Source organism: Typopeltis vanoorti, chromosome 18 (assembly GCF_054136105.1).
Source record: "Typopeltis vanoorti isolate ZY-2024b chromosome 18, IOZ_Tvanoo_1.0, whole genome shotgun sequence".
Lineage (NCBI taxonomy): Eukaryota > Metazoa > Arthropoda > Arachnida > Uropygi > Thelyphonidae > Typopeltis > Typopeltis vanoorti.
The window spans coordinates 75675156-75747244 of record NC_143566.1 but is presented as its reverse complement, the minus strand read 5'-3'; the positions used below and the strand labels follow the sequence as shown (position 1 = coordinate 75747244).

At 33.1% G+C, this 72089-nt stretch overlaps 1 non-coding gene across 1 annotated transcript; it reads right to left on the bottom strand.

The window, feature by feature from the left end:
- Positions 1 to 50647: 50647 nt before the first annotated feature.
- Positions 50648 to 50731, bottom strand: TRNAL-UAA (transfer RNA leucine (anticodon UAA)). The gene has a single exon. It is a non-coding gene; the product is annotated as a tRNA-Leu (tRNA).
- Positions 50732 to 72089: the final 21358 nt, after the last annotated feature.

Here is a 72089-nt window from a genome sequence, read left to right as displayed (position 1 = left end):
AATCTGGTGAGTCTTCCGGCCAAGGAATTATATTGATTTGCCTTTCTTTGAGCCATCTAGTAGTGGTCTTGGAAGTGTGACAAGAAGCTGAATCTTGCTGAAAAAAGAAATCATCATCACATAAATCTTCCGATGCCGGCAACATAAAGTGCTCCAGAAGTACTTGGTACACTTTGGAATTGACTCTTTCGTACACAATACACAGCCTACCTGGACCTTCTGAGGTCACACAAGCCCGTACCATGACAGAGGTTGCAATCACCGAACGTTTCATGGATTCTTTATCAAATGCTTTTTACTTAAGACGAGAAACACGTATCCCTTGATGACCATGGGACACAAACCATACTGTCATCGCTAAAAAGCACCTTTTTCCGGTCCGCTTGATCCCACAACAGTCTTTGCTTACACCACTGCACTCTAGCTGCCTTTGTCTTGGAAGTCATAAGCAGCTTCTTCTTTGGCACACGTGATTTAAAACCCAATTTGCGAAGTCGTCTCAACGTCGTAGATTTAAACACATTCACACCCAGTTCTTTCCACCTCCTTTGAAAATACCTTACATTTCGGAAGCGGTTTTTCTTCACGATATTCTTCAATCTCCTCTCATCTCTTAATGTAGTAATTACCTTTCGACCGCTATTTCAGTGATTATTTTGATACTTCCTCAATACTCTACTTACGCTTACTGGACAACATTTCAATCTCTTAGCTATAAACTGTTGAGTTTGGCCTTCTTTGTGTAGAGACACCATATGAAATTTCTTAGTTTCCGATATGTCACTCGTTCGACCCATGTTTAGCAAATGATTAACTGAAATCCACGCGAAAAAATTCCTCACGCACGAGTCAACTCTGCAGCTACTGAAATATATGCTATTTTTATCGGAATCAATCGGTAAAATTTGCAATACTCTAATATTTTGAACCACGTTAAAAATAATTCTAATTTTGTGAATATTTTATAATTCCAGTTTCTTTTTAATTTATATTACATTTTTATGTGTTTATTGGTTATATAATCTACCAAGTATGTAGATTTATATTATTCTAATTCCTATTTGGTAATAATTCTTTTCTATGCAATAAATTAGAATTGCAAATCATTCAACACATTTTCTTTGATTATTCTAATTTTTTGATTCAGAGGTGAATGCTCGTCTCGTCGGGATTCCACACAACCCAGTTTTCAGACTGCATGTTAATTACACATTGAATTAAACATGCTAATAGAGTTTTATACAGTAGCGGATAGTAGAAAATAGTAAGATAAAATGAGTATTTCTATGCAATTCTGCTCTTCCTTCTCCAAACACTTGTTAAAACTCGATCAGCAAATTTGTGATTCTGGATCATGAATTAATCGTACACTTTAGTTTTCTTTAATATTTTATTACTCCAGAAAAACTATTAATAGGTAAGCTTTTCTGAGTAATTTTGATAGGAAACACAGTGAAAAAATAACAACAAAACTGGTACTTACCATATTAATTCCTTGAAAGGCATGTTTGGAAGGCTTGAAAGGCTTTGATGTGTAAAAGTATGTTGGATATTTTACTGAAAAAAAAAACAAAAAAAAACACCAATGTAGCATAGAATGGAAATCTCCGGGATCCTTCAAGCAATGACTAAGATAGTTTTAAAGGAACACGCATGAGACTACACACACAAATTTGTCAGACATAAAATACATAATATACTCATGCTTCAAAAGTCAACAATTTAAATGCTATTCTAAATAAGCTTTTCTTATCTCAGAAGAGAGTGAAGTTCACTTATCTCGCTCTCAGCGTTTGTTTAATTATTTAGCTGGTATCTTTACTAATCATGCTAATTAACAGTTCGTGTATAACTAGGTCACGGTTTAAGGGTTAAACAGTGTCAATGTTAACAGTTCTAGTTCGTAAACTGGGTCAGCGGTTTACAATTAATCAGGTTGTCAATTATCTCTTTTTTTGTGCTGTGTAATTATAGTTTTAAAGTTAATAGGCGTACTTCTCAAACCTTCACTAGGTAATTAAGTTGGAAATGAAGGTTAATACCATGCACACATGGTACTTATTCTTAATAAAATTACATTGTCATAGGTTAATAATACAGTCAGTAAACAGCCCTGTTTTATTTAATCATGAAAAAGATCGAGAATAAATTGGGTAACTTGAAATTTCTTGTATTCTAGTTTTAGTCGTTTTTCCCTGGTTATTTAAATACGCTATTACTTTCGAGTGTTTAAATATTAATAATAATATCGAGACATTTCTTAGAATCCGAAATGGTATCTTATCCTCTCATCATCATCATCATCATAATGCATATCAAGGATTTAGGCTTAGTGTGGTCTGTTCTGGCCTTAGAAGTCATCGTTGAATCTTTTAAGAAGACGTCCTGGTTTTCTTTTCCCTAATGGCTTGTACTTTAAGGCTTGTTTTGGTAATCTTTCTGTTTTCATTCATTGAACGTGTTCTATCCATTTATGTTTATATTTTTTAATTTTTTCTGTTACTGGTTCTCGGTTTAATTCTTTCATAATTTCTTCGTTTCTTTTGTGGTCAAATAGAGTATACTTTGCAGCTTTTCTCATAAACTTCATTTCTGCTATTGTTAATCTTTGTTTGTCTTTTTGTTTTATTGTCCAGATTTCGCTTCCATACATTAAAACTGATAGGGCTAATGTATTGTATACTTTTAGTCTGGTTTGTTTTTGAACTAGGTTTGGTTTAAATATAGAGTTAATTACACCTGTTATTTTTAAATATTTTGCAATTTTTAGGTTTATATCTTTTTCATTTTCATATATGATCACACAAACTAGGTAGTTAAATGAATTCACCTGTTCTAAGATCTTGTTATCTATTACTATCTTAGTTCTTGCTGGATCTTGTCCTTTAAAGGCCTTTGATATTATCATACCATAATCTTTGGCTAGCTCATTTAGATCTAAAATAGCTTTCTGTAAGTTATCTTCAGAATTTGTAATTATTATTTGGTCGTCGGCAAAAAGAAGAGTGTTTAAGTTCAGAGTAGGAGAAAGTTTAATACCTTGATGGAAATTTTTATTCCATTTTATTATTATTTCATTTATGTAAATATTAAAAAGAGTTGCCGAGAGGGAAGATCCCTGTCGGACCCCTTGGTTTATCTCTCTCGTACATGATAGCTTATGATTTAATCTTATTTGTATTTGATTATTTTCATATATATACTTATGATAACGTTTAGGATATTTTTGGTATTTGTCTTTCTTTTAATATGTTAAATAAAATGCTTCTTTTAACTTTGTCAAATGCTTTTTCAAAGTCAATAAATGCAATATGTGTTTCTAAATTGTATTCTCTTCTTTTCTCTATTATTAATTTTAGGCAAAAGGCCGGGTCTATACATGATCGTCCTTTTCTAAATCTAATCTTATCCTCTCATGTGTTGTTTAATTTAGGGAAACTACCTGTTTCTGAACATTCATTGCATCTGTTAACAGATTCTATACATAAATAAATCATTTCATCCCCGATTAACTTTGTTTAAGGTTTCAATGTTTAAGGGTTGGTCTAGGATTCAAACAGTGATAAGCCTTTTTGAAAGTAATTTTGATTTTCTAAAGGACTCAGTCTTATGTTTCTTACTACTCATCCATTTTTATTCATCTTTCGTTTATTGTTTTAAATCAGGTTTCACATGCAAGTGGACAACGTATAGTATTAGACAAAAGAGAAATAATCAAAACTCGATCATATATGTAAATGAATATACTAACGGAGAAAATATTTCCCTGGCTATTTAAAACTGTATTTATAGTCGAAATACTTTGACTTTCGATGTCTATTGCTGTATTGGATGTATTGAATGTGCTTTCATGCTTCATTGGCATGCATTTTGGATATTAACCTTTGTTTTATACTTTGACAAAGTTTTGCTAAAGCCAGCATGTTCTGTACATAATTTGCATATGTTCTTCTGTCTAGTTTGCCATATTTGCAGGATTAAAAACCCGACTTTCCGAAAGGAAACTGTCCCACCTCCGTGAGAGACCCTCTAACCTTTAGATTAAAAAACCTTTATTAAAGAAAAGTTCTTCCAATCCTATACGGCACCTCAGGGAAAGAGAGAGGGAAGTATTTACCAAACCCACAAATTAGCATAACTACAACAGTATCAAATCTTTTATTCCAAGAAGATTTGGTATCGGGGCTCATTTTTAACCTCTTCTTTCCCATGGTTGAACTTACCTCTAAGCTATGCCTTTATTTATTTCTATATTAAGAAGTTTAGAAAGAACTTATTTGATTTGATCAGTTATCGAATTATCAGTTATTTGATCAGTTATTCAGAATTTAAAAAGCATGTTTGAAAAGATGCTAAGTAAGCTAGCACCTGTGACTGTAAGTCGCTTCATTTGCGGCTAGAAACGACAGTAAAAATAAGACAGGGAAGCAGAGGACAGAAGGCTTTGCTTTGTGTCTTAGACCACCTAACGCTTTAATTTCATGGATTTAAAAAAAAAAAAATTGAAGTATCTTAACAAATATTCTTTTCTTTATTGTCTTATTATTGTTGATTCAGTACCGCGTATGATATCACGAAGTTAATTAGAACTGAGTGTGTTTAAAGTGTAGTAAATAAATGAGCAGGGAGGAGTGGATTAAAACGCTGGTGCGTGGGAGTAATGGAAGAGGCCGTAGACCTCCCACATTTCTTCACTCAGATGGTTCATTGATCCCTTGGTAGTTGGAGTGATCATAATAATTCTCATAATTGGTAAACAAAGAAGAGCAATAACCCTTTTAATGAGCACTTACCTCTTTTAATTAGGTCAATGCTTTCGATTAATAATTAACACTGTTATTAACACATCCCATTTCGCATTTGTCTCACCCCAGTAAATCAATAATGGTATTAAGCCTTCCATCTAATTACTGCAACAGAGTTTTATGTTTGCACTATCGTTAAAGCGGCCAACTCATTTGGTAGTATGGACACATATTTAACTGTTTCATCCTATAACGAAATTCATGTTGTGTTTCTTCTAATTATTATTATAGTTCTCCTTTCTGTTCGATTTTTTAATTCTTTTTGCAATAATAGAAATTCTAATGTCTATTAGAATTTCTTCAGGTGCTTGGAAGCTGCTTGGTTAAGCTGTCATGCTGGATATGAACGCCTACATAAAATTCCGGAGATTTGGTACAGTTGATTGTATAAAATATCAATAGACAACAGAGCATTCACAGGATGTGGCAATGTGACTGGTTGGTTGGTTCTTCAAAAGGTAGTGAGACGAGTGAGTATGTTATGTGTATAAATTTCTGTGTGTGTGTGTTCTCTCCGGTTTCTCTATTTTGCTTTAGAAACTAACCCTAATTTCTGCGAAGTAACTCGCTTTTCAGCCAAAGGCTCTTCCTCCTTTTTGAATGGGACAATTCGGTCGTAGTACCACAGCATCACCGTATAAAAGTCGAAAGCAATAATAACCCTTTTCCCTTCAGGAGGAAGGACCTGTCCATTGCTGGAAATGCATACCGTAATTGGCACAAGCAAGAAAGCATTTTGCTCTCTGAGCATCTTCTCAACAATTAGATCCAAGTGTTGTGTTGTACAACTGTATACTATAAAGTCTATTTCCATATCCAGAGTTCATAGTGACGGATCAAACATCACTTCAAAATTTGTCATGTGCAAGCTGTTGTTCTATCAGCAGTTTCTATTCTCATGTTTTCAATAATGTCTTCAAGATGGTGCAACGATTCTCTAGAGAGTTCAACAACTATAATGCTACATACGTACAAATCCAGAAATAATGGGTGAACTGCATTCAGTTCTCAGATGAATACTTGTGCGAATACTTGTTTTTAAGAAGTATTCGCTGCAGCATTTTCTAGTAATAAACTATTTTAGTAATGCAACTAATATATGGAATGCTTCTTAATAAATACATGACTAAATTTTCTTTTCTGTAAATATGATAAAAATTTGTAAAAAAATTGCTCTGGTATCTTGAATTTCTTGCCAGGTGGAAAAACTTCTCCGATTAATTAAAACATTTAATTCTACTTAATTTTTTTTTTATTTCAACTAAGTGCTGCTAACTAAATAGACGGCTTATTCGAAAGTTGGAATAGTTTGCTCTGTTACAAAATCCTTAATTTTTCTCTCTCTCCTAGTGAGATAACATCGGATAACCAGTTTTAAAGTGAACAGTTAAATGCAATTATTTTTCATGATTGATCTATTTATTATTAATCTTGAATGTATATTATTAACGAATATTAATGTTGAAGGGATATTTAAGTTGCAACGATAGTGAAATTTACCCATCTGACATATGTGAGATCCTTATGGCATATACTGTATAAGGATCGTTATGGGTCCTTATGTATATCGTTATGGCAGACATTGTTGTTTATAAACGTGTGAAAATTACTATCGTACGGATTATTTTTCCACTTAATAATTTACTTGTTAATTATACGAATAAACACAATATACAGACATAATACACTGGCCTCAGAAACTTATTTTTCTCTCACGTGAAAAAGTAGCATACGGAACTGAGAGGAAGATCACATTTCTGTTTCTAGTAATCACTTAGCGCTTAGTCATATATTGCTCTAGTTAACGTAGATAAATAAGTACTTTTGTTTATTTTTTACACCATTCCAGTCTCTTTCTTTTTTAGAAATAATATTTATATATTTCAGTATTTTGAGAGAGAGAGAGAGATTGGCATCCAGTAAAAAGCAAAACCATGGGATAGAAGCTCGCTAAGAAGTTCTTTGTGAGAAACAGGAGCTGGGTTGATTTGAACTGCAGCCAAAACAGTTAAGGATATGAAGCCAGCTTATTATGTCTGTTAACTGCATGTGCTCTTCTAGATGTTCTTCTTTCAACATTTATCTGAATAAATGTTGAAAGTAAATTTGTGAATGTAAAAGTGCCGAAGCAGGAATGTATACTAGTAATGAACAACTACTGATCACTTGAGGTTTTTCTGATCTTATGTAGTCCACATATTAACGGGGTAAAAATATTATTTTATATATTTTATTTTTTTATTAGGTAATCCGCATTCATTCAAGGTTACAAACTTTCCTAAACCGTCTGAAATGAATGTAATTATAATTTGCTAGTGGGGATTCGTATTAAACTCAGTTGCATCATTTCCAGATTTTATTTCATTGTAACCATTTGTAGTGACAGAATTAGAGAAAAGAAACATACGTCCATCCTGCAAGTCTAAAATGGGGTCCGAATTTAATAAAACACATTATGACCTTTGACACTTTCGTCAGTTTTTTACAAAAGTATCACACACACACTTGTCAGACAGATGTTTGACGAGTGTGTGATGTTTGTTTGATTTAAGATATTTGTTCAATATGAATCTTTCACATAAAAACAACGAAAATATTGATAATTGAAAATTGCTGTTACACGCGTGGTATTTTTTATATTTATCTACAGTTTCTCAAGTGTTTTTATTTTTAGAAACTATAAATAGCGTAACACTTCGAATGCATGATTTAATAATTTCTCAACTAGTTAAAATGAAAAACCGATGAAAAAAAGATGACTTCCGATATATACTTTTGCTAGAGTCTCTGTTTTTTTTCCAAACTTTATACAAAGAATAATTAATTACACCCGTCCATCATTACTATTTAAATAAGGTCCTAAGATGATACCGCAGTATAATTATCGGACTAAATTAACATTCCTAGGTTAATACTCTTCTGATCCACCCGAATTACATGCTTAGAATGTTCGTAAATTGTATTTCTCTTTGTTTTGCTAAATAATATTTACAATTGATCATAAATATATTTTATTCAGGCTCATCCATGCCGGTTTTGCTTATTTTATTGCCTATTTCCATATTTAATTTTCCATGCTCACTAAAAACTGTGCCTAAATAGCTGAAAGGTTTTACTCGTTCTAGGGGTTATTTCTCAACAGTTGCATTATTTCAGTTGCATTATCCATTGATAATGTAACTGAAGTTTCCCATGCTCCTGACTATTTTCATGGTTTTCATAATTTTTATTGTTAATTTTCTTTCCAAGTTCGTTACGACTGTTATTCAGTTTAATTAAAGAATTCTGAAGAATTGCAGTGAATTTTGTTTAGGAGTATACATCGCATGCACAAAGGAAAGAACGAAGTATGATATCTTCAGTGTTGGCTTATACTTAAATATAGACAGTTATGCTATGTATAATGTTCCATTTAGCAATATAATTTTGGCGTTCTAAACAGCTTTTCCTTTTGACATCTTATCGTAAGCTTTTCCAGATGTTCAAAATTAAGACAGTTACTTTTTGTATTCCCATGATTTCTCATTTCTTTGTTGTTAAGTGAATATCGGATCCTGACAACCTCTATTTAACCTGAATCAGCTTGTTATTCTTTAATCTTTTCCTGTTTATCACAATTTTTCTTAGCCTCTTCTCAATAGATAAATCTTACCTGGAACACATAGCAGAGAAATTCCTCTTTAATTCTAACATTCAATTCTTATTTCCCTTTTCATACATGAGAACTATTAGAGCTCTTCTGCATTCAGAATTCGACTTTTTCTTCACGCTTTCTGTAGTATTGTAGTAACTGTAAAACGTTTATACTTCATCGTTTTGATTATTTCTGGTCGAATATCACTACTCCAGCTGCATTTTAATATTTCACGCTTTTGATGTATTTTCTACCTAAAGTATTGACACATAATCCTGACTGCATTCTACCTGAATATTTTCCACCAATATTCTCACTGCTTGTTTCATTTAGCAATTTTCCAAAGTAATTACTTACATATCCAGAATATCTTTGGTATCAGTTTTCAAGTCACCTTAATCATCTCTGATTCCTTTTACCGTATACTGGAACATTTTGCAAACCTACGTGCTATTTATTTTCTGTGTTCTTACTGGAGTCTTCAAATACTTTAGTTTGCATAGTTTGATGCTTTCCTGCATTTTTCTCTATATTTTATTCTCTAAGAGCACATGCTTGCCAGAAGCTTTCGATATGGTTTCTTCTTTTCCTCGACTGTCTCTTTAACTTCCAGTGTCTACGATGGTGTTCTGATTTTTCTAATCTTGCGGACAACTTTACCACATGCCCTCCTGGTCAATCAGTGTTCTCTTCAGGATTTCCCACTGAGACGGCAAAGTTCTGCTCTTGCTTTTCATTTTTTCTTGAATAACGTTTTTACAGTTGAGTTTACAGTTCACCTGTAAAATCTGCTCAACTTTCTTTTTAAAACTTTTTTTTATCCTCCTTAACACTAAGTGATCATCATTTTCAATTTCAAATACTCTGTCTACTCTCTTCTTGCATCCTCTATGTGAAGATATCATTATCGATGATAATATAATCAATATGACACTTTCCTTTTTTCTTGTATCTTTTAACCACGTGAATTTGTGCACATCTTGCATATCCTTATGTTGAGACATCGTACTGTTGATGAGTAGTCCAGGTTCTGTAAAATCCAGCAAGCACTTACCATTATTAATTTTGTCATTTTCTCGAAATTTTCCCAAAGCATTTCTGCATGCCTGGAACTCATTTCCTACTCTGCTGGTTAGATCTCCAATGGGAACCAGCTTTTCCGTTTTCTTTAAGTCAGTTGCCTTCTCTAGTGCCTAAAACATTGCCCTGTTTCTTCCTTAGGAGAACCTTCTGTGAGCCATTGGCAAAAATAAGTTTCATTACCTAATTCTTCCCTTTCGCCGCAATCTTAAAATTGCCTGCCAACGAAGCAATTTATATTCATGTTGAGTGTTGAATGCCATCGCTACTCTTTCCATTCCTAGATCAAAATTGCCTGAATATAATATTCTATATTTTTCTTTAGTAGAATTTCATTTATTTTAATCTTCGTCCCAGTAACCTCGATTAGTTCAGCAAACTATTGCAGACCCAGTGAATCTGGGATAAATATTATATATTATGATTAATGTATTATTAATCATAATAACGTTCGTATTAGCGGAAGTAAAAGCAGTAGGAATAGTTTATTTCATGAGATGAAAAATCAATTTCCAAACCTGCTATCTTCTTCGAGAGCTTACCAGTTTAATTGCTCTTGAAAACATCTACAGTACTAAATTCCTTTTGTCCATCACGAGATGTGAACCACGCAACAGAAGTAGTAGTAGTAAATGTATGGTATTAATAAGAACTTCATTCTTATGTGGAATTGAGGATGTCAGCGGTTATTATTTTTATGGCAGTTTCATCCTTGAAAGATTGTCAACCCATACACATCAGTATATTGGGGATTCCGAAACCTGGATTACCTACCTGCTAGAGACTAAACTTAGTATTTCTGCATGCTGTCAGGTCTCTGGTAAACAGTGGTCTCAAAAATAAACACCGGGCGACGAAAATTGGCTACTATCCCAATGATTTTTGCATGCATCCATGTCACAACGAGAATTGAACCTACATCATATTTATTTAAGCCTAGATTGGTGAGCTAAAATGCAATTCACTGGCGATAAAGTGCCTATCTTTGATGATAATAAGAAAAGTGATCTCTATAAAGGCAATTTGAATTCCACTTTGAGCAGTAATGTGTATATGACTGTCCATTAATGCTGTGCCTCTTATGTTTGTGTTTACCTTCCTGCCTGTTGTTTCTTTAACTATTCCCCAGAGGAATATTATTACATGAACGTCTTGATCTATTATTGCAGCAACGATAAAGGTAATGACTTACTATTTTTAACTGCAAAATTCGTCTAGCGTCCAGTCCATTTCTTTGTAGTGGTTGGTGTACAGATTTCTTCCTTTGGTAACTTATAAACTTCAAAAATTAAAACCAACCATCAATATATAAACCTTTTTCCTTTCAGGAAGGAGATGATTTCAAATGCTTCCATTGATTTAACGAAGTTCCCCTTCCGCTTTCCCCTACACCACCACAGGGGACTATCGAGAAGTAAAAAAGAGCATATGAAGAAAATGCATTAACTGATGCTTGTATTTCCCTTTGTATATCGAAGAGTAGCAGATGATTCTGTAGGGATAACATTCGTAATTATGAACATACTAATTAGAAAGATAAATAAACTCCTTTGAAAGGAAACGGAAGGCAAATAGTAAACAGCTAAATGCGTAATTTCTGCACATGGCTAGTCGGAAGCTCTCTATGGCTGTTTGGATAAGTATGGCGTCTACAAATATTCCTAAACAAGAAATTCTTGCTGTACAACCACCATTACCGTAACAGTAATGAAAACGTTTGATTTAAACGAGAATTTATCTTTCACGGTAAATTTTTAAAACGATACACAGAAATCCTGGAAGTAACGAACATGCAATATATTTCATTCAATATTAACACAAATATTTGCTAATAATCTGCAATCGACACCTGTGCCATTTCTAATTAACTTGTAAAATGGTATGTTTTTATTAAAGCAGTTGTTTGAAATTGTCATCATTGAAAATGTAATCTGTATATTCAAATAGTAATCTAAATTATTTGAAAATCTATAAATTGACGAAAAAAAATTATGACGCAGAGATAAAGTAACGTATCTAGGAATGAATAAAAATGGAGTATCACCAATTCAGTGAGTTGAATTTAAAGCGTGAATAGACGATTTGACGTGTGAAGTGACTGCATGTGCTTCTATTGGTTGGGAAGAAAGTTACGAATTAAACACCAAACTAGATAAATTAGCTGAAAGATTACTAAATGATGAGTTTATGAGAACAAGAAGAAAGATGGTTCACCAAAATGCAGAGCTTATTTCAGGGTTTACCGAACATCACTCTTTTGTTTACTAATTTGATTTTAAAGTCGACATTTATGTTGAGCTGTAATCTTGTTATACCACTTACCATTTATTATAATTAAAACCTTTGGCAAGAAAATCCACTCTGTATATATTCTTTCATTCTTGGTATGACGCTAATAAAAGGATTATATGAAAGATTATCCCTTTATATGAAGCAATGTATCATAATGCACATTTCGTTTTTTTTATGTAATTAAATATTAAAGGTAAAATTTAGCATGCGATTTAATAAAAAAAAAGTAAAATATATTTAAAAATTCGACTGATGATCTCTAAAACTTTTGATCTAAAGAAAAGGAAGATAATGTTCTATTGGGATTAGGTAGATGTAGAAAAAATATTTCAAAAGAGTGAAAAATGTATAAACGCTATAAATAATAGAGCGGTTTTGACTTCGAAATCGGATGGCCTTCTTTGATGTTCAGTGTATTTACAAGGCACTGTAACTCTTAGTGCAGTCCAAGCTTAGGACCACTTGTTTTAGGTAACTCTTAGAGCGATTTCCTCCACGCTCAAATATTATGGAAGAAAACTATACATACAATAATACGTTCTGTTCTATCTTTCAGCTATATAATTGACTAATTTTTCACCTAAAATTTTTACTTGAAAATTTAATTGCTATAATTTTATCACTGTAAAAAATAGGTGTATTTTTTTTTACTTAACTGAAAATTTATTTATTTTTTTTAACTTTCATTTCCTGGAGTATTAGATCGCACCTTTTCTTCTCTTGGATACTTGTCCTTACTGTTTGTTTTAGACCATTTTAATTAAGCACACAGTTAACTCGAGTTAGGATTGTGAACATATCGTATTATTAAAATATTTTTATCGTAAATTATCGCTCTAAATAACCAATTTAATAAATTGAATTAATCAGGTGGTTGGTTAACGCATGCATAATCCGTACGTTCTGTTAATTGCGCTAAATATGGAGAAGCGACTCCGCCCGCCTTTTTAACCATGCTTTCCAAATATTCAGCTTTGTGCTCCAAGTAAATGGGGGATAGAAAGACAACACCATTGTTATGCTGCCACTGACGACCAACTGCCAACGGGTTTTCTCACACCGCAAAGTAGGGGCGGAGCTTTTGTAATAGGCTGCTCTTATTGGGTGCGCTTCTTACATGTTTTGCATAGCGAAAGTACGGTGCTTATCGCTGGCTGATGCAGCCTGCAGTAAGCACTGTATTGTATTGTTCGACACGAAGATTGGGCGATCGACCCATGCACATTCGCAACCCAACAGAAAGAAGAATAAATTAAGAATGCCTTTTTTCTATTTTTATAATTCGAGTAGGTTTTTTCCCCCCTTATTTTTCTGTCCTTTATATTTTGAATCTGAAGTATAATTATATTAAGAAACGAATGAAATACTACAAGTACTGAAATATTTTAAGAAATAATTTTTCAACCCATTTCTTAATTTTTTATTCGCTTCTTTTTTTTAGTGTTTTGTTAAAATGCTTCTTAAAATATTTTTAACGATTTCAAATAGTTTTAAGAAATATGTTTTAATATTTCGACGATTATTTTATTTTTATTTATTTTATTTTATGCAATTTGTTTCCAAATTGCATAAAATAAATGTTTCCACCGAGACATCGAATAGCTGCCTTTTATAGACGTTCAGTGGAATACATTATCATTTGACATTGTTCATTTATACGTATTTGAATGTAAATTTCTAATATACATACCATTGAAGATGATCTTTAGCATGCTGTTAATTTCGCAATTATTTTCATTGAATGATTAATTTTGTCTTTTCCACCGGGTTAATCGTTGAATGATTAAAGTGGTGGAAAATATTTTGAATTACAATTTACAATTATAAAATTTCCCTCAAAAATTTTATAACTTTACTTTTCGTAATTGTAGTTCACAGCCACATTTTAGGTGTAATAATAATAATAATAATAATAATAATAATAATAATAATAATAATAATAATAATAATGCAATGATCATCTATACAATGATCATCTATTCAGTATATTATTTTACAAGGTTCAGCACTTTGTGCTACATATAATGAGATTTCAATAATAATGATGATAACATAGTTTTTTGCTATTTTTTTAAATAACAATCACTATAATAATTTACAATAGTATAGTTCAGATTTACATAAGTTATATAATATTACATCTTGTAGTTTACTATTTTTTATTTTTATTTTTTTCAAAGTTTGAAAAAAAGTGTGATTATACGTCAGTATTTATATATGCAATTAAAATATTACATTTCCTAATTCTCACAAACATATAGTGTAAACTTATTATTTACATTTTTTTAAATTACATTACATACATTTGTTACAGTTATTACATACATACATTTGAATACGTATGATACAACATTTGTTTACATATGATACTTACATTACGTACATTTGTTTACATATGATACTTACATTACGTACATTTGTTTACATATATTACACACATTGCTTTACATGTGATACGTACATTACATGCATTTGGTTACATACGATATATACTTTTTTTTTTTTTTTTAATATTTATCTTGGCTGAGATATAATTTCTCAGCTTTCATCCTCGAAGCGTACTTGTAAGCTTATCTGAGGATGACACCAGTTGGTTATTATTTATTGGTTTGTTTGCTGTGTTGGGAAGCTACGAAATGTATGATTGAGAAATTCGCGGGCGCGCGCACACACACACACACACATACGATAACTTAGAATGTATTGATGCGTCACTGAACTGGAAGCCTGAACGAATATGCTGTGTTTCGTTAAGTTTGTATGGTATTTTGGGTGGGTGTTTCTTGTTTATAGTATATCCTTAGAGCTCTTTTCAGGCTATTGTAGTTTGTAAGGTTTCTGTATTCAAAAGGTAATTTGTTTTTCATGTCTGGGATGTAGAAGTAGAAGTTTCGTCTGGCCTTTCCGTAGTGATTATTGTATTTATATGCGATATAATTAGTTGTTTGAGGTCTTGTTATACGGTATGTATTTCTGACTGTCCTGTAGTTGGCATCGAAATGATGTTTTAGCAAAGCCGCATAGTGACATAAATGTTTTGCTGTCAGTATTTTGTGTACTGACATTGCAGTGTATATAAAGTCATTATTGTCTCTTTGTTCCCAAAAGATCAGTTTTATCATTTTTTACTGTAACGACATTAATCTATTGAGTTTGTAGGGTGCACAGAAAGCATACGTTGTTATAGCGTATCTTAGTATATTTTGGCATAGTGCTTTGTATATTAGTGTTTTTAGGCGTGTCTTTTAACCTGTAGAGTTTGCCGTGTTCGGAGTTTGTTGTGTAGATGATTTATGTGGCTATTCCAGTTCATGTTTGCATCGAAGTAAATTCCAAGGTATCGTATTGTTTCCATCTGAGTCATTGTAGTGGTTTTGCTATTCTGTGTGTTTTTTATGTTGGAGAGTGGATGTTGGATAGTTATATATTTGTTATCAACTGGTCGAGTCAGTGAATTTCTGAATATTATTAAGTTTGTCTTTTCTGAGTTTAGGTGTATGGAGTTTTTCGTGAGCCAGTCTGTGATCAGATTTATGTCATGTTGCAAATTTGATTGGGCTATTTTTGCGTTATTATGGATGGATATTATAGCTGTATCGTCTGCGTATTGGAATATCTTACCTTTGAGGGGTAGCTGATTAATATCGTGCGTGTAAATATTGTATAGAGTGGGGGAGAGTACAGCTCCCTGTGGCACTCAATAGGTTACTGGTAGCTCTCTACTTCGGTTTGACCTGATACGTGTGATATGCTTTCTATTTTGGAGGTAGTTTGTAAACCACCTGTGCAGAGGCCTCGTCTATTCCAACATGCCTTAGCTTTTCTAACAAGGTGAGGCATGTTGAAATAGACGGGCCTCTGCACAGGTGGTTTACAAAACAAAATTGCCATGGTAGTCTTTATTGACCTAACTAAAGCATACCATAGCAATTTTGTTTTTGTCTAAGGCGGTATTAATTACGTCTGTAAAGTCTTCCAAGGGAGATGTTGTTCCCTTATTTTTCTGAAAACCATATTGTGTTTTGGGGATAATATGAAAGGTCTCTGTATATGCTGTGAGTTTCTTCAGTACGATCCGCTCCATAATTTGATTGATAATTGGTAATGTTGCTATGGGTCTGTAATTGCTAATTAAATTTCTTTTTCCATGTTTGTATATGGGTGTGATTATGGCAGTCTTTAGCATACTTGGTATCTGTCCTGTTTTAAATATTTTATTTATTTATTTTAGTAGGATAGGACCTAAGCTAGTTTCATGTTGTTTGATATCCTTAGGTCTTATACCATCAATTCCTGGGCCTTTGTTTGGTTTGATTTGATGTATTACAGAGAGAAGTTCTGTTTCTTTTATGGTTGGAAACCATAATGTCTGTTTTGATTGTGGTCCAAGTGGAGGATCACGTTTTGTGATTGGGGGAATATTTCTGTGCAGTTCTTGGATGGAGTCTGCAAAGTATTGGTCTAGCATCTAGCATCTCGTTGATCAGATGCCAGGTTTGTTTCATGTTGTTTTGTGCAGAGGTTAATTTGTCTCTGTAGTGGTTTCTTTTTGCATTTCTTGTTTGTGTTGTAAGGCGATTCCTTGTTATCTTATATTCAGTTTTCAAAGCTGTGTTATTTAGATATTGCTTTAATTCTTTTGATTTTAATTCTTTAGAGTGTGCTTTCTGTGTATTTCTAGGATTAAATTTTGTGTTATCCAAGGATTTTGGGTTGTTTTTGAGCGAATTCTGACTTTCTTTGCAGCTTTCTTATATATTTTCTCCAGTGTGTGAGTTTAATGTTGTTGTATAAGATATTTGCTGAATCTGATGCCATGTGTTCCCAGTTGGTTTTTCTTATTTCATGGTTGACTATTTCTTCGTCTATTATTATTTTGTTTTGCTTTTCATCTGTGGGGAACTGCATGGATATTGTGTTAGTGTGCAGTAATAATAATAATAATAAAGACAGAATTAATATTCATATAAATAAATCAATGAAGATAAAATATACTAGAATTATGAACGCTATATTTTTAATGAAAAAAAAATTATGAAACATTTTTTTAATGAAAATCTTGTTTTTTTTCTTCAAAGTATCGTATGGGAGATATAATTCAGAAATTATGAGAACGGCAGTCTGTACTCGAGGAACTGTTGAATGTTAACCTTTCCCTCTTTCAAAGTAGTTGTCTTCACTGTCGATGCAATGAAGTCACCAATCCTACCATCTCTGAAAAAAAGATTGAAAGAGATCTTTCAGTAAAGGAAGCGATTTCCGTTCAATCTTTTCTATTCTGTTAAAGCAACAGCTTTTCATTTTTTTTTCTTTTTATAATTGAGAGTACTATATTGGGCGAGTGAAGATTTTTTTTTTTTTTTAACCTGAAAGCCTACTGTAGAGATGGAGCTTTTTCAAGACACTTCACGTGTTCATTAAGGAGAGACGGATCTCACACCGAAAGATAAAATCATCTTCCATCTGAAAAGAGTCACTTACAGACTTAATGTAAGAAATTAGAGAATTGTCATCGTTAGAGAAACCAGTCTGGGGTCTCTTTGCTCTTCATACTCGCCTTAACATTTTACAATTTTCTAAGGATTTTATTTCATTTTATTTTTATTTTGTTATTATTATTATTTATTTTTATTTTATTATTATTATTATTCATTTTTACTGCTACTCTCTATCCACGAAAGGTTGCATACCAACAATACTTATATTAGTATTAGTATCATAGGTGTTAAAATATTCGGGAGACCTTTCTCTACAGACTTTATGGAACTTTTTGAAAACCCCTGAAACTTCCAATAACCAGAGTGGCCTTCTCACATGCTGAACAATAAAATTCATTCATCGGCTATTTTAAAACCTAATAAGAAAGATAACTACAGCTTCATAGAGTAATCCTGACCTGTTGATATTAATGTTTTTTCCGATTATCATTCTCTGTGGGAATGTATTGGTTTAGTTTAAAGATAGTTTCCACATTTACGTACATATGGGAAGAAAGAGCCCAAAATTTACTTGGCTTAGAAAGTAGATGAAAACGGCAACTGCAGCCAGAAAACGTCCCATCAAAAAGGTTTACATGGCTGACAACATATGGTGTGCACTGTTGTAACTTACTGGCATGCTAGGATAGCAACGATCAAATTACTGAGAAACTCCAACCGGACGTTAGCTGTCCATTTCTCTCAAAATTATCTATCCAGAAGTACATAGGCATGGAATTTAATTAGTAATCATTCTCCTACACTGGTATTCCAACCAGAAATACTTGACCATCTGAAGAACAATTGTCTGTCTGATTTTTACATGTTTCCTATAGAAAAAAAAAAAAAAAGCTGCAAAAATCACTACTCGGCTGTCTTTAATCAGAGGAGTGGTAGAAGATGAATATCTTCTATGGTTGTCTTTAATCAGAGGAACGATTCTCTGAATATCTTCTACTACAAAAATAATATGTTAATATTTACCTTTAAAGGTCAATTATCATTAGACCGGTCTTATTTGATCATTGACATACCATGACAGTGACAATACATAGTGTATATTCAGCGAATATGGAAATGTTTAGAATAAAAATAATACAGCTTTCATTGGGTAGTATTAGAATTGTTCAAGGATACCATGATAACCTCGAAAAAAAAAAAAAAACTTTCATAATCTGGAGATTATAATCCTGTAATTAAGCGAAGCGGATGTGCCGGACAATTGGTCTCATCTCTTTGCTCAACTTTATATAACATATTAGTCATGAAATGCCTCTTTAGAAATTGAACCCCTCTCACTGACTCAATATCATGCTGAGTTTCAACAAGTCCTTTCAAATTTTCCCACAGCTAGCGATCAGATGTTTCTACAAGCATAGAAAAGATTCTCAGCTAATTCACGAAATTTTTGAATGCTGATTTGTCAAGTTTAGCTGCAGCCATTTTGACTTAACTGATTTATATATTACCCTCCCTCAAACAAGTATTAAGACAGTCAGAGACCTTGGTACAAATAAATATCATAAAATAAATAAATAAATATACAATTTAAAATTAAAACAATATTCTTACCATATTATACAAAACCATCTATATCATAATTACTCTGAATGCTTCTCTATAGCATAGCTCGCTTCACCGAAAATTTTCATCCCTATAAGGAATGAAAGAATCTCTTATTCTTTTCATCGTAAAATTCATTAAGTGAAGTTGATAGGAAAATAGCTTTTGAGTAGCTCCATAGCCATAATGCTCTATTTTTGGAAGCAATTTAAATTATTTCGATACTAGTTAGTGTAATATCCTCTCTGCAAGAATGTGTGATCTTATGTTCCAACACACATTTCTCAATCTAGAGGTTATTAAGTCTGACCTATTGCATTTGATAACATTATCTTCTCTTCTGATACCATTCTTCACTTTCAGTAGATGTTCTGTTTTAACTCCAGTCTGGAAGACAAATCCTAATGCGAAATACTACTATAAGACCTTAATGGAATCAAGAAACAGTCTACATTGATAAATTGTTTCTGTTTTAGCATTGTGCTGCTACCTAGATGCTACGTGATTGATGCTGGATTTGCCAAACTGGCCACTGGTTGAAATTTTCCAATATATTTTAGAGGATACCTTGAATTTTATTACCTAAAAAGACTCACAAACATCTGTGCCACAGTAAAGAATTCGAACTCACAAAGAGTCTGCAGGTGGTCCATGTTGGAGATCTAAACTACAGCGTTGGAAATGAATACTAAATATATATAATATTTTGGAAAAATTTGGACAAAAGAGTGAAGGTAATAATAATAATAATAATGGTAAATATTTGCTGGACTTCTATTCAAAACATGGAGTAGTTTTTACTAACAACGTGTTCCAGCATAAAGATGTGCAAAAAATTCACATGGAAATTAGACACAAGACATAAAAAAAGTGTCATTGACGATGTTATTACCACTTCCCGTTTCATGGCTTCATGTTGGTTCAGCATGAAATAGGGAGCGATCACTTTTCAATAGGATAAAATTGAATATCATTCTGAAAAGAAACTGTGTGTATGAAATGAAACAAAATCAAACATTTGGACACTCGTGGAAGACTAAAGAAAACAATGACTGATTCATCTAGAGAGGCATGTGATGAAGTTGTATGTAAGGATAGAAATTTCAGGACTCCGTGATGAATTCAGGACTTAAATAGACAATTGTGAGAAAGCCTGTCAAAAGTTCCTAGCAAGTCAATCAGCATGTGCAGACAGAGAGAATACAAAGAGAAAATGTAACAAAGCAAAGTGATGAGTAAAATTAGCTAAATAAGAATCATGGTAAGACTTGTAAGAATATACAAGATGAACAACAGAAAGATGAAAAAATGTTCAGGAGGTTATTAATTATGGAGGAAAGATTACTTTTAAAGGAATCAGATGATAAAGATGATATCAGAAGGTAGTCTATATTAGTACTTGAGGAAGAAAAAAAAGCCATTAAAATCTCAAGTGTGAAAAGGCTGAGGTAGATAATATCCGACCAGAAATTCTCAAATATGAAGTTTTACAGTGTAAAACGTTTATATAGGATCACTACATAATTTAGCATGCCTGGTCAGAGGGTCGAATTCTAGATAATTGGAGTAAAGTTCTCATTGCACCCATCTATAAAGATGGCAATAAAACTAAATTTGAGAATTTCAGAGGAATATCCCTTTCGAGCGTCCTAGATAAGATTTTTATGCATGTATACTTGAGAATAGGCTAAGAAAAATTATTGAACTTAGAAAAGAACTGAAAGAAGAACTATGTTCAGGCCAATTGCAGGTTGTCAGATCCGATTTTCACTTTAATACAAATAGTTGAGAAATTATGGGAATATAACATGGATCTGTATTTAAGTTTTGTAAATCGGGAAAAGGCATTCTGTCATATGCCTTTGTGAACGGGACATTATATGTGTGAATGGGACATTGTATGGAGCAATACATATTCTATGTCTGAGTTGTAAGTTAGCAGGTTTAGACATTGAAAAAAAGCAGGAAGATGGCTTGATGTAAAATAAGATGTGAAACAAGGTGAACATTATCTCCACTTATTCATGATATATATGGATCATATTATGAAGAATTAATTAGACTTCATATAAAAGTCGGAATATTAGGTCTCATATAAAAGTTGGGAAAAAAAAGTTGCATTCTGAATAGAGAATGTATGGAACAAATAAACATTTCAGCTATTTAGGCACAATTTTTAGTGACGATGGCAAATTAAATCTGGAAATAGACAACTGAACAGGTGTTTAATACCAGGATGGCAGGAAAGAGACCAAGACAAAGCAAAGACCAAGATGTAGATGGATGCAGTAAGAAGTGCCTTAGAAGAACGAAATATAATATTAACAGTACTGAAATCCTTACAGATTACAGAATAATTTTGAAGAAAATTGTCGAAGGAATGTTAGTAATAATGTAATATTTTCATACAGCACTCTCAAAATATATCCTGTACACCCCTGCAGATTCGAAATCTCAGGCCCGAATCCCTAACAAAACTTTTCAATGAAAATTATCATTCTGGATTTTAGAGGGGGCCTAAAGTGACTCAAAAATTATTACGCATGCTTTTTAAGCAGGTTTCTGGAAACTTGGTAGAGACTAAAGAACTTTTAGTCACTACCAAGTAATGTAATATACTATGGAAACATACCCCTGTGTATAGTTAGAAAATGAGATGTTCAGCATTGTTCTTCGAATTATAGACAGGATTCGAACCCGTATCTTAGTAACGGTCCTGGGATTTTAAGGAAATTAATATCTTAAGATGAAAAGTAAATACGGCCTCTTTAAGTTAGAAAATGTAAGAGAACATTTCACTTGAATAATTTCGTTTATTTAAGAGAATTCCTTTCATCTGGTGTGGATGTGCTTGCACATAAAAATATGTTCTTTCACATTCCTTTAGTTTATGTGGTTGGTTTCATTCATTGAAAATCATAAAAGTACAGAAATATTCCTTTGATCAACTATTTCCTTTGTAATATATTTTCAAATGAACATTCATATAAAAATATTAAGGAATCCAAATTTCACTTCGGTTTATTGATGAAGTGTTGATAATCAAATAATAATAATAATAATAATAATAATAATAATAATAATAATAATAATAATAATAATAATAATAATAATAATAATAATAAAAACTAGCATCCTCTCAAAAGACAATCAAGTCTTGTTATTCCTTTTTAAGGCTATTGGGAGTAAATTATTCCGTTCATCCATGCTTCTTTCTCTCCCTCACACAGACATCTAAATGGCACTGTGGTAATATCACCTAAAGATTTACCTTTTGGCATCGTTTTTTTTTTTCCCTCCAACTCTTGTAGAAATCAAGGAAACTCCTCTTCCAATGTGTCGCATTCACTGCATGCCTCTTCTGATTTCTCCAGATTAAAAAAAAAAAAATCCTCAATAATCTAGCAAATAATAAATCTCCTGATGCAGATAGCACCTCTTCTTTTATGCTAAAACTTGTACCGAATTAAAACCTGTTCTGTATCACCTATATAAACTTGTCATGCATCTGACATACATCATGGAAGTAAACCTTTCTTAAGCCTGACCTTAAAAAGGGAAATGAAAGTTAATTTTATGGTTAACTTTCATCTCCATAAAGCTCACTGCTTTCACCAATCTTACTCCACCGCAGAACTCAGCCAACCGTGCCACCTTTCGACACAAGTCATGAAAATATTATAGAAATTCGTATTGTCTCTATTTTGAGTTCAAAGGCATTTGATTCAGTCTAGCATATCGAGTTACTATCCTTATGATTGGGCAAGTGGTTAGGTTATTACTCCTCCAGCCAGCAGGCAGTCTGTTCGAATCCGGCCGTAGACATGGATATTTCTCATTGCCTTTAAGTGGAAGATGAACTTCACTGCTCGGTGTGAAACCACTACCAAGCTTGCTGAAGGTCTAAAGTGGCTTAAAATTTCCATATTTTGTGCAGTTAAGAGCACGGTTTCTGGATTATGTAAAAATACATAAAATTAATAAAAATAGAACATTTCTTAGTCCACCCACAATACTAAATTACTTTAGGGTTACAAAATTTCGTGGATGGGGAAAACTTTCAGTCATCTCACATAATATCAAGAGAAGTTGGGTTCTGAAGAACCACACTTTTGATCACGTGTATTAATATATTTATCTGTTTATGAACTGTGTGTGTTGTAAGAGCAATTGTTATGTTTCAATACCTATAATGATATCTTTTGCTTCATTAAAATGCTAGTAAGTGCTTATATTTCAGAAATTTCGTATGTGAAGACATATACAATAATCTATATCATCTAAATCAAAAGAAGGCATTATTATTGAGATGATCGAAGTTATTTCTACTAGCATCCCCGTTAATAAAGTGATTCGTTACTACTGAACGATAGTTTGGAAATCAGTACTTTCAAGAAACTTCTGTACCGAATTCGTTTCTTCTGAGATCGAATCCTTTGTCATCTAGCTAAAAATTTAAATTCCTACATGATGAGTATGTATGATTACTAAAGAAAAACAACTACTGAAGAATTTAGAGTTGGAAGGAATATTATTTTCACTTCTATTCTCACAAAATATGCAACAGATTCTTTCTTCCTTGAATTATATCTTGAAACAAACTTATTTACCTTCCTGTTTGTATTCCACATTACCTGTTGTGATCATACTAATAAAACTTCACTGTAGTTCGTTCTGTTTAAGATTTATTGTTCTGTGAACATTTTAGAACAAACATTTAGTTCAGTTTGTGAGTTGTTTTATTTTTTTCAGTCATTCTTGTCAGTGGTTTTAACTTTTCTTCGTGAGGATTCATTCTGATTCTTCTGAGACTTTGTAGACAATGAATGATTGATCCATTGCTGTATCCCTGAAACCACAATTGATAGATTTATTCAGTGAGTATGGTGTCAGTGGACAATGTGCTTGCTAAGCCAGAGTTAAAGCATTTTGTTCTTTTATTTGATTTTTTAGCTTCATATAAAACTTTTATATGAAACGTTTTCTTGGTTTTAAATAAAGCAATAAGCACTACGATTCCAAAAATCCTTTGATTACTCTACTCCACAAACTGCATGATTCCAAAGCAAATCTTTCCCAAATATAAGTGAACCATCGCTACTTTAAAATATTTACTTAACACATACTCTTTTTAAAAATTCTGACCAGCGAAAGCTCAGTTAAATGCAGAAGTGATTATGGTCTGTTTGCTTTCAATTTATTTTCCAAGTATTGTAAAGGCACTTCTCCATGTCTCGCTGATTCACTGAAACCTCGCAGAAATCCATTGTTTGTGTCATAATTGATTTAATAGTAATAAGGATACCGAACTGTGATTAAGCTTTGCACAATATTCTTTCACCATATTCAGAATGAGTGAATACTTAATTTCAAATGCGTAATTACAGAACCCATCTGCCAACTTGTAATGCGAGGGAGGAAGCTAAATAGTTTATCTCCTTTTCTATGTTCCTGAGTTTGCACCAAAACATCGATTTGTTTTATTTGTCTATATAATTGCAATGTTAATATTTTAATCTGAGAAAACGAATAAAATGTTATGAGTTTGTTCTATTAGAAATTGAAAGGAAAAGAAGATTGTTGGCTCGAAGTTTGAAGCGAGAAATGAATGAAGTATTTATAACCGGAGGGTGTAAATATGAGAACAAATGTAAATAGTCGGAATATTCAGTAACAGACATCCTAACCAATCATCTCTCTCTCTCTCTCTCTCTCTCTCTCTCTCTCTCTCTCTCTCTCCCTACACCCGCTCTCTCCCAACAACCTTTTCAAGAATACACTATATACCAATCATAACTTAAATGCGATCACAATTTGAACTATCTCGTGAAGCCTATTTCAATTATCATTCTCCTTTCTTAATCTCAGTTAGTTCGCATGACATTAACAACAAATGAGACAACGCACACAATATTTGTTCCTGTTCAAATCTTCTGACCCTAAACTACTAAAGAATCTTAACCATTTCCATAATAATGAAAACTTTTGTTTTCACCACATTACACATTACACTGTAAAGCATCTTATTTTATTTAATTCATGGTTTTTATTAGATGTGTAGAAACCTTTACAAAATGAAAATGGAGATTATTACAATTTACTTCATTAAATTCCCGATTTCCATTTGTTGTTTATACTAAACTTGGCAGTAGCCTCAGACAAAATGTTTATAGATAAATCCAGGCTTCATTTTGAAAATTATAAAACCAAAAAAACAAAGTGTTTTAAGTGCAGATGTCAAGTTTATTTTCAAATCCCATCAGTCGAATTTTCTGTTACAGATGTAAATTTGATGTGATTAGCTGTCTATCTTGGTTGCACTGGTGATTCCAAAAAATTTTACTTGATGAAAACGGAAAAATCGTAACCTAAGTGAATTTCTAGAAGGAAATTGTTTTGTTTCAAATGAAAAAAAAAAACTCTCTTGATACGTAATCTATGATCGGTCTTGCATCCCTCTCTCCCTTCTGTTATTCCATCAGCGTTTCTCCTATTGCAGAACAACTTTTCAACCTTTAATTTTGCTAAAAAGGACTGAAAATCTAACAGTTATTTTCAATGCCTTCTGAATGGGAAAGCATTAGCCATCTACACATATCTCTAATTCTGCCACCTAATTAATGTAGCTTATATGGATTATTTTATTGTTGATCCACAGAGGATATTCTTGCCTGATGGAACCGCTGATGAAACAACCGACTTTTTTATGTGAATCTCGCCCACGAAAGGCTATAAACCTATCATATATTTAATAATTTGGATGTACTAAGATTAGATAATCCGGTCTCTCCTTCTATATAATCCAAAAACGATACTTCGCTAAGCCATTTCGGGTCTCCTGAAGAAAAATTCAAATGAGATTTGGCTGTTGTCGAAGACATTCAGAACAGAAATAAACTCATTTTTCTTCCGAACTTAATGATTTGCGAGATATTATCTTCGCAGATTTACATTTTGTTTTCTTTTTTTTTTCCTTGTCAGTGAACGATTTCGCTCCGTAATCTCTACCATTGATATTCTTTTTGTTTCTTTTTTGTGGGCTTTTTTGGAACAGGTGAAAAGTCAGAATGGGCGACTCTTTATGGTTCCTTTGTGTGTGTGTGTGTGTGTGTGTGTGTGTGTGTGTGTGTGTGTGTGTGTGTGTGTGTGTGTGTGTGTGTGTGTGTGTGTGTGTGTGTGTGTGTGTGTGTGTGTGTGTGTGTGTGTGTGTGTGTGTGTGTGTGTGTCCTTTCTGCACGTGATCGATGCGTTTTAGGTAGTGTTCCTGTATTTTTTTGCAGCGCTAATCTTTACAGGATCCGGATTGAAATGTTTACTCATAAATGGTCTACAGGAGCTGCTGTTTGAAGGAACGGGATTAAGATCATTGTTCAAGATGTTCAGGAGAGAAAAAAAAATCGAAATGCATTCCGTTGCATACGATCTGCGACTAAGTCAAGTCAAAAGTCTTCTCCAGAAAGAGAAGTTTCTATCGAAAAAATAGATTCATTTAGTCGGTAATTCGTGTTCGACTATTTTTTGGAGTGGATGCACTTGGAAAGAATTAACAGTTGTAATCGAGGATAAATGATTTGTTGCTGGGTGTATCGAAGAGCGACTTTCATTCAAGTATCAGATGGAATAATTTCATGAGTGGTTCATAAACTGAAAAGTCTAATAGCTGCATGTAGGTTAAGTATGTGGGAGGATGAAAGGACCATCCAGTCATCCTTACAAATTAGAGCAATCGAGAAACGGTAACTATGATTATCAAAAAGTGGCAAAATAGTGATTCTTCCAAGCCCTTGGTGTTCTTCAAAAAATAGTTTCGTATTGCAGGAACTCAATTTTTAACTCCGCCACTTGGGTTTGCAGGACAATACAACTGGAAAGTCCACTAGCAATTAACAGCTTCGAATTTTTTTTCCGCGTAAAGATTAAAATAGGGATAGAGTTCTCCAACATTTGGTGCGAACACGGCAGTGAGAAACTCTCGTGTTTCTTGAGAAGCCAGTAACCCATCTGGGTTTTATTCATTTTAAAGGGTCACTGAGCAGTTGTTTACTCCTATTTCATTGTCGTCGCATACGTGCTGAGGCTGAAATGTTTTTCATTACACTTCTCATTTTCTGCCTAAAAGGTTAGCTTGCAATTTTTTTTTTCAGATTACGCCTATTGAAAGTATTCGCCTTTCCAAGAAATTGTTTCAAGGGCCCTTAAAACAAGTCCTTGGTCTGAAATTTGTTTCTTCATAAATCGCCCCAACATCATTAAGTCCATGTAGTGAGTGACAGGAGTCCGCCTCTTTAAGTTCTTTGTTGTCTTGTATTCCACTTTTTCTGTCCTCTTTTTTCTCATATTACACGTGTGTGAGCATCGTTTTAAATTAATTCGCTGTAAAAATGAGATATGTCGTAACAGTTTGGATTTCACCTGCGTAAATGTTAAGGTTATAACTAAGTCTGCTCTATTGAAGTAATGTCAACAGTTTTAATTTGTTTGTGTTTTCTTGATGTTTATGTGTCATGTTGAGCACATACTTAAAGTTGGCTTTATTTTTTATTTATTAATTACTTAGACATTCATGCGTTTTTTATTGTCATTGCAATGAGGTATGATAATGTAAATAAAATTTTTTAAAAAAAGTAGAAATTTTTTTTGTTGTTGTTATGACTTTTTGCTGAAAATCATATGTTCTTGTTTTATATGAAAACCATAAAATAAACGATGACGCGAGTGAAAAATTCATAGTCTAAAAAGGTGCTATTTTTTTAACACAATCCCCTCATAAGTTGCCACTTGATCTCACCGGCAAACAAGCTGGCATGAAATTATGCCAGTTTTTTTTACCGGTAGAGACATCCACAGAATACATGACGTAATCATCTGTGACATGATAGATACTGGTCAATATTTTAAGGTCCTAGAATAAATAGTAGGTTGATAGAGCAACCTACTATTAAAGTGAATAGGACGGCTGTTAAATAACTTAAAATCATGAACAGTAGGTATTGGGTTACTTATGACATTGTTCTGCCCTTCCGGAGCTTCAAGTGCTATTGAATCGAGAATTTTCCCCTTCTTGCAGCTCAAGGATGCAAAGTTTTGGATTTAGACTTCTTGAGGCACTGAGGCAAATTAAAATTGAGGCTTCTTATTTAGGATTTTTTTTACTTAGGATTCCTCTTCTAATGTCTGTACGATGCCATCTTCGTGGATGACCTTTAGTGTTGGGTTCTTTTTTACGGTCATATGCTTAATGTTGACAATACATCACACTTTTAGAAAATCAGCTCACTTAGTCATTTTCTGGACAGAGAAAAAAAGAAGAAAGAAAATTCGATTAGTATTACATTTTCTGGATTTAGTTACGATAAATAGAATTTCATCCTTGAAAATGACCTCCATACTTAGGTTACGAGCTTTTCATTCAGTCCCTAGTATAGCTGAATTTCTTTTGTGCTGGGTTAATTTTTTATTGTATATTTAATTTAAAATACGAACCCTGAAAACATCAGATTTATTTTAAAGCTTAATTAAGTAATTTACATTTGAAGCGTTTTTCTCTTTCCTTTTAAGTTTGTCATCTGTCCTGGCTAGTAGTACTCGATTTCCAAGTGTTTAAGTTTCCAACCTTTGAAATAATTAGCCTTTTGGATCATAATAATTTTAATTTTGCATGACGCATGACTTATTATATGTTCTTGGTTTTCTAAGCTCTGTATGGGTTTGATGCTCTAAGACTTGCATAATATCTTTGACGCCGACTTTGAAAACGCTTCAAAACAATTAAGAATATCGAAAGATACACTAAAGCTGCAAGCTAATTGATGAGTGCAATTCGGCACGGCTGTTAAGCTTAATTTCATCAAGAGAAACTGCTGTCTACAATGTAAGGCATTTTCTCGAGACAGCGGTGCGCGCGCGCGCGCGTGTGTGTGTGTGTGTGTGTGTGTGTGTGTGTGTGTGTGTGTGTGTGTGTGTGTGTGTGTGTGTGTGTGTGTGTGTGTGTGTGTGTGTGTTCGGAGAAACAGAATTTTTAAGGATTAAAGTTGCTTTATAAGTCATTAAGGAAATTGCATAAATTGCCGATATATAACTACGGAAAACAGCTCTAACAAACACGAACGTTTGGCGAATGTCTTTAGCGTCGAAATTATTATTGCCTAATTCATTGTAATCACGAATTGCAGGCTTAAAATATAAAGAAAGGACACGGGGCGTGACGTACTCGCTGTGCGGAAAGTGTAACGGCACGAATATGTGTTTTGCTTGTTAGGTCGAGCAGTTGGTTCGTTTATGTGAACTCATGTCTGTCATAATACACAGGTATTTCGAAGTTAGGCGTGGCTTTATCTTTCCTAAAGAAAGTGATGCGTGTAATAGTAAAACTCCAAGTTATATAACAATATTTTCTTTTTCTAGTTGTCAGAATAGATACTTTCTAGTTTGTTTGTTTCTAGTGCACTAGAAACTCAGCTATTGCGTCATATTATAGGTGTAATATGCATTATGATGTTTCAGTGTTTAGAACATATTTTAAATTGCTTTTTTGTCTTTAAATACGTTTCTAATAATTGTAAACTGCATTATTATTTACAAGCCTTTATATAATTTTCTGAAAATTGTTTAAAATTTGAGGAAATAGTATAAAGAGCTTTGTTGGGCTATACAAAAGTGGGCATATGATCATAGTACTGACAGCGATACTGTCAGTACTATGATCACATGGGAGTCCATTTGGGAGATTTCAAAGAAGGTCCCAGGCATCTATAGACAAGTTTTTTTTTTTCATTGTCAGTTTCTTTAAATTGATTACGCCACCATTTGAAAAAGTAATCAAAACATACATACTTTTTTTTTTGAATATTCTCCATTTTCACACGACTGATTGGGATATGCACTCGCATCTCTAAGTCCATAAATAGCACGTAAGTTTTTTTAATGTGAATTCCACCCACGAAAAGCTGTAAACCTGTAGTATATTAGTACTATGAGTGTACTCAAGATACCCGTGAAACTCCACTCTAGAGACCAAATATGGGACTATTTCAAACGGCTTTAAGCCTCCGATAAAGGCTAGGTGACCATCAACAGTTAAGTTTGAAACTTGCATTTAAAAGCTTTGTTGAGCCATCCAAACGTGGGCATGCGATCATAGTATTGACAGCGACACTCATGCTGGATTTGAGCAAAAGGATATCGGCATTTCAAATGCTGACATTCTTTTGCTCAAATATAAATAGGAAAGTGTATTGGAATGATATTGGAAGAGACTAGTTGAAAATCGAGATGCCGTCTGACGTATTTCCAAAGAAAGAATAAGCAACATATTTTCAAGAATAATAACTCATCGCCTTTTTTTTCCTTGTATATGAAGGTTGTTTTTAAAGATGTACTGTGCAGTTGTTCATTTTAAGGCAAGAAGATAAAAAGAAGCTGTTTACCTCATTTTATTCATTTACTAAACAAAAACAAACAGAGAAATTGCTTTTTTATTTCACGACTTTAACCGAATGCAATTTCAAAACTAATCACACTAACTATTAAAAGAATCTGCGAAAATCTCCGTTTGATTTTCGGTGTTCCATAAATGTCAAGAAATGTGGTGATACGTGTTGTTTGTGATGAGCTCCGTAATAAGCACGACCGAATTTTTCGTACGAACTGTTTTGCGTTGCTACCTGGCTGACTCTGTCCGAGCCCGTTGTCATTAAGAACCACTTGACTGTGCCACTCACGTATATCGCACTGTGACAATGACAGATGTTCCTCACAAAACCAAAGCGCTGGGAGAGACATTTAGTTGATCGATACAAGTGGGTGTTGCAAGGCAGACTGCTCCAAGAAATCCGGACTTGTGGTCGGTGCAGGCTTCTACCGATCTGAAAGCTGCCCCTGCAGTTGGAAGTAGTCGCATTTAATTGTTTAGATTTCCGTTCTTTGTTCTGGAACGGAGAAAGAGACCCTTGAACCAGTAAAAATATCCGATATGTTTAATTTGTAATTTTGTTTTCGTTTTCGTTTTTAATAGCTTTATTATGAAACGTGCGTGCGTGCGTGCGTGCGTGTGTATGTGTGTATGTGGTGAATACAAACTTTCTGAACTAAAGCTTGTTTGTTGTGCACCATGGACGGTTGACCACGGTGCCATATACATAAACATCCTTGCACTTCCTCCTGTAGATGCAATCAATTGCTGATGTACTTATTTTAGTTTGAAAATTAACACTATAGACTATACTTAAGTGTTTTGTTTTCAATTTAGCTATTTGTGATATGAAAATTAATTAAAATACATCCCGAAGTTGAAAAAAAAAAAAAAAACAATAGAAATGATTGACACAATATATATCGGTCTGTGTTTGTTTAACTCTCCTTCTGTTGTTAGCTTCTACCTGAACTACCGTGCACCAGGATCCTGAATAGTCATCTAGCAGTAGAAAGAGATACGTAATTGAAGAAACCAGCTTCAGCTGTCGGCATGGCCGAATGCTTTCTTAACTTTTTCTTCACTCGACTGTGGCCAGCCAATCTAACCCTGTGCTGTTTGCTCGGTCGACGCATTGAGCGCCTTCGATTTCTTCTGGCGTACTATGCAGCAGAACAGCGCCTATTTTTTGCATCAGACGTTAGCCGGGTGTCGCTATTTGACAGGAGGAATGCAAGAGAGAGAGAGAGAGAGAGAGAGAGGGAGAGAGAGAGAGTATCTGCTCATGAAGAGGACGGAAGGAGGGAAAAGAAAGTCTTTCATCTGAGGAGTGGGGATGAGATGGAGGCGTTAACTCCTTTTTCGTATCTTTTACAAATTCAAGACAGAATATCTAATACGCCTGCCCAAGATGGAATACCGAGTCTTTGTATTTTGAAGTTCTTAAGAAAAGTCACTGGAGATAAATGGACCTGCCACGTTTGTTTTACCTGAGTGAAAAATAAAACTAATGGAATGTCTAAATAGAAATCAGTTATTATTTTTTTTAAACATCGCTCGATATATTCTGAGCAATGTACCATATTAGGACAGTAGAGTTAAGAGCTAACCATTTATGGTTTGGAAATTGAGTCGAAATCGAATTATTCCTAATTTCAAGCGTAATTTTCCCCTTTTTTTTCTCTCTCTTTATTTATTTATTTTTATCTTCGTTTCAGATTAACTCTCTGCAATCAACAATTAAGATATTACTATAGAAAAATCAGTGGAAACTGGACAGTTTCCAAAGGGTCAGATAAATCCAAAAACTGCAGCTAGCGATGAATTAAAATTAATCTGCACTGTTAATATTTACCGTTAATTTTTTTCACCGTTAATTTTTTTTTCCTTTCTTCTTCAGTGAAGACCAATAACATTTTAAATGGCCCTATTACTTTGCAACTAAACATATTTGTTTCGGTTTATATCAAAGATGTGAAAGCATTTTCATGAGAAGAAGAAAAAAATTCTTCAAAAAAAAATGCCATTACAACTAATAATATTATTAATATACAATAATATGCTTATTTTAACAATTTCTGTATAATAAAGTCGCTAATTTTTAGCTTTATTCTTTTCAATTGTATTTCATTTTAATATTAATTTTATTTTGATATTTTGTTTTTCTAGAGTCTGCATCGATGAAATTCCCAATAGGATTTCGTGAGTTTAGAAAGAAATTCAAAAAGGTAAATACTAAACATGTTGTATGACGTACAAATTTAAATGGTTATTTCCTAACTAACTAAAAATCTGCAGATTTTTTTTTTTTTTTTAAGTGATGATTTATTGTTGCGAAAGTCTGCTCAACTGTTGAATACATGTATAGAGTTAGGTTATAGCATAATTACAGTCTCACTAATTAAGTTGTTATCCGATTTTGTACAGGTTAACTACAGAAACAAAGAATATTGTATGCTTTCTTCAAATTTGTTCTGTGCGATGTAGAATTAATATTAATATAAGAAAGCTTAAAAAAAAATTTCTTCGAATTCTCGTGAATTCAATAGATACTTAATTAGATGGGGTTGAAGACAAATCCATGAATTCACTCCAAAGACCTATTAATAAAGGAGATATCTCCATGATCCTTTTATTGGAAACAGCCGAATTCGAATCTTGTACATAAATTGAGAGAGAACTTTAAAAGTGCTTTTTCAGCTAAAAGTGGGAGAGGATGTTTTTTTCCTTTGTTACACTGGTGTTTTTACTCCCCTTAAAAAAGCTTCACAGTGCTTATTTCCTCCGTTGGTCCTAAAGTAGTATCGTTGTTGATTTTAATCAACAACGATACTACAACAACAACAATAAAGGCAGCGTCAAAAGAACTGAGAAAATTCTAAATATCAGATTGAAATATTCATCTCATTAGTCACAAAGGTAAAATTCTTGAGTCCCTCGGGATAAGTTTTTCTTCCCTTGAGGATAATAAATACGTTTCTTTTTCATACTTCGTATGAAAAAGAAAATCAACCTTGGATAAGTCGAACTATCGTTTCATTATTCTAAGTGTTGCTACTAATAGAGTAAGAGAAAGAAAGCACCTTGAAACTGGCAGTGCAAAATTTTGGGAATTTAACAAGGAATAATAATAGACTGTGAATGTTTTCAGGATTTTATATAAGCAATAAAAAAATTATGAATGTCGAAAAAATTCTGCTGACTCGGTAATATCTTTTCAACAATAAATAAAAATTATGATTTAAAAAAAAAGGTTCATTAGATTTTCAGTATTGTTTTAAAATAGACACGAATTGTTCAAACAATATTTTCATAGACAATGCGCTATACTTGAATTTTATCATAATTTTAAGATAATTAAAATCGATTGCAAATGAGAGATATAAACGCTACAACTGGTTGAATAAATACACTAAATCACACATTATTTTCTTGTCATTTTATTATTTCAGCCTGTTTAATTCCTATTTAGTGACAATTCCTATGATAACTGTTTTGAACATTTTGCACACATTACACAAATTTCTTCATCTGTCTCTTATTGGAATCATTAGATTGATTTATTGTTGAACACTATGGCGGTAACGCTATTCTGCTGTAATGCTAAAAAGTTCTCAAGGTACTCGTAACCGAGAAGTTAAGCTTACAAAAACAGAATGATCCACAGAACTACATTTGAAATTCCGATATCCTGACTTCCAAGTGGGAGGAACAAGAATTCCTTAAAATATCGAAATTGAAATTAGTTGAAATTATAAAAAGTAAAGTGTACTGCACCATTGCCTACTTCTAGAACAAAAGCTATTTATTATTTAAAAAGATAACAACAGCAATTTTTTTTTTTACGAACAAGTCTTTTTCCTTCAAATAAATAAGCAGCATACACTTGGGAGTCTGGGGGGGGGGGGGAACTAAAGGAGTCTTTTGGGTTGGTAAAGCTTGTATACTATTTCGGTAGTGCATAGTCAGCGGCGAAGTCCCCCCCCCTTTCAGTCAAGAGCACATCCGAAAGAAAAGACTAGCCGCTAGGATTGGCCTTGAATTCATATCAGGGTGGTATAACCCCCCCCCTCCCCAGTTATGACGCGTCTTTAAGATCGTTTTTTTCTATGTGGTGGTTCAAGGGATAAGTTGACTCACTTTGTGGATTGTATATCGGTTTATATTGTATATATATCGCATTGTATATATATATCGTATTGTATATATATATATATATATATAAGACACCGTTTTTGCCTAATATACCAATCATTCTTAAGTTGAAACCCAAATTATGTACAATATATTTTATTGTATTTTATAGATTGTATATATTATATAAATGTAGGAGATCGGGATATGGAGAAAATCAGAAAAAAAAAAAATTAATTAAACCGAAAAGAAGCTAAATATTCAGATAGTCATCAGATAACGTAACTTAAGTTTTAGAATCTTTTTTTTTACTAAGACATTCTTAAGTTGAAACCCAAATTATGTACAATAATAGTAAAATTCGACTGCATTTACATTATGAAATATGGGAATGTTTTCAGTTAAGATAAAAGGATTCTGTTTGCTGGAGTTATGCCTGGATATATAGAAGGAGTTTTCTTCTATATATCCAGGAAGTCTATTCCAGTTTTCTTTATCTCTACTTTACACATAATCACCCAAAGAAGTGTTGGGAACAAAAGTAGAAATGTATTGCATATCATGACATTTCACAGAACTCAAAACGCAGCACAACTGAATATATTTTAGGAGATTTTTGATTTTGTCGTTTAAAAAATGACAATAAGCAGTGTTTAGGGTAAAAAAAAAAAAAAAGAATTATGAATAATCTTTTAGCTTGGTCTATGTCGTGAATTATACCTACAATATTTCACCACGAGGCTTAAGGCAAATATTGATTTGGTAGAATTCTAACTGTACTCTTTAGTAATTAATTTTGTGGCACGTTAAGTCCACAGGGTATACGCTGTTTTAACATTTCTAGTCTGCATTTGGTGGTCTGCTGTAAACATGTTGTTATTAAAAACTCTCACTTTGAGAGTGAGAAACTTTGATCATAATGCCACTACAAGAGAAGGTGAATTCATTATTATTAGGATCGACTTGCTTAAATGATTATCACACTGCATTATGGTATTTGTAATCAGAATCGACAGTTATTTTGCTAAACATTTGGAGGTAAAATACTTAACAAAATCCTTCGTGACTTCGTGTTCTTAGGTCTTGATAAAGCAGTACTATTTTAAAATAATTTTTGTACTTCTCATCAGCAAGTTATTAATAAATTAGCAAACCCGACTATGTATTAAATGATTATATAAGACAAAATAATGATGATATTAAATTCACTTCTATATCAGGCCACAGAATTCTGAATTGTTGCACTTACAGCGATCTTTAAGATTGAATGCGAAAGAAACAATGTTTAGAATTTCATTATTGCACTGTTTTATAAGCAAAAAAGTAAACGTAATAGCTCATTTCGGTGACAAAATTGGTAATTGAATCTCTGTAATTAAAAAAAGAAATCGACTTAACAAAATTTATACTCGAAAGGTAGAAGGATCAAAAAATTGTGATTTTGCTGGGATTTAAATCATATGTGAAAGATGCAGCTTCGTTTATTAGTTATTAGCAACAGACTTGAATTAACTCAAAATGAAAATGTTGTGTAACCGATTTTTGCAGACATAGAAGTTTGTAATTAAAACCATTTGAACAGATAAATAAATAGACACAGAATTTTGACGTGTTTTTTTTTAATTCATTATTTTTTTTTTAAAGTAAGCCGTTAAATATTTAAAGTTCATGTTTTCGAGGCTTTGTCCAGAGTGATTACTTGTTCGTTGATCTCCGAGAAGTCACTTTGGCTTTCAACTTGCTTATGATTGATGCAGCCGTAGAACAATGCACAGATCGACGTCCGACATTTCCCTCCCCCCCCCCACCACTCTGAGAAATATACTGAATATTGATGAAAGTATCTAGATATAAAATTAATAAAGTTTTGATAAATTAAAAGAGGCCCTTCAGTACGGCATTCCATTTTTTTTTCTGCGAGTTTTGTAAACAAGATTAAACTAATCAATAAACAAGGATTAAATAGTACTCTATCGGTTTTAATGGTGAAGTCTTCTTTTTTGGTTGTCTCGCAATTCGTAAAATTTGCCATCCAAGATTAAACAATGACTAGAACTTAAATATCGAAGTTCGAAAAAAGAACAAAAGACCACATAACTTCTTTATAGTCTAAAGTGCGTGTTTCTTCTTCTTCTTCTTCTTTTTTTTTTTTTTAATTTTTGACATTCATGGAATTGTGAATTTTACGAATTCGTTCCTGAAGATCAAACCGAGGCTAGCATTTAGATTCAAATGTTCTACAGCATCTGTGGACAGATGAGCAATGAAGGTGACGTTCGTGCACTAAGGAAAAGATTGGTTTATCCATCATTATAATACCTCGCTTACTCTATTTAGTCTGGGCAACTGGAATTTCCTTTTCCAAAGCTCAAGATGGCACTGAAGGAGAAAAAAAAAACAACAACAACTAGACATCATCGTCAAGAATTAAAACAAAAATTCGCAAACCAACTTCCAAACAAATGACTTCTACGAATGTTTTTAATGATGTTGGTGAACTTGGAGCTAGTCATATTGAAGTCAACAGGAAACCTGGACAACATAAAACAATATAATATAAATTTTTTTATTACACTTTGTATTAAGAATTATTTGCATGAGTAACTAATTTATTCGCATGTTTTTTTTTTTCCATCATTGAAAACCAACCATTTTGTTTTACCTTCTTCTACTCGAAGAGACTGACATCCAAACAAACATGAGTACTCATTAACTTAAATGTGAAATACTGTCACATACAGGAATTATATTTAGCCCAATCCTGATCAGGAATGTCATTATTTTATAACATTAAATGAAGAATATTGCTCTTGTAAACATCATAACAAGTATTAAGAGAAGATAGTAATATTATCAGTTAATAATAATTATACACGCCAGCAAATTTGATTAAGTGATAAAATCATCTATTTATCATCACTTTAAAGTCCTACTTTGCCACATATTATTATTATTGTTTTTATCTTTATCATTTGTTGGCTGCTTACTAAACTTGAAGACTGAAGACTAAAGTTGACTACTGCACGATTATTTTTGTTTGTTTCTTTTTCTTGTTACGTACGTACGTATGTATGCTGATAATTTATATTGATAATATACATAAATAATGTACATTATTGATAACATTCGAAAGGAGGGGGGGGGGGTCAGTATTTTTTTAAATTTTGAAAGTGCTCGCGTCGAATCACGTCTTCAAGTCCTTGAAAAGAATTCGAATTTTCAAACACATAAAGGCTTTAAAATGTTTGTCAAGTATGCTAATGATATACAGCCCACGTAAATCACAAGTAATTTTCCGTGGACCGCTTACAGTTATATTAATTCTGTTTATTATATTTTTCTATGAACATTTCGCGTTCCACCTAGAAAACTTCACACCAGAAAACAAAAATGACACAAATTAGATGGTAGGTGTTTTTTTTTTTTTTCATCTCTGTGGTGACACTATCGCTTTGTATTTTTAGAAAGTACATAAAGCAAAGCCGTGCTTTATTTTATGCCAATTCTAGTAACTTATTATATTTAGAATCTCTGTTTAGAATTATGATTTGGTGTTCTGAGCTGATGAAATTTAGGATCAATTTCAATGAACTATCAAGAACCTTCTGAAAAGTCTCGTTAAGCCTGGATACTGACTCCACGCAGTGCTGGAAACATTCCAAATAATTCGAGAGGGGAATACAATGACTCCTTTCAATTTCATGAGATTTTTGATGTCAGCTGGTTCCTGTCAAAAATATTTTGTCTCCTCATCTGGATAATGTGCCCAGTGATATGATTCCAGTTGTAAAGTGTAAATAGCCAAAATGAATGACTATATTTGCTCCGCAACGATAGTTAGATAGGTCCGCTATCCAATCCGCTTGCTCTACAAGTATCTACAGGTCAGAATACCAAGAAGGCATTCCAGTTCTTTCACTCCATTGTCGCAGCGACGAAATATGATGGACACATGGTTTTGTATTATTATCGCCGTATTCTTGTCTTTCAGGCTGCATGAAATAGCAGGAAACCGGATTCATCCTGTTTGATCACTTTCCTTCAGTTTTCCGGTGTCCAATATTTCTTCGTTCACCTTAGTTTTAGCTGATTATTATTATTTTATTTATTTATCTTTGTCTGATGGATGGGCATAGTACCCGCAAATGGAATGCTCATCTGCTATGATACTCCCATTCGGAACAGTGTCCTGATACCTCTTCCCTAGCTGTCTCTGGTTGTATACTGCACAATCATCTGCTGGCCATAGCACGTTTATTGGACTTAATAGAACGTGACCATCCTAGCAGAACGACAGTTTCTGAACTACGGAACTACTGAGCATCCGATTCCATATCATTCTCCGTTCGAAGTTATCCATGTCATGACCTTTGCCTATTAACAAGCACACGTGGATGCAGTTGTTGCCTTGCAGAGGCAATCTGTCAGAGCTTTCCACTAACCGTTAGTTGTATGCTACTACTGGATTTCATTTAGCACGGAGATATTTCTAATATTTTGACCAGGTGACCACGCTGTTCAAAGATTATTTTATTCGATTTTTGTGTTAGTTTGTACTGCTTACGATGCACAGTCGCATCTCTTGAGTTCTCATATTAGACTGTAGCCTGTTATGACCAAGTAACTTTTTTTTTTCTTTCATAAACCTATTTTATGTTATGATAGGGCGAATAATCCTGTTGCATAGTGTTCTGTGCCTCTCAATGTTCTTTGCCTGTTTTGCAAGAGAGAAGAAACCCGTTATCTGCTGATAAGATCAGATAACTCACCTTCAGTTTGAAGATCTGTAATGAATTTACCAAATCTATTTTTAATATTTTAACGAAACATGTCTTCCTTAGCCTCAGGTTACCCTGCGGCTAAAGAAGATTACGTGCAAATAACTTGAAAATCACTTGATAGTTTAATTGATTTCAAGAATAAAATTACATAAAACAATGCATATTCCTAGCTTGGTTTAATCTATATACGTTTGTTAATTTATTACTCTGCACAGACATAACTCTGTTACTTTGTGCATGTTTCATGGGTAGCCGCTTGGTTTGCTATAAACTGCGCACTCAATCCGGTAGACCTTCCCCTATTTATGTCGTATTAAATCCGCTATTACAGTTATTAACATTATCTTTGTCTCTTCTGTGGATTTTGTAGATTTGTTTGCCGTGCTTTACCATCCACAAATTTTAATTATTTTAATTAATTTTTGTTATTTTTGTTATTTTAATTATTTAGATTTACCAGTTTGGAATAGTGCTAATAGTATTCCAAACTGGTAAATCTAAATAATAATTACAATATTATATATTCAGGAGTGATCAGGGAAAGCGGAAAAAGGTGCTAAAATATTCAACACTAAACACGAAGATAACGTTCAAGACTGGCAGGCAGTTACAAGTAAAGTGATTTAAAGTTCCTAGCAATTAAGTCAGCATGCGACCTGGGAGAATACAGAAAAAAATATAAGAAAGCTATGCTATGTATAAATGTAGCTAAATAAAATCTTGGGAAGACTGGTAAGAATGCAAAAAATAAATATCAAGACAGTGTCAGAATGTCTTGAATGGTATTGAAAACTTAGAAGAAGAACAAATACTATAAAACAGAATGAGAGATGAAAATTTCTACTGCATGTCCCAGGTAAGATTTATACAAACATACTTGAGAACAGGCTAAGAAAAAATGTAGAAGAGAAAGTCGGGGAAGAATAAGTTAAGGTCAAGCTAAATATGTATTGTCAGGACCAGATTTTCACTTTAAGACAAATAGTTGAGAAATCATGGAAATATAACAATCTGTATTTGAGTTTTGTAGATCTAGAGAAGGTATATGAGAATGCAAGAAAGGGAGAGAGAGGGAGAGAGAGAGAGAGAGAGAGAGAGAGAGAGAGAGAGAGAGAGAGAGAGGTGTTCAAAACATTAGAATTGCATTGTGTAAATGGGAGACATTAAATAGAGCAATATATTTGCGTTTGAGTTATAAGCCTGCAGTTTGAATTGAAGGAGGTACATGAAGATGATTTGGTGTAAAATCAGGTGCATGGACGTAACATGGACGTACATGTTCCTCTTGTCTATTATTTATACAGATCATGTTATGAAGGAGAGTAGCATTAAACTTAATATTAAAATTGGAGATTTATTCTGAGCTGTTTTACATTATTCCAATGACGTCAACATTCAGCACAGATCGTTAGGATTGCTTAACTAAATGGAATAACTACTGTAACAGATATTTTGACACCGTTTTTAGTGAAGGCAAAATAAAAGAAAAGAATAAGCAAATATATTATCAAGAGGCGTCAACTGATTAAATTTTATGCAATAAGAGATAATTAATCAAAACACTGAACTAGCTATATACAAGCGTTTGAGCCAATTTTAACTTATGGATCCGAGAGCTGGGTTAGAAATAATACACTTGATCAAAGACTGGAGGCAACAGATATGAGATAAAAATTACAGGAGTGAACCGATGGCATCAGTGGCAGAATCATATTAAAAATGAAGATGCTAGATCGGTTCCTGTTGTTGGAATCAATGTTTGTCTCTAAATGAATGTTATAGTCTAGCATGAGCCTACAATCCTGCTTATAGTTATAGAGGAATATGAATACAGGGCATAATAACCCATTAACAATTCAAAGTAATGCCTTGTACTTCAAAACACACTCAATCAATGAAAAAAGTGAATTAATTAGGCAATTCTTTATAAGGAAAACTGCTGAATTTTACTTTGCTGTAATTCTGATTTGAAATCACGCTGAGAAGCTGTTAACATGCATTTTCTGGCAACAAATACAAGTACTGCAAATCACATACGTAGTTGGCGATGTTAATGATTATTTTTAATTCAGAAAATGAAGGAGATTTTGAAAATTATAACGATGAATTGGAACTTGTAAACCAACCGGAAGATCGCCCTATATAATTGTGTACGAATTCATTGTGAAACGATCGGCAGCCTTTTGCCATGTATCAAGATGTGTTCAGCTTGACATGAAATGCCGGTGGCGCCATCTATGCCTGTACACTGTGAAGTGGACGATGCGGTGCGATGTTAGTGAAATTGTTCATGACCAAATATCTAAGACAGCATTCTATAACAATAGGAGATGATTTGAAATTAATGTGAAAAATAAAATGAAGGGCCATTTCTGAGACTCAGTGTTTTAAAAAAAATCTAAAATTAAAAGTCAACCAACATCGTTGACTTGATATTGCCTGCTGTTTATTGTTGTTTCTGTATTTTTGTTTTGTTTCCCAGGAGCTCTTCAGGATAGCATTTGTATACATTATTTACCGAGTTACTTTCTATCATTTCTTGATTATAAAACCCAATACAATCGAAGAAACATGGTAGAAAAAAATATAGCTTTTTAACAAGAGAAATACAGTCATAAATATAAATATTTCTTATAGTTGCTTCCAATAATAGTGTCGTTTTAGTTTTTTATAGTAGTTTAAAAATAAATAATCCTAACCCAATAGCTGTCTTGGTGCAAGGAGTCTTGCTAATTTAATTAATCAAAGAAAAAAAAACGATTGACACACTAACTTCCGTGGAAATTTATAATCAAGTCTTGCATATCACCTTCGTATTAGAGAATAGTAAAAGTTCTATTTTGAATATTTAAAAACCAAATATGATAACGTAGACATAACAGACCCAGTTCTGTTTCCACCAGGAACAGTAATATTGGTTGTCAAGGTCACCAGACAAGGCTACGAGATGTGCGTTGCATACGCTTCTAATGGCATCGTTCTGCTTTCTAAATTTCGATCAAGTGGAGATGGACATAATTAAGGTTGTTTTAAGGCCGCTGCACAGATACTAATTATCATTTCCGAATCGACACTCAGATCAAACTAAGTCGTGCCACACCCATTTTTCCCTCCTACAGCGGTTGCTGATTTCCGACATGCTTTTCTCCCTGCCTGCAGCCTCTTCATTATAGAAAAGTGCGGTTAGGGTTTCTCAACGAACAGGTCACTGAGTCAAGGTTAGAGCAGTAGGATCTCTAAGGAACATAAACCTGCGTTACCTCGTTTACCCTCCTTTTTTTCCCTCTACGCTTTTTTTTTTATGTGCCTGACAGGTAAAAAAAAAAAAATCTCCCGTTTCGGTAACCTAGAATGCATGAAATCTTAAAGCTTATTTGAAGATTTTGAAGGTCATCTCATGAATTGAAGAACTTTGGTTCCCGCGCTGTAAAAGGGGGAAATCGGGAAGCGTTGCCTTTCATGAGAAAGTGTTCCTCCAAAGACTGTCCTTGACGGAGCTGTATGCAGAAATGTTTAGCAGCAGAAGAGGTGATGACAAAGTATCGATTTTGGTTATTCAGAAGTTGGTGTCTCCTTGCTACACCAAGAGTGTCGGATGTCTTCTCCTCATCCGATGTGCACGCATCGTCTAATTCTTCACACGTTTTGTTCTTCGGTGCCATTGAAAACAATAATTGCTTTCGAAATGCATTTCACACAAATTAATTTCTTCGTTTAACTAAGAACTATAATCAGTCTGCTACTTTCAATCGAAATTCATATTTTAAAAACCGTATTCGGTAAGGAAAATAAATAATAATATGTTAGGCGAACGACCGAATCTTAATTGAAAATTCTTGATTCTCCTTAATATATCATTCTATTTAGGTGTCATATTGCATTAAAAAAATCTGTATATGATTTTATTGAATTAATAGCGATAAAAATAGCTGATTTTTATTCACTTCAAAATTTGCTTGTGGATGTACGTTTCTTTGTTATGTCCACTTTTCATTTGACTACAAATATTCTTGATATATATATTCGTATCTCTGAAAACGAGAGAAGAATTTATGTTACGACTTTGATTCATCCTCATTAAAATATTCTAGAAACAAAATCTTTCCCTCTCCTACTTAAACAGTACTCGGTTATTAATGCTACCTATTTTCCCAATTACTGCATTTCCTTAAGATTTGATCTTTGCAAAACCATATCTCCCCACAAACTATCAACCCTTTCTGTGTATTGCGTTATTCTTTCAGTTTCTTATGAACAGTCCGCATGCACTGCCAGTTTTAATTTCAATAATTCGAAATCAGCTTTTCCTTATTGTAGCGTTTGCTAGATGTCGCTGCTATCGCTACCCTCCACGTTTGACTGACGGGCTTTGCGCTGCAAAGCTACGTGAAGCAGGTAGTGGTCTGGTGCTGTCAGTATTCTACGCTGAAGGTTAACGGTGATTATGCAATTGCTCGCGCTGTTCATTTCGTTGTTTAATTTGGTTGAATTGCACATGTTGTAATTTATTTACTTGAGTGACCTAAATTTGGCGTTTACGTTGGATTTATGCTTCAGTTCCAAGATTATTTGACCCCATTTAGGTAGGGACGTTTTCGTATTTTTTTCTCCGCTGACTTATAATGCCAGGTGGGATCCACGCGAGTATCTTAATTTTTAGAGCTTTCCAGTGTGTGTGTCGCAACAGTTATGTTGAGTATACAGTTAAGCCGTTGGACACTTTTACAGCTTGGCGTATCGCTTTCAACAGCCAATTGACGGACTCAGGTATGAGAAAGGATATTATATTATAGAATTTTATCAAAAAAAAAAAAAAAAAAGATTTTTTGTATTACATTTTGACCTTGCTTTTTTTTAAAATTCCAACAGCTTTTCATGATGATAATTTTGTACCCATCTGTGTGTATATAATGGTTGAAAACGAAATACATCTAACATTTACTTTCCATTCCATTCAATTTTCTTTTTTCTTAAATTTTGGCCATCGCAATTTCCTTTTTTCTTAAATTTTGGCCATCGCAATTTCCTGATAAAGAAATTCCTGGCTACTGACTTTTAAAGTTATATACGTTCATCATGAAATTTAGATGGCATTATGCTCACATCACGTGATTATAAATTCGTTCATAATAGTGTAGAAGCGGTAATTACCAAAATCAGACAACCATCCCTTATCCAGTAATCATAAATATGAATACGGGTGAAGCTTATCTTTCGAAGGCATATCCATCTATGCCTTCTAAATTTGATATGTCCTGCTGTAGGAATGTATATGTATGTGGAAATCATCTTCATTGGAAGTGTATCCGAGGAATACACTTAGGTTAATAAATAGGCTTTAATCCCATAAGCGTATCAAACCGGAAGTTAATTGATTGCCTAATGTTTAGAATGCCATAATTCATTCAGTTTCCCCAACAATAGGAAATGTCATGAGTTACTTTGATATTGCAACTGGTCTGATATACACCTTTGTAATGGATATTTTCACTTAACAATATGTACCTTTATGTTTTAGTTAGAGTTATTTCTTATTTCAAAGTTTAATAACTTATATCGGTCACAGATGTCATTATGCTTACATCACGTGACAACTCACTTTACAAACTCATCATTTAAAGGTGATCGCAAAATACAAATTCAACTTAGATCCATTTCCGTGTGGAACTGTATCTGTTTAGATTAGATTTTTTCCTAACTCATCATCCATTTAGCACGGGTCTTGTGTAACCCCATTAGTGTGTTTAGTTTCTAGACGATACCAAAAGACTCATCGATAAATGTTGGTTTCTTAAACGGACTAAAGACATGAAAAATAATTGTGTTTATTTAAATATCAGTTTATGAGAACAAAATGTATCTGAGGTTGTCATGAACTCTGCTGATAATTGAATATTTCCCATCTCTGTGGCCTATTTAAAAAGATAACATTTACCGATGAGTGTTTCTGTTTGAAGAGTTTATTTATTTATTTTATTTTTTTTTTTTTTTCGAAAGCAACTCTTATTCAGGTTTTAATTTGCACACTAAATTCGGACAGCTGTCGTATAAAACTGATATATTGAAGAGGAATTACAATTACTAGAATTCGAATTCGCAACAACAGCCTACTGGGTGGATAATGACAGCGTTGTCCAGTCAACCTGGTGCATCAGTGGTGACAGCGATCTCATAGATATCTAAGTGAAATGGAGAATTAAGTTCGCTAATGCAGCATATTTTAAATATCAATTTTATATGGGCAGAACACATTCAAGATTTATTCCGGCTTCAATATAAATTATCTAAGTCTGTTGAATGTGATTCTTCTGTTATAAGAAAATGCTTCTGTATTGTGAGTTTTATTTATGAACTCTCAAAAAAGCAAAAAGCAAAAACAAAACACTAGAATTAACATCGATCATGTAGTAATTGGATGCTCTGCTAATCTAGAATTGGTGACAGATATACTGATCAGATTATCAGTGATCGGTTTTGGTTTATTTTTTGAAACTGTACCACTAAAGTTCCAATTACACGAGCTATTTCCATTCTGAAGTTCTCTGACCGGGATTTCTACTTTAATGCTGTATTTCTGAACTTTCACAACTTGCGTTTTTTTCTTTAAATATTATGATCATCATTAGTCTTCAAGAAGAATGAATGCAAACTGATTTTGAGATATAGGTACGCCAATACATAGTGTACCCATATCTCAACTGGGTAGTAGCACTCGAAAATGTTGGCAAGTGTCAAAACGTAAGGTTCAACAACTTGTCAGCTCATTTGGAAATTCTTTTATCTTGAGAAAACTTAAAGAAGTTTCTTATCTATTGAGAATCCATCACATGCCACTTTCTAACATGACATTAAGTACTAGTAAGAAAAGACTTGGATATACTTTCTTCGATTAATAGATAAGTAAAACAGTATATTCAGACCTGCATTTTCATAGATTACATCTTTGAAATCAGTATTTGGCATTATATATTTTCCGTAACAACTTGGCAATAATATTTTAAAAGAAACTAAACTAGATTCAAGCCGAATAAGTACATGAACAGTTTTCTGATGAAGAATGCTTTTTTTTTAATGACTATCCCATCTACAAAGACAGTGATACAAAGATAGAAACGCTTTCTTGAGACCAAAAGACTATAGATTAAAGCACATCAGGCTTCTAATAAGTAAGGTGGTGGTGTTCACCAGACGATGAAATTCGTAGACCTTCTAAAGCATTCGAAAAATCATTGTCCCACTAGGATTCGAACTCACAAGTTGCCAAACGGAAACTGCTCACTCAATCAATCAGGTGCTAACAAACGGAACTCATTGCGTCCTCCTCGAATGTGGAGCCTTATTCAAATATGCTGCATCATAATCCCAAAGAAAAATGTAGAGTTGCTCGTGAGATAAATCACTACTCAGCACCAGAAATGCCATTAGCCTGTTCCAATTGCTTTCCTTAAAACTACACAGAAATCCTTAAAAGTATTAATAGAAGCGAGAATTATTTTTTGAAAGGGGGCCTGTCTGAATGAGAGGAGAGATGATAAGTTATTGACTTTATTGTTCATAGCTCTTAAGTGTTTCACGTTATAAATGCATTCTAAAACCTAAGGTGAAGATTTTAAAAAAAGTAATAATATTTTTGAATACATAGTTCAATGCTTCTTCAGAATATGGAGAAGAATTGAATCCTCCACATATATGACTCAATAAGCAGCCATTAACCACCAATAAAGATTAATAATTTCACTGTGGGAATTTGTCTGGCTTGTTTTTCTCCATGTACTCCACTGAGCTAAATAAATGCATAGAGTGCTGGCTCCACTAATTTGCTACGCCTTCACTTCGCCTCACAACGTATTCTAAATGGTTCTGTATAAACAAAAGTAGCCACAGGAAATCGGAAATCTTGTCGAGGGGATATTCCTATTAAGTGTTAGATATATACAAGGTCGAATCTAGATTTATTACCATTCGTGTTTATCAAAATATTACTGTTCTACAGTGCACGATTCAAATCTATAGCCAACAGCATTGCTTGAATTATTGCTAAAATAATAATATTTGCAATAAACATTCGAACAACTGAGCGAGTACACGTATTACAGAGACAAGCGTAAACAAACAAACAGCATATTTTAAATGTTTAGAATATTTAAGTACATATAAATACATTTAAATACTTCAAACAAAACCGTTTGTATATAAACAGAGAAGATATATTTTTTTTTTAATCTTTATGCTGAAATTAAAATTTTTCTGTTTTTTTCCCCACTGCCAGAACTTTTTTTTTTCCAGCAAAGCATGCCACCATTAAACAATATCTATACAATAGTAATGCTTCTTATATGTGCAGATGCATTACAGAAAAATGAGTTAATTGCCATTCTTTATAAAATTAGTTTCCAGTTTCAAAGACATCCGATTCATAGATAATTTTTCTTGCCGAGAAACAGCTGCTGCAAGAGAATTGTTAACACACACACATTTGCTTATTAATAAATGCAATTCCGCTGTCTTTCTTTTTTCTTAAATATCTACTCAGAGGGGTTTTGAGAGGAAACAAAAGAGAGAGAGAGAGGGGGGGGGTCAAAGAAATAAAAGCTAATTATTTTCTACCCACAGGCCATCCCAGACCGGGTTTTTAATTTTTAATAATTAACAAAATATTATTATACTAAGTGTAAAATATACAGGTGGGCTTGTAGGTTATTTTCAATATTTTTATACATATTATCATCCATGGCCAATGATTATTATTTTTAATAAATTTTATTATTTTTTTATTCTGTTTGATTACTTAGTAAAGAATAAAAACTGCTTATCTGCATCTCAGTATTTTAAATATAGGAAGACTTTTTCAATTATCTTTAATAAATACATTAGACTTTTTAATAAATTAGACCACCGATTTTAGTTTTTATTTATTTGGACAAATTTTAGTTTTAATATGAAGTAATGGGAAATGATACAAAATTATATTTTACTGTGCTGTATAAAACCTTCCAAATGATTATTAATACTTGAAAGTTTGTGGAATGAAATATACCTCTTTTAAGATTTGTTCCGATCATTGCCTACTTGTTTATGGTAATTAATATGGTTAATGAACTTATCATAAATACCAGGCAGCTTACTTACATAGCTGTACCTACCTATTTACTGTCCTCTTCATACCTTGTGGCACATGAGGCAGAGACGCAACTTCTTCAGTTAACCCTATGTTTTCAACTAATTCTGCTTCTCTGTTACTCTCTCATCCTCTTTATTTTTCTGTCATTCTTCATCAGAATGAGGCCTTTCTCTATTCTTTCTCTTCGGATCGTGTCAAAAGAATCTTTGCACTCACTCACTCATCTATTCTCAGTACATGGCAAGTACACACTTTCATCTATCTATGTCCTTTTTTTAAAAAATTTCATTGGCAATATTTTTATCTGTTTATACATATAACTTATTGTTATACGGTGTGGACAAATTATTTTTAACATTTTACACCTGTTTCTTTGTAAACATCTGTTCTTTGCCAGTGTTATATCGATGAGATATACTCATAGATTGCCTGAAATGTTCAGGATACTTAAAGAATACATTACGGCGAAGAAATGAAAGATAGAATTTTATTTTCAGTATTCGTATTGAAGGGACAATATGGTTGAAGGAAACACTTCCATTGACTTTGAAACGTAAAGGCTATTCTGCACATTATTACCAATAAATATGTTCTAATTAATTATATTATCTTACACGAGACTTGCTTCTTGCGCAGTTATAATAAATAGACTTTAAAGTATGTCGCGATTATTAATACTATTGAAATATTTGCAACTTCAACTTATAAGAAACCGATGGAAGCATTGTTACTTCTCTTTAATTAAATAGATCTTTTTATAGCAACCGAAAGACACCTCTATAATAATAATAATAATAATCTGCGGTACTTTACAGGTTTATAATGCCCAACGACCTATCCAGATTTACTTTATTAATCGTAATTATATGATAAAATTATTAGCTTATTAGTCTTATCCTTGTGAGATGGAAAGCCCTTCTGTTTCCATATAAGACGTGTTAACTCAACTTCAACTGCAAATCCCCGGCAAAAGTTCCTCGTGTCCTTGACAAGATTCGAACCAAGGTCTTTCCAAGGAAAGATCTTTGGAAACCGACTGAGCTGAGGAGGTTCTACACTTCCATAACTTGTACTGTAAAATGCTAGTGTATTGTATTTTGCTTTCAATTTATTTTGGTCTTGTTCTCTTTCTATCGTCAAAGAGTTTCAATATATGTCATTGTGTTTGTTTGGTAAGTTTTTACTTCTTTTTTTTTAAATTTAACTTTTTTATACGAGAGGGTCACTGGTCTAGCAGACTGGAATTCTCAGCTTAACATGAACTAAAAAGTGTCCTTATAATAAAATCATTCATTATTGAACAGTTCTTATTAAAATCTCTTCTTTATATTAATTCCATACAGCTTCTCTTATTAAATAATGAATAAAAGTAGTTGAAATAAGAACCGGAACAATATTTTAGAGAAATCTTAATTATCTCTGTAGCAATGACTCTATTCACAATTCCTACTCTACTTAGTTTGTGATAATTCAGGTATTTTAAACTATTCTTTGCGTAATATGATGACCAGCGTATCTACCTTTCTTGAATTCAATGATCTGCCTCCAAATCCAACTTTCCATTCTTCAACCCAAAGGTGTTATATTCTGTTCAGTCTGGGACTTCTTGAAGCCCAGTCAAGTTTTACAGCATCATTTGACATAAATTGTATCAATAGCACTTGCAGTATATCATGTTCAAAGAAGCATATGTCTGTTCCGTAAAACTGTCAGAGTGTATGAAAGGTTCGATTATCCAAAGTGGGTCACATCCATTAATGTTCATTTCAACAGTACAACAAAATGTTTATGTCCATAACAGGAGAGAAAGAGTTCCACTTCACCTCAAACTGTACCGTTGGGAAGATGCATCCCCATACCCACACTTGCCCATCCGATTGGAAAAAGACTGTACTGATCTATAAGTAGTATCCTATCCTAATATTAACCGGGATGTAAAATGCTTGAACTCCTGGTTTATCGTTTCCAGATCAACTAGGATCTCTGAAATTTCTGCACTGCTCTATAGATTAACGTTTGGTACCTTGATGTTAGCTTCCTGAATCTTCCCATGCCTTTCTGAATTGAGGTGACACCAGCATTTTCATGGGATAATAATGTCGACTACGATTGATTTTGAATTATGCAGATTTCGTCAGTCACCAACCGATAGGCTACTGATATGGCATCCAATTGAATTTTTTTTTCGAAGTTAGTAATATCTTTTTTTCCACTCCTATCATTGATTTAAATATTTGAGATTTATATATTTGTATTATACATCAATATCAAGCTTATGATATCCATGTTTAATTCTAAAACATGGGATGGTTCAATACTTAATGTACAAATGGGATGGTTAAAAAATATCTGTCAGGAGTGGGGTTCGAACCCACGCCCTCTTAAGAGGACCAGATCTTAAGTCTGGCGCCTTAGACCACTCGGCCATCCTGACTCTTATCAGAGGACTTTGAAATCAAAGTGACATCAAATAACATTTCTATGTTCATGATTAAAAATTTAGAAGCGCGCGCACACACACACACACACACACACACACACACACACACACACACACACACACACACACACACACACACACACACACACACACAGGGTGTTACAAAATTATGTATACACACCAAATGTCTATATTTTGTGAACAATATGAATAATTTTAGTATTATTTTGTATTTCAAAGCTAAAATGCAATATAATTTTTTGCAATAAACCAAACTTAGTGGAAATGCTCACACTGTCCGCCTTCAACGTGAGCACCACTCTTTGACAGTTCTGTAAGGCATAAGACCTGAGTTGTGCTTTATAGGTCGAGTTTTAGTCTCGGTTTGCGACTGTAAACTTGATTTTTCAAGCAGAAAATGTGGATAACGTTTTATAAAATATGAAATTTTAGAATCAAAGAATTATACTAAAAGTATTTATATTGTTCACGAAACAGGTATAAAATTTTAAAGTGTGTATATAATTTTGAAACGCACTTAATTTCCTAATCTAGAAAAGATATTTTAACACCCATTCCACAATAGGATTCAAACCTTTATCTATAGATAAATAAGTGAAGACTATTCTTGACTGAAAAAGATTAAAAAAACAAACAAAAAAAAATCTGTCAGGGTGGAGTTTTGAACCCACGCCCTCCTATGAGGAGGAGATCGTAGGTCTGTCGTCTTAGACCACTCGGTCATCCTGACTCTTATTAAAGGAATTTTATTTTTACTTCATACTGTAGATAAGTGAAAAGTATCAAGTTTCGTGCTAAAACAGCACTTCCTTCCACCCACAAATTTGCACTGCCTCCGTGAAATGGCTACTCTTCAAGCAAAAGGAATAACTCTTTGACCTCCAAATAGGGTTTCTCTTTATATGTGACTTTCTTCATCCCAGGAATTCCCTGTAAAAGGAAGCTGATTCCTGAGATTTCCGAAAAATCTAGGTAATAGTGAATTGAAATACAACAAATGGGTTCTAAAAGCAAGTCTCGGAATCCATTTATTTTTCAATTCAAATTTTCATTTGTTCATCATAAAAAACTTAAATTTCAACCAGGTGTTAGAAATTTGTCTGGAAAATTTTTCTTGCAAGGTTTTCTCTAGTAATTCATAGGAAAATATTTTAATTTTTATTACGTAGCTCTTATAGCTGAGTTTGTCTTGTTATAGACTCATCATGGAGTCATCTGATATCACGATTATCTGCGCAATACTGTTGACTGTTAACCTTTTATAACATTTCATTTATAAAATGTTTTATTTAGGAATTATACATTAGTTAATTCTCATAGTGGGTGTGTATACATAAGAAAGAAGGCGAGTGGGAAATTTAAAATTAATGATATTCAGCACAATTCGAATTTTGTAATAAGTTACACTGTAAGAAATTAACCTATATTCTCCTCCTCCTCATTCTCCTTTCATTTTCATGTATGTTATATGCATGTTGTTTTCTGTTCTCCTCATTTTTCTTTTGTTATTCAATGCTCAATTATTTTTTAAATTGCAGGATTTTAATTATGATCTGTTTTATTTGCATTGTCAAATTAGTTGTTCAGTTGACATATTAAAATCACTTGTTACCGCAAATTAATTTTAATTAGAAAATTTCTGTATCTGCAAATACTGCTGAATATTCATTTTACGAAATAATTATTCATATTTAAATAATTGTGAACATTTGAATCTCCTACAACTGTTTAAAATGTGCCATGTTTACACATGTTTAGACATGTGCATACATGATGTATTTTAGAAAACTTCAATGACTGGAATTTGACTCAAGACTAAATTATTCAGAATCATGTAACTCGTTAACCAAATCGTTTTAATCGTTTTAGGAAATAATTATTCATATTTAAATAATTATGAACATTTGAATATCCTACAACTGTTTAAAATGTGCCACATTGATGTAAACATTATGATGACAATGTTTACATAAATGATTTGAATTGTTTATTAACTTTTACATATAACTGACAAAGTAACATAAATAACTATTCCATATATAAAAATAAAACATTTAATACTCTATATTATTTTCCGATTTAATATAATATTAAATAATTCTTAAAATAAGGAATCTGTTGTCCTATTTTTTTCTCTCCAGTGGATGTTATATTTATTCTCGTGAAACTTCATATAAGCTGGTATTTTAAAAAATATCCTCGTATGAGGATTCACAACTTTGTCTTCGAAATTCCATATCAGTATCATTGTATCTTTAGACCTGTGCTATTTTTGCATATTCTCTTTCTGTATATTAATGGTCTTCTTTCACTCGCTGCAGAATAGAATCATGGGTGAGGTGATTAACTGACACTATTCTGCATTTCTCGTTTCAGTAGCTTGGAAAACAAGCAAGTCATTAAGAGTATCTGTTACCTCCATAAATATTCTTAACGCATTTCTTCAATTTCTAATATAAATACATTAAACAGGTTAAGTGGAGATGGGCTGGCCATATTGCCAGATGCAGTGACGGGAGATGGACTAGAAAAACAACAGAGTGGAGACCAATGGATGGAGCAAGACAAAGAGGAAGACCGAGAAGAAGGTGGAGGGATGAACTGGAACAAATTGTAGGAGCAAGATGAATGGGAGAGGCAGAAAACCGGGTGATCTGGAAAATCATGGGGGGAGACCTTCGTCCAGCAGTGGACAGAACCAAAAAGTTGAAGAAAAAGAAGAAGAAGAAAAATGCTTTCATACTTATTGTTCAATCGAATTTGTTTCTGCTATTTCACCACTCTATTCTATAATTACGTATTTTCATTCATTCATATATGCTCCCTTCTCTCTCTCTCTCTCTCTCTCTCTCTCCCTAGATAGAATATTTTGTCAGATTACTGTAGTACTGTTGTCTTTCAACCTTTCGTAGATAGGACTGTATAAAAAACAAGATATGATTAAACAGTACGTTATTGTAAGGAGGTATAATAAGACTCCTTCCAATCATCCTTTTTAAGTTTAAGAAGATAGTAAAGCAGATGGTGAGCATCAACAGTGTTCACTATTGCTACGTTCATTGTCAAATTCTGCATTTTAAAAATTATATAAAAATTAAGAACGAAAGATAATATGGACAGTCTCTGAATGAACAAAGAACTATAGTAAAAACAGATACAGATAATATAGTCATTTTATGTATCACACACACACACACACACACACACACACACACACACACACACACACACACACACGCGCGCGCGCGCGCGCGCGCGAAAGATAACCAAAACACCTATAGCACATTAGTGTCACGTGTAGACAACAGGTAAAAAAGAAAAAGGAATATATGTATATATTTGCGTGTTTCTTGAATAGCTGAAATCTGAGTCTTTGGAGGATGACAGACTAAAGAAGGCTTTCTTAAGTAATCTTAAGAAAGCCTTCTTTTTTTTAAGCAGGGAATCTGTTTCTCTGTCTGTGTGCGTGTGCTTGCGAGAGAGAGAGAGAGACGTCGGTTAATCGGATTGCCTCTTCTGGATAGTATTAAGCATTAATGTAGGTACACCACCACCACAGATGTGTGAGCAATATTCCACAGTTGGACATATTGGAATTCGTACGATCAGCAATAATGTCCTGAGGAGAAGAATCCATTATTTTTTGGAGTAGGAAGAATATGGCTGAGACGTGTTTGTACCACGAGATGCTATTGTTGTAAGTCAGTTGTAGAAGAGAAATCTGATCATGCTTGGAGATTTGCATATTATCGAAAGCGAACAAAAAGGAAGTGAGTTATTTATTGCTGATGTAAAACGGAATGCCTAATGCTATCATTGAAGTATACAAGATTATCCCTGGCTCACTGGCGAATAACAAGGAGGTCAAAGTTTAAGGCATTAGTTATGAAAGGTCTCGAAGCTTCAAATAATTTTACACTGCAAGGTTTGTCAAACGATGACGAAGAAGAAGAAGAATGCAGTATTTTTTCGTCAGCAAATTTATCTATAAGATGTGAGACCTGCAGGAGATTATTTATGTACAATAGGAAGAGAATGAGAAAAATTACAGAGCCCTGTGGCTCCAACAGTTATGGGGGAAAATATAAGAATAGAAACTATGTACCATGACCAAAATATGGACAACTAGAAAGGAAGCTGGAGACCTAATTGTAAAGGATTGAAAGCAGTTCATAAGATAGGAGTTTGGTGAGCAGACTTCTGTGCCAAACCCGATCTAATGTTAAGAGCTTCCACCTGAGCTTCACCAGACCTTGCCATGGATTGTGTCGAAAGATAAGTAGTGATGGTTACGAGATCCGCTTTGGACGATGAGTGTTAAAATCCATACTGGTGATCACTAATTAGTTGCTGGGTACCTCCGAGTGGTAAAGAAGTTTGCTGTTGATGACCTATTCTATAATTTTTGAGAGAACTGGTATGAGAGCAGTTCAAGAACAATCTGTTGGCTGCATTCTTGTCCCAATCTTTTTTTTAGAACGGGTTGTTCATAGGCTGGTTTCCATGCTGTAAAGTAATTGGCAGTCAAGAAGGAACAACTGAAAAAGCAGAAAAGGACAGGCGTTTATTTTGGAGCACAAGGAGGAATACTATGACTTATTAGTCAAGCTTTGAGATTATTTCATTTATTTCTGTCGAAAAAGAATCTTGGTAATGGCAAATGTAGTTACAACATAAAAGTGGAAATGGCACAAAAATAAGAAAGAAAGAAAATGATTAAATTAATAAAAACATAAATGTACTGGATGAAAATAGAAACCCATCCCCAATAGTAATTTTCAAGGGTAGATGTGAAGCATGTAAAAGTGATGAAACAGTTTGTATATGGGAAATCTTTGAGTTAGAAACGTTAGTTTAAGAACTGCAAGGATGCAAAAATGTAATACTATGGCTGGACTTAGTGGTGATATGAGACTAAATAATATGCGACTAAAAATGGGATACTGACTACAAAGTTTAAAGCATAGAAGATGTTCATTTGGACAACATTGAACAATGTTTGAACAAAGACTGATCTAAAGTAACTTAAGGAAGTAAAAATAGAATGCATGCAAAATCTTATGAATAATCCATGGTGATATATCGTATTTTTATAGTTTATTGATTTCATTTAGCTTGGAAATTTATGATAAATTCATATCCAAAACATCTCTCAGAGCATTTTCTATAAATCTTAATGCTTAATTTTTTTTTTAAATATTGTTAAAATTAACATCACCCATCCATCTAACAATTTTCAATATAGTTCTAGATCATAATTTTTTGAAGCCTTTCTAATAATTCTTCCCTTCCTTCCAACTTCTTGCTTTGGAAGGTTTTGTATAGACTCTTCAAGGCCTATAAGGAGTCACCTATATTAACTTCCTTTGGATAGCTGAATGAATGTGGTATGCACGATGCCCCAGCATATTAAAACGCATTAGTAATTTAGCAAGCAAGGAAGGAAGCTGGCGTAACATCATTTATCTGACACAAAACATATGATTGCTATTAACTAATTTTAACTTTTGGATTTTTTATTCTACTTCTTTAATCATGATTGGATCTAATGATCATTCTCTTTCTGCATGCTTCAGTATTTTTCTACTGATTGAGATTTCTTGATGGAGTTCGTGGATTTCTTGATAACAGCACCTCGCGATTTTTTTTATTTCACATTTATTTCACTTTTATACCAGTTTCCAGTGAATGGAGATAGAAAACTAATCTCTTATTAAAATATTTTTTAAAATTCTTAAAAAAAGAAAGCCCATGATTAATTAATAATTCCACCCCCTCAGTAATTCACAATACTTCTTATTGACTACGTTCTCGCTTCTTTTTTTTTTTATGTAGACTCTCACAGGATCATCCAAACTAACATTTGGAACTGTGTCACTTTATTTTGAACTCTATCAAAGCATTTGTGGCAACTAGCCACGATTAATTGACTACCCAACATATGTTCAAGGAATTAATTTTCATCATTCGTTCGTTCATCTTCATGTAGTGATCATCATTTATGCAATTCTCTGTCCTTCATTCATGCATTTCTGTTGTTTTTGGAAACGGCCTTCCTTTCTTTAATTACATTCACTGAAACTACCACTTACCTGTTACTGTAATGAATACAAAGTTAGGTATTCAAAATATCCCAGACTTTAATCTACTAGCTTTCAAGATACTAGTGTACTATTAAATTCTACAAATGTCTGCGTACAAAATTACTGTATGTGGGAAAGATAAAAGAACTCTTCTTACTCTTCTTAAATATAAAATCAATAGGAAATCTTTGGTAAGGAACAATCTATATTGATATCTTGATTTCGATTGTTAGAATATTTACGTATAATATGGCAATGCGGAAAGCAAAGGAAACCAAACTGTACATATCGCATGTTTTACCTTGTTCATACTTTCAAGTAGGTAGAATGAACGTTTTGAAGTATTCCATTGTGATGATGTTTTAATTGACAAAGATACTTTGCATACAGTACTAGTACTTTTCTAATCCTCTGGTCTATTTCCGTATTTAATTGGTCATCTTTACTAATGCTTGCACAAAATATATCATAATTTCCCATTCAAGACACGGTAGATGTTGTCACTATTTTGTCTGTTTTCGTAGTATTTTTATTGGTGATTTTCCTACAAAACGTTTTACACGTTATTAGTTGAGGAAGTTGCAAACGTGTATACTGGATTTTTTTAAAAGAGTATAACATCATCCTGCATTATGTAAAGAGCTGAAATTGATATCTCCAACTTTAGTATGAGATAAGCGTATATAGATGAATAACATGATATATATGGTTGTATATAGGCATACAGATGATGAATAACAGAGGAAATAGAGTGCATCCTTGTCCCATACCTGATTTTACATCCATCTTCCTATTTCCCCTCTTCAATTCTAGCTGCTGATTACAAGTCAAAGACAGACTGTGTGTGACTCTGCAGAATGTTTTATTTACACCATATACTTATGGCGTTTTGAACACTTTTCTCTTGGAATAGTGTTGTATGCCTTTTCCAGATATACAAAACAAACCTGGATCCATGTTATATTCCCGTGATTTCTCAACTATTTATCTTAAAGTGAAAAGATCCTGACAATCTTTTTTGGCCAATCCAGTTTGTTTTTCTCCAAATCTTTCTTTCACGATTTTTCTTAGCTTTCTAATTATGCTTGCATAAATCTTACCTAGAACACTCAGTAGATAATGTCTCTAATTCTCCCATTCATTTTTATTTATTTATTTATTTTTATATAGATGGGTACCATGAAAGTCTTATTCAAATAACCTGGAATTTGACCCTCTGATTAGGCCTTTAGAATGATGCAACGCAGCCACTGCAAAACTTTTTTTATCTCTGCATCCGGGCATTTCTGGTTGAATATTATCTGCTCCAGCTGCCTGTTCACATTTCAGTATTGATATATACTCTCTGATTGCATACATCTTGAATATTTTTCAACTATGTTCCACCACTTGTTTGTATTTCAAAGGAAGTTTTCCAGATATCTAGAATATTTTTATCTTTAGTTCATGTCGCCTTTTTCATATTTGATTCATTTATAGTGCTCTTTCCTTAATTTCTAAGCTTGCTCAATACCTCCTTAACATATTACTACCTTTCTGATATTTATGTTTTACATTCTTGCTAAAGTCTTACCATGACTTTAGTTTAGCTACTTTTTTCAAATTGTTTGCTTTCTTACATCTCTCTCTGTCTCGAACCAATAGAATAAGTCAATATTTGTATTGACTTACTAGCTATGGACTTTCGATATTTTTTATGACTACCTGATTCCGACATGGAGTTCTGATTTTTTTTTATTCTTGCAGTCATTCTCACCACATGCCTCTCTGGCTGAATCAGTCCATATTTTCTTCAGTCTGCTACTAAAGTAACCAAGGTTTGATTATTGTTTTCAAACGCTTTCATTTTTTAAAAATGAAAAGTAAAATGTAAACTAAAATGCTGTATTTGTATACAGCATTTTAGTTTACAGTTTACTTTTAAAAGCTGCTCAATTCTGATTCTTTTAAAAATATGATCCATATTTTTCCCTATGATATTTATCTTGCAAAAAAAGAACTGAATGGTGTTTATTAATATTTCAAAATTCCCTGCACACGTTTGTGTCCTCAACCCACCAAGAAGATATCAAAACACACCTATCAACAATAACATATCAATGAGAATTTCTTATTTCTTCTCATGTGAATTTGTGCACATCTTAGTATTGGAGCATAGTATTAGTGACGACTATTCTATGCCCTACATAGAAATCCAGCAGGTACTTTCCATTATTATTAACTTTGCTCTTTAGTTAGATTTTTCCACAGTGTTTCTCAATGAGTGGTGTTTATTTCCTTTTCTGGTGTTAAGATCTTCATCAAGGACCAACATTTCATTTTTCTTTATTCAGTTGCCTTTTCTAATGACTTCAAAAATACTATCACTTCTTTCTTAATGAATTTTTTGTAGGACGAAATAAATCTAATTCTCCAATTTAATATTTGCCCACATCACTTTATTTGATATTGCCTGCAATTCAAGAAGTTCTGATTTCTCTATCATCGCAGACAATCTCACCACATGCCTCTCTGGCTGAAGAACTAATTATTTTTTTCTTCAGGATCTACCAATGAATCTCCAATCTTCTTGCCTTCAAAGTCTCTTCTTATTTCTTTTCTTCTTTGGTTCTTGTCTTCTTCACAGTCTGTTACTGAGGTAGTCAAGATTTGATTCTTGTTCAAACGATTTCAATTTTTCTTTAATAATATTTGTATATTTTGGTGTACAGTTTACTTTTAGAAGCGCTGCTTGTTTAGTGTAGAATTCTATTTCTTAAATGTCACATCTTGTATTTGTTATTTAGGAGAAACTCACATTTTTGTTTCAATAGCACTAACTTAGTCCATTTGGTATTCTTTAATTTTCTGCCACTTCTACTTCTTTTCCATTGATATTTAATCTGATCGGGTTCCTATTTGAATTCTACTGATGTTGAGTTGAGGTTTGTTCCAGAAACTGACCACCTTCACAAACAGCGTCTTTTTAACCAAACAATCCTGCAGTATAGAATTCAGAATTCGCTGTCATTTTTGTTTTGGGTCAAATCCAATAAAAATATCGTTTGGTAGGCCAAATTTCCAGCCCATCCTCGTTTATTAGGTATCCTAAGTAAATACCTACTAAAAGGTTGAGCTACGAGAAAGTGGGGATTGGACATTAGCTCAGAACTTCCTTTGGTTCTCAATATTACTTAAAGAGATATATGGAAGCTTCCTACCACTTATCTAGCTTTGACTCTTAAGCGATCTCTTTGAATATTCCATTAAATCTCAAAATTAGTCCTTCATGTTTAACTGACCACACCAATCAGCATGAGCTTAGTCCTGCTAACACATTCCTAAATGCTGATAATGTCACGTTGCTTCTTAATATCCAAATTTTTAATATAATAATACTGTCATTAGTGCCATCTGTTATCTCCTCTAATATTTCTCATATCTGTGGTCTCCAACATTTTATTAAGTGCTTTAATTCTAACTCAGCTCTTAGATCCATAAGTTAAAATACTGTCTTGTATACAGCGTTTAGTGTTTTTCACTAATTTCACTCTTAGCCCATATAAGTTTATTTACTACTTCCTACCATACAAGCTTTGCTTATTCTGTTCTCTATTTTCTTAATTTGCCATCTTCACTAAAAATTGTGCCTAAATGGTTGAAATGCTTTACTCCTTCTATAGGTTCTCCATTCAGGATGTGGATGATATTTTCCATGTTCCTTCCTATTTTCATAGTTTTGGCCTTTTTATTGATGTTTTTCATACCAAATTTATTACAGCAGTCATTTGTTTTAATCAAGGAATATTTAGTACAATTATGAAATTATGAAATTAATATGAAATTATGAAAGTATTAGGAAAGTACAATTATGCAAGATGCATAAGTGTACTGGATTTATTTACAAGTATAATATCATCTGCATAAAGTAAAGAGCTGACATTAATATCTTCAGTTTTGATATAAGTTTTTATACCGCTTTCATTCATAATGTGACCCATATAGATGATGAATTAGAGTGGAGATAATGGCCAGCATTCCCTCACACCTGACCTAACATCTAACCATCTTAGTGTACTTCCTTCATATCAAACTGCTGACTTACAACTCAAATATGGAACTATGTAATGCTCAATATAATGTCTAATTTACACAATGTAACTGTAGCGTTTTGAAGAGCTTTTCTCTTTACATGTCATATGCCTTTTCCAGATCTACAAAACTTGGACAGAGATCCTTGTTATACTCCCTATGATTTCTAAACTATTTGTTTTAATGTGAAAATCTGATCCTGACAACCTGTATTGTTCTCAATCCAGCTTGCTTTTCTGAATTTTCCCTTTCACATTATTATCGTTTTCTGAAATTTACTTGCATAAATCTTGTAGATAGCGAAATTTGCAGATGGATACTGAGAGCGCTCTCCTTCAATCATCTGGAATTTGAGCATTTCTGGCCGAATATCATCTACATCAACTGCCTTTCCCCATTTTAGGTTCTTGATGGCTTTTTCTTTTTCGTATATTGATATGTATTCCTGATTGCATTCCTGTTGGGAGTTTTCTGCCACTATACTGACACTGCTTGTTTCATTTAGCAATCTTTCAAAGTAATTACTCCAAATATCTAGAATGTCTTTAGATTTCATGTCACCTTTTTTCGTCTCTGATTCCTTTTACAGAACTATTTTCTTCTTTTCTAAGCTTTTTCAATATCCTCCAAAATATTTTGCACTTTCCTGATATTTATTTTCTATATTCTTAACAAAGTCTTCCCACGAGTTTTGTTAAGTTATTTTACATATAGCTTCGCTTTCTTACAGTTTTCTCTATACTTCTCTCATACAATAAACTGCCTGACTTGCCAGAAACTTTTGATAAGCTTTCTTCTTCTCCTTGAACATTTCTTTAACTTTTTTTTTCTATCACTGCAGACAACTTCACTACATGCTTCTCTGGCTGAACCAATTAATGTTATCTTCAGGACCTGCCAAGAACCAAGTTTTTGGTTCTTGTCTTCCAATTCTTTCATTTTTCTTGAATAATATTTGTGTATGGACTGGTCATTATCAACACCGTGTTCCAACATAAAAATGTGCACAAGTTCACTTGGAGAGAAGACAAAAGAAATAAGAAAAGCTTCATTGAATGTTGTTGTTGATAGTGATATTTTCATGCTGCGTCAGGAGTCAAGAGTGTACAGAAGATTTGAAATTGGAAGTTACCATTAGTGTTAAGTGCTAAGTTGAGCACCTTTAAATTAGACTATAAAAACATCGAAGGAAAAAAAATGAAACAGATTGAAAACAAAAACCAAGCTTGAGAATCTCAGTGGCGAACTCTGACGGGGACATTGATAGATTCAACTAGGGAGGTATATAGTGAAGTTGTCTGCAAGGATAGAAAAATGATAATTCCCATGGTGGACACAAGAAGCAGTCCTGGAAAAGAAGAAAGCATACCAAAAGTTCCTAGCAAATAAGTCGGCAGATGCCCTACAAGAATACACAGAAATATGTAAGCAAATAAGCTACTCGTATATATAAAGTAGTTAAAGTAGCCAAACACAAGTCGTAGGAAGATCGGCAAGAATATAGAAGGTAAATATCAGGAAAGTGGCAAAATGTTCTGGAGGCTATTGAAAAAACTTAGATCTAGAAGAAAGAGTACTGTAAAAGAAATCAAAGATGATAAAGGCAACATGAAAACTGAAGATAAGGACATCCAAGATGTCTGGAGGAATTGCTTTGAAACACTGTTAAACGAAACAAGCAGTGACAGAGCGATACTAGCAAATTTTCAAGAGGAATGCAAAGAGGACTGCGTATCAATACTTGAGGTAAAAAGGCCATCGAAAACTTGAAATGTGGAAAGACAGTTGAAATAGATGATATTCGACCAGAAATGCTTAAGTATGAGTATAAAAGTTTTGCAGTGGCTACACTGCATAAATTCAGAAGCTTTGGACAGAAGTTCGAATTCCCAACGGTTGGACTACAGCTCTCACAATTACCATCTCTATATAAAAATGAATAAATCTGGATGTGAGAATTACAGAAGAATTTCTCTACCTTGCATAAACCAGGTAAGGTTTATGCAAGCATACTTGAAAAGAGGTTGAGAAAGATTATGGAAGCGAAACTTGAAGAACAAGCTGGATTCAGGCCAAACAGAGGTTGCTAAGATCATATTTTCACTTTATACGACAAATAGTTAACAAATCATGGGAATATGATTTGTGAATTATTTTTAAGTTTTGAAGATCAAGAAAAGATATACAACAAGATGTCTATAGAAAAATTTTTCAAAATACTACAGCTATATGGGATTTAATGGAACATTATACAGAGCAATGTATAGTCAATATTTAACTTACACCAGCAATTAGAATTGACGGAAATCCAAGAAGATAGTTTGATGTAAATCAGCTTAAGTCAAGGATGCACATTATCTCCACTCTTATTCATCATCTATATGGATTACATTTTGAAAGAAAGTGGCATTAGGCCTGATATTAGAATTGAAGATGTCAATCTTAGCTCTTTGCTTTATGCAGATGATATTGCACTCTTCAACACATGTAGTGTAAGTCTCCAGGATTCACTAACTAAATTGAATAACAGATATAACAAATATGGCATGAAAATCAGCCATAAAAAAGACCAAAACTATGAAAATAAGCAGAACATAGCAAACTTCAGCTACATTCTGAAAGAGATCCTATAGGACAAGCAAAATATTTCTGCTCTTTAGGCACACAATTTTTAATAAAGATGGCAAATTAAATCTGGAATTAGACAAACGGCAGAATAAGAAAAGTGTATGGAGGGTAGCCAGCTGAATAAATTTATATGGAATAAGAGAGAAATTGGTTATGATTTCAACTTAGCAGTATACAAGAGGCGGCTGAAAAGTTCTGATAAACACCTAGAACAAAAATGATATCAAAGCAACTGATAACCACAAGAAAGAACATATCTTAAAACCCTTTTTTGCATCAAATTGTAATAATTTGTAATTTTATTAAGAATAATTCCCCAGTGGTGATTATCACAACTTTTCAGCACTCCCTTGTACAAGACAGTGTTCAAACCAGTTCTAAGTTATGGATCTGAGAGTTGGGTTAGAAAAAAAGCACTTGATCAAAGACTAGAGACCACAGATATAAGCGTTCCTGAGAAAAATTAGGGGCGTGAATAGATGGCATCAATGGCAGAATCGTATTAAAAATGATAGAAAGGAATTTGACATTATTAGCATTCAAGAATGTGTCAGCAAAGCTAATCTAAGGGTATGGTCACTTAAACAGAATGGGAGAGGAAAACGATTAGCAAAACAGGTGTTTGATGCCAAGATGGCAAAAAAGAGACCCAGAGGAAGACCAAGATAAAAGTGGATTAATACAGTAAAAAGTACATTAGAAGCACAAACTGTTAGATTGTGCTTATATGTGATAATATTGGAGTTTCTACAAATAGACTGATTTGGAGAGAAATTGTTGATAGGAGATTAATAATAATGTAAACTTAACCATTTATTGCTGTTATAGTAACCTGACCATCCCTTGGGGGTACATATCAGGAAACTGACGATGATGGTAGTGGTCGTAGTGATTGTGTATTCGAGCCTACAATTTACAATATTTACAGTTTAGTTTTTATTACTTCTTTTAACCCATTTTCTCTTCCTTATTATTCATAATTACTCCATTACAATACTAAGCTCTTACTTTTGTAAGAGCTTAGTTGTTATACAAATCATTATTATAGAAACACATTATTATATTATTTGGTTTCAAAATCATCCCAAATAACATGACAATTACTGTTTACAAGAGACAGAGAGACTTTCTTCTCATTTTGAAATGAGAATTAACAATTGAAACGATATTAAGAAGAAAATTAAGAAAAATCATCCTTAGAAGTTTACTGTTTAAAGTTACTTGAAATGTAAATATGAAAGCAAGTTGGTGAAATAAATAAACACAAATGATATCAAGAGTTAACACTTTTATTTCAGACAGTGTGTATGTGTTTGTGTGTTTTTGAAACTGTTTATGGCTATAAAAATCTAATGAATTTTAAATACCGAAAATAGTAAAGAAATTAATATTTTTCCTTATAATGTTCTCAAAGATTGGAAGAAAAAGTGTAGCGCTGATGATGAACATACAGTGGATTACACGTAAAACAATTTCTTTTATGCACAATAAAATGCCACACACATCAATTCAGGATAACACGAATTATAAACTACTGTCACTGTAAAATTAGAAGATAGTGTACTGTAAATTCAGTACATTCTGACTCTCTTATGACAGTGATATAATTACATGAAATCTGTAACTAGTGTACTTTTGTTGATTAGTTTATGATGCAGATAGTTTACTATATAGTTTCATTTTTTTCTTGAACAGGCGACCTGAAACTGAAATCCTGTTGGGAACAGACTTCTCCAATCTTTCAGAACGTGTGTTTATTCATTTGGATTTTCTGGAAAGAGGTAAATAGCATTTTTATTTTATTTTATTTTTTTAAATATTTATTACTTTTGGTGCTTAAATTCACTGCGATTTGTTTTTATAACTTTTCTGTATAACTCTTCAAGCCTATTAACACTTTTCCGCTCTTTCTAAGTCCTTATAATAATTAAAGAGAATTTCTAAGATGTTTATCTAATAACCAGTCAGCATTAAACCTAAGAAAATGACTTCCATTGCTGTTTAATAGATGTAGCTTGGTTATAAAATCCGCAAAAGAAAACTTTTGCAAACAGGATGAAAGCTTCCGTTCTAATACATGCTCGTGATTTCTAACATCTTGTCTGTAGGAAGATGGACAGACCAACTAACCTCGTATGAACACAAGTAGAATCTCCACCAAACAGCTTGAGGCGATTAATAAGAGGAAGAAAGGGTATACGTATAAAAGTAGTTTCGTTTAGAAGTAAAGATTATTTATTTTAAGGATGAAACTAATGTAAAGCTAAAGCGCGCATAGCTTTTTAAATTATTGTCGTGATTTTTCCAACACTTCGATATTAGTTAATCATTTGGCAGACCAATAAGTTTCAAGGTTCCATTCTTAGGACACTATTTGTTTTGTTTTATTTTATAACATTTTAAAAAATACTCCACTGCATTGCTTAGTGACTTAGACAAGTTCATCATTTACTCACTGAGAGATGAAATTTATTTCATCTTCTAATGATAAGAAGACATTATTTAAAACTAATTTTATTTCGAGCATGAATTAATCAACTATGAGGTCAATATAGTGTCTGATAATTGTATATGTTTTTCGGCCAACTTTCTTTTTCTTCGGAATGAATAAAAGGATCAGTTCATGGGAAGAAAAAACTCTACCACCTCGATATAACTTATAAAGTCCCCTCATGCCTCATTGGATCGAACTCAAGTATTCCAACCAAACATTGTGAATCGCCAATATCTGTTTTTCAGTACTTAATTGCAGATGAGTATATTTTTGATTACGCTTACAAAACACCTGAAATATACGATTTAATCTGATTGAGGGGAAGTTTCAATTTTATTCCATTTCATAAAAGTGTATCAAAGGTAAAACAGGAGCTGTAAGCTTGTATTTTCATATTCTTGGCAGGAAAAATGATGGCATCTATTATGAAGGAGAGTTACAAAGATTTTTAAACGTAAAGTGCATTATGTCCATCAAATTATAAGCCAATAGCAATACGGTTTGTCAAAGACAACACAATTTAATGAATTTCATTATTTACTATGATACTGTTACGAAGGAACTGAATGCAGTGTCTTACTATATAATCATCTTGTTTACAAACTTTATGAATATGACAAGGGAGGAGGTGCTGCAGTGGTTACGAACTCATAGGAAGAGAATTCAAAGAGTACTGAAGTGTCGTGCCTCCAGTTGGGCTTAGCTGATGGGCTTGCATGGAGATCAGTGCCAAACCGACCGTCGTTCTTAATTTTTGTCAGTGATACTAATTGAAAGTTTTTAAAGAGAATTACAAGTTCAATATCAAAATTTGCATATGATACTGCGATCATTTCATGCGATTTATCGAGGATATTTATATTTCATTGGTGGAACGGCATTTAAGATTTAATACCTCAAAATGTTCAGTCATTGCAAGATTTTGCATCTTAGTGCAAAATCAAAGATAGGGATAAACTCAAAAAGTGCTATACAAAAAAAAAAAAAAAAAGAAAGAAAAAGGAAAAAAAAGAACCTACAAATAGAGTACAGTCCAGTAGGAAATTTTAGAAACAGTGTTTTATGTTAGAATTACACATTCTTTCATTAATTTGTAGAACATTGATAGGAAGCAAAATATATACGTATTCTCTAGGCCTCGTTTGGTTGCTTTTTTATGAAATTTTCCTGATGTGCTGCATAACGTGCAGGAGATGATAGATTAATATCCTGTAAGAGAAGCTACACGGAAACAATGCGAATTAAGAAAATGATTAACGAATCTGAAATAAGAACATTTCAGACGACTACAGAATAGTTTTAGTTTTCAACTAATATAATCACTTTAGGTTATCTTAGGAAATGAATAAACTTACAGAAAATGCCTCAGGGTAAATACATTAAGCAGATTCAAAGAGACCTCTTTTTTTTTTTTCTTTTTCATTCTGGTGCAGATACTGCATAAACTTTGCTTCCTGGCATGGGATTCAATACTATCCTACGATATCCTATCGTACGATAAACCTCTAGAGATTGATTGCACCTATACTACGATTACAAATAGAACCCACAAATATATTTATTTATATATCTTAATGACTTTTAACATTTCTAAATGTGATACGTTGCTAGTTTCTTATCTGAGTCTAAATTTTCGAAGCATATGCTTTTTTTTTTTGTTGTTGTTGTGGCGTGAGATCATTTTAGGTATATTTCCTTCCTTTTCCACCACATTAAAGCCATTTAAAATTATATTTAAAGATTTGCACACAGGCCAAATGGCAAAATAAATAAATACTGATTTTCGAATACTGATTAAATACTTGATTATCGTACTATGGTACGATAATCAAGGTAAACAACTTTGCATCTTATACACGTTTGAAATGAGGCAGGCTGCATCATTACCTTGACTTAAAGAAGATCGATGTAATGAAACTACATGAAGTACATTACGTGAATTAAGGGACCAAACGTAGATGATCCAGCAGTTAATTAATCATTTTGGACTGTTATATAATTATGTGAGAAATGTTCTACATATCGATGCCTTATTTTGGCACGTAACTCAAAATACCTCTGGCTCAAAAGATATACAAATGAGTGCAAAGAAGAAATCGCGTTCCGGTGTAATTATATAAATAAATTCGTTATATTTCCCTTCTGGTTAGTGCTTTATAATTCTTGTAAGCTTCTAAAAGACTGTGAATTACCCAATTTATAATCTAATATCACTGAAGCATTGCACAATACATACTCATAAAAAACCTGCAAGATTTTTTTTTTTTTTTGCCCTGTTAAAATTATTCTACTAAGATTCTTTTTAAACTCTCGGACGTCTGTGTTATCAAACGTAAGGAACATAACTAACTTGGAATGTATTTTATGGTCTTGTATGACAATGAAGCAGCAATGGAATTTTAAACGTAACGTTTCAAAATATTCAGGTTTCCCAGAACAGGAAGTCACTTTGCTTCTACAGCTATCTGCAATGCTATTAAAAAAACAGACATTGGAATACGGCTCAAGCAGATATTGGGAGTTAATGCCAGATTTGCCTTTTTATCGCCAAATAATAAAATATTGCTAATATTCCGGCTTTGATTTTGTATAAAAAATTGGCGATTGATTCCAAATTGGGAAAGTGTCGAATGAAATAAATATTAAATAATAAAAACAAATAATATATATACATATGAAATTATAAAACACACAGCTTTATTGCATTCTGTTTTATCTGCTTCTTTTTCGTCTTCAAGTAACTAGCTTTTTCATGAAGAAAACCAAATGTTAACAATCTCTTTAATGAACATCTGACGGTTCACCAGTCAACCAGTCTGCTCCGTTTCTTTTGCAGTTAAAGCAGCCATTGCACTATTGCTGACATCAACCCTGGAGAGTTGAATGCAAACATTATTATGAATTTTTTTTATCATTTTTAAATTTGCATTCTTTTTTGTCTTTCAGCAATTTTTTCATTAGATAACCAACAATATAAACATATAGTTTACATTTTTTATAATTGTTATGTAATGTTTGTAACAATGTAATCTTTTTGCTTACATTCCATCATTCTATGAGCATTTATTAAGAAATATATAGAAAGAGATAGATAGATAAATAAATATCATTAGAATTAACTCATTTCTCCTGCTCTTGAGCAGGTCTGAAGGGTTCACGAACTGGGTATGGCCCGCGGGCCGGAGTTTGGTGACTTCTGTCATAGATCATCGTTAAAGCACTACTTGGAGGTTTACTCAAGAATGTTTCTGACGTAATGATGTATTTATTACGGCCTGCATGTCCCGTGCTTGCTCGCACAGTATTTCAAGGTTGAATGCTTGTAGGTTGATTGTCAAGATAATTAATTTGACTACTATGATTCATTTGATTAATTAATTACATTGTTTATTATCCCAGATTCCGTTTGTTAAAGAGACACAGAATAATTCGTAACTTCTTTAATCTCATCAGGTACCTTTCAAGTTAATGCTTTATTTATTTTTTCTCCAACATGACAGGCCAAAATAAATGGCCAGCTGTTAAGAATGGTACGTACTTATAGACAACAGTGGCAACGGCGCATGCGTATGGGATGTGTCGTGTCATCACGTGGATGCCGACGACGCCATTCTGGATACAGTGAGCGTGAAGCAGAGAATGAGAACATTACCATGGCAACTGTCAGTGATTACCCAGTCCACAACGTTGTCTGCGTCATCTTGCCTCCCACATGCCAGACAGGTCTTTAATATCGTATCATCCACTGGTCATGCATACGTACTCAGATCATTCGGAAAAAAAAAAAAAAAGTTGGATAAGGGAATAGAAAACCATCTAGGCTAAGCAGTGCAAAAATTGGTGCTGGTCAACAAGTTCTCCATTACATTTATATTACGTTGTACCAATCAAATATGCATAGGAGTTTGTTTCATCAAAATAAACTACCTTAGCAGAATAACCATGCTGTCAATGCGATCATAAATTTGCTTTTATGATACTAAACGAAATGCTGTTCTTTGTTGGAAATAAATATTCATTTACATACAGAACGTTTCATATTGTTTCTGCATTTTTTTACTGGATGTTCTTTTTAATGAGGACCTGGTGCTCTTTATTCGCGCTCTTGCAGTGCATCAACATGGCTTCTATAGTGCATAGATTCGTTATTCTATGTTGAACACAAGAAAATATAAGAAATGAGAGAAGTATTCAGAGGAGAAAAAGAAGGATTTGAATAGAAAACGAAATGGATCACCTGAAATCGACACTCACGACACTTGCAATTGAGATATTTAAAAAAATTACTATAATTGGCAAAGAGTCAAAAGAAAGAAGAAAGTAGTCAATGCATAATAATTAGCTCTTCATTCTCTCAGTGCTTCAAAATTCGCCTATTTTGTCCTTCTTTTAACCCAATTCAAAAGGCTTAAATTAAAAAAACAACAACAAGTATACGAATTTAAAATGTTGAATAGTAGTAGCGAGAATTTTACTATCGACTGCTTTTCTATTTCGTTCTACGACTTTAGCAGACCCCCTCCTTTTTTTTTTTTTTTTTGTTAGAAACATTACTTCATGTCCGTCTCTGATATGAAAACAAAGCCATTTGTTATACCATAAAATTAATCTTACAGAATACGAAAAATAAAACACAAGAAATAACAGCAGGAGAGAGAGAGAGAGAGAGAGAGTATAACTGAACAATTTTGATACATTGAGCAGTCTCGGTGCTAAAACGGTGCCAGTACAGTCGTATTGATGCAACATGAAATATTGCATCAGAGGAAACATAAGGATCATTGAAGAAGAGAAAATAGGGAGACAAACCACACCCTCGGTATGATTAAAGGATAAGTTCAAAATACCAGTTGATGAAAAAAAATATCTAAAAACTCCTTAAATGGCAGATTAAAGAAAATTGACCATTCCTATGATAGAATTCATTGCTCTTAAGAAGGTCGAAAACTACTCTAAAAGGACTCATTTTTATCATAATCTCTTTCCTGAAATGTATCTTCTAGTTCAATACTGTTAAGACGTTATTATTAATCTCTTTTCGACTTTATTCCAAAACCAGTATGACCAGTCTTATATATCTGTCTTTCTCCTAATTACATCACTCCATCTTGATCATTCTATGGGTGTTTTGCTTCAGTCACCTGTCACCTTTTATTAGCTTTTCTTATACATTCTAAAAATATAGCAAGTTCTATTTCAATATCTTCATTCCGATATTGTTCTTCTACTGATACTATCTGTTCACTTTCCTAATTTTTTTTTTCAGAGCTCTCACGATCATCTGTGATCTTCAGTATTTGATCAATCCAGATTCAAAAATTAACGATGCTTTAAAATTGTTTTTCTGAGCCTATAATTTAAATGTAAATGATGTTTTTATTCTGATTTCTTTCACTTTGGCTTTTTTTTTTCTCACTAAAACTGTATACCTAAACAAAAGAACTAAACTATTTCTACTGTAGGTTCACTACTGAAAACGTAATTGATGTTTTTTTTTCATTTGTTTTGTGGCATATATTCTTATTTTTTATTCTTTTTTTGTTGCTTTTCAAACTAAAATTTGCTAGAGAGCAGTTATTTAGCTTGGTTAATTAATTTTGAAAACCTGCAGAGATCTTATTTTATGAGGATAATGTCACCTATATATAGCGAACAAACTAAATCGTTAGTGAAAGGCCAGATTTTTTTTTTTTTGTATATATATATTTTGATTATGACATAATCTTCCGAGTCAACTTCGAGTTTTCTAAAAATAAAGCCACTGGTATAGGAAGTACAGTATGTGGTGAATAAGAGTCATAATATTTTTCACGAAAAATTGCTGCACATAGAAAGCAAAGCATAGCGGTTGTCATTAGATATTTTGTCAGAATGCTTTTGAAATCTGCAAATTAAGATTCATTCCCAGCTGATTAACGTATTCCCATATTCCCGAAACAGCGGTCTCTGTTTTCATGAACACATTCCTTAATCTGTGCCACAGTTGTTGCCGTTTTGTTCGTCGATAGATAATCCAGCATCAGCATCATCAGCAAACATTCTTCCACTTCTGAAA